The sequence below is a fragment of the Pinus tabuliformis genome, chromosome 8, assembly GCF_031772625.1.
Source record: "Pinus tabuliformis cultivar Carrire ecotype Pingquan chromosome 8, CPIR1, whole genome shotgun sequence".
NCBI classification, from domain to species: Eukaryota; Viridiplantae; Streptophyta; class Pinopsida; order Pinales; family Pinaceae; genus Pinus; species Pinus tabuliformis.
The window spans coordinates 1,024,425,758-1,024,497,846 of NC_142294.1; the positions used below are offsets into that span (position 1 = coordinate 1,024,425,758).

The window sequence follows — 72,089 nt, forward strand, 5'->3', positions numbered from 1 at the left end:
TACCGTTTGTAATACGTGCGTGTCTGGCGTCGTTCCCAACGAGGGGGGATTGATCCCCTCACTGGTTCGGACACAAGCTCGTGCTTCTCCTTTAAGAGGAGCTTTCCCAGAGTACAAATGAGACAATTGGATTTATTCTATCACAAGATAAGCTACTTGTTTGGTTTTGTTGTCTTGGAGAGTTAATTACTCACCTACTCCAAGACACTAGCCTGATCTAAATTGGTGTTTCAAAGCCCTAGTAAATAAAAGTTACTACGTTGATTTTACTTTAAGCGTTAATTTTATGGTTTTTCTTAAAGACAAAAGGTAGCGGAAGTGAAACCAATGGTGTGTAGACTCGACTCAAACCACTACAAAGATGCACCTAAGATGATTTACGCTACTTTCCTTTTTCAATGAAGTTCCTAACTAAGAGAGTTGAGAGATGCAAATTTTATAGAAAACAACTTTCTTAGTAAAGACAATCAAAGAAACAATTCTCTTTATCTTTCCAAGCATACAAACATGACCACTCCTTACGTGCACGAAAAACTCTTTTTCTTTCAAAACTCTTCAAAGCTACTTGAAACAAAACTTTTCAAAGGAGATGTTTTTGTATTTTCTCTTATTTAATAAAGCATATAAATCTATTTTAACGAAAATCAATCTCAAAAGCTATAAAATCTATGAAAACTTGACTTACAAGCAAATCAAAAAGAAATTTACTCTAAGCAAACCTAACGAGGCAAAAGCCTACAAAGATGATTCTAGGTTTTTTTACTTGACCAAAATCAAGTCAACGACCAGCTTATGCAGAATCAAAAGACTAGTCAAAACAAAACTCAAATCTTTTTGTTCTTTTTGTAAAATGGAATTCAATACTTAATCAACAAGCACTTCGAAATTTGCCAAAGAGACAACTCAAAGGTAAGTTGCTCTCACAGGTAGACTTTATGACAGGTCTGACTTCTAAGAATGCTGACAAAACCAGAGAGATCTAAGGCTTGACAACTTCTACCGCCAAAGTCACTACAAGACCTACTCAAAAATCAAACCCTAGGGCTTAAACTTCTATGAAATCCACTAAAACACTCAATGCTATCGAAACAAGTTTAGGTGAAGATCTTTGACAAGAGACTAATGGATCTGGGTAGTAAAAACTAAGAAAAAGAAAAATCTAAGAGAAAAAATGCAAAAAATGGAATTTTCTTAAATTTTAGCAGGGGACGCAGGCAACCAGTTAAGACAGGTGTGGGCCCGCTCTGTGCACACAGCGACAGTGCGTGCAGGGACGCACTGTGCAATACTCAGAGGGGGCGTCCTACTGGAAAATTCAAGAAAAATTAAATTGAATCTAACCCTAAGCTAACCCACCCAAAAACAAAGTCACAAAGCCAAAAACCAGAAAATAAATGACTTTTCTCAGAGCAAAGTTGCATACAAAGGAAAAGACTTTCACATCAATGGAGTCCCCAGTATGGTCACCAATTTGTCAGGCGGAAAGAGTCGATAGTGCGGACACAACCAACCTCCCTAGGAGCCTAAGACTCTCTAGTGACAAACAAGACAAACAAGAGAAATCCTTCTCTAAACATGCATTTACTATACGGGAAATCAAGTGTTTAGATCCTACCTGTAGTCCAACGCTGTTGTAGCAGTCCAGCTCCGCTGATCCGGATGAGCTCCTCCTTCACTTTGAAACCTGCATCCACTAACAATCAAACGATTAAATAGCACTTGATAATCTCATAGAATAAAGCATATTTAACACATAGACCAAGGAGTACATGAAACAACTCATAAATAACAAGTTATTGAGAAGAATGGACTCATTTGCATTAATAGGTAACAAAAGGAACAATTACAACCTGAGCCTTGGTGTTGTGCAAGTCCCTCCCAGGGTCCATCAAGAGTTCTCCTTTACTTTGACAAAGCTCACCCACTTCCAAATAGAACAAGCAAAGATGGCAATCTCTCCTCACAAGCTTCTAAATGGGAGTCCTAATTCCTGCAGCATCTACCCTTAGAAATGTTTAGCTTCCAACCTCTCCTCCTTCTTGCCCAATGCCTGTATTTATAGTGCTCAAGAGGAAGTTAATCAGGTCCACCATCAATGGGATAATCCCCTCTTTGGATGGGATAGCTCCCTCATTGATGGGATAAGTTCCTCTTTGGTAGGGGTACATGAACCATCTGGAGGCGCTCAATATACGTCGAACAACCTTCTAGAATGCTCTAGAAATGACCACAAGTAACTTTTTAAAGATGAAACTTGCGCATTTTGACCTTTACAGGGGGACGCACCTGCCCCTTTACATACAGAGCGTCCAAGGACGCAGCTTTTGTGAACATTGGGTGCGTACCCGCAGGTAAGGTTGAGAGAACCTGCGTACCCAGAGATAAATACATTTATAAAGACTTTCTCTCTTTTTGGAGTTTGACATGGAGAGCAGAGGCATAAGACTTGCCTAAGAGGATAGCATGACTGTTGATAGAGCCATACTAACTGTAAATAGCCATGGTGACATTTTTTAGTGTAACAATAAACATTCTGCCCACTAGATCATTTGGCCATCGGGCTCCTGACAACCAAAAAATGAAACTCCACTTCACAACCCTCACCCAATCTTGTTTACAAACATCAACTGATGGGGAATTATTCACTAGCCAACAAACATTTAGGATCTATATGTATCAATGTTTTACATTTGAAAGTTTTGTAGTATGTTACAAATACTTGATAACTCGATACCCTAACAACTCCACGTCCCATCCTTTGGAGCTTTGATCCTTTTTGGCTAAGATATTGCTCAAATACCCACCCATTATACCATATGGCCATAGGCTAGGGCCAAATCCTCCAAACCCCAAACCCCAAATTTCCAAAGCTTCCTTTGACAACCTCGAAATTCTAAAACTTCCATTGCACTTCCTAAGCTAGTTTTAGATATTGAAATCGACTCCAATAGGGTATAAAATGTTCCTAATGACTTATAAAGGCTCATAAATATTCTCCATATTTTGAAGGCATCCCAAACATTTTATTCAACATGACATATCCACAACAAAAAACATAAAAATTTCCAATGACGAGATCTTCTCAACTGAGATGAAATATTCTCACTGCATTGGACTTCAAACTACAAAATCGCACTCCCAACTCTAAATCTTACCAATAAAGGGGGCAACCTTATGGCTTACGTATAGAGGAAACAAGGTCTCTTGTCACTGAAGAACTATCAAGTCTTCTCATTTAAAATAGGGATATAATCACAAGTGTTTCCTCCCACAACTAGCCTAGTAAAGGCCATTCACATTATAGGATACATAAATATATCCAAATCTAAATTCAACTTATACATTCACCTTACTAAATCAAACATCCCATATTCATCATAGGTAACTTGTTTCAACGAAAAACCTCTATATATAACATTCTTTCATGAGAGAAATAATAGTTGGAACCTAATAAAAATTAAACAATACATTTAGTTTATCACATACAGATATTCAATAAAGCAACATAACAACTTCCAGTTTATCATTACAAACATACAGAGTAACCAACGTAGCAATAATCATGAAACATTGAACAACAATTTCATTTCATTAACAAATAAATAGATACACTTATTTGATTCACTTAAGCTTGCTAGAAACTGAAGAAGGGAGGGCCACTCTCCGCCCAACTGTAGGCATAGCTACATTTTGTATTTCTTGCAACTGACCACCCCCAAGCTATATCTTATGACTTAACAGGAAGCTTCTCTAAGGGTTCTAAAGATTTTAATCAAGGTAGAGGTCATGAATGCCACTCTCCTTCATATATAAAAACCAAAATTATTCCTTTCAATGACTAAGCCAAGGTCTATTAACATAGAAAAGTAGGGCCATCATGGGCTTGCAAAACACATAAAATAGGTTTTCTCATTAATATTGCAATGCCTCAATGCTTCTACATTTATTTGTGCCTTATGTGCTTGAATAAGAAAAACCACTCAGAATTCCTTCCCAACACTTTGACTCAGGTTGAAGGCTTCCTCATTGATTTCCTTAACCAATGCAGTTAAAAACAAAACTCCACTCAATATTGTTATGACTCGTAAGTCTTTTTGTCCTCTTCTATTTAGATTCATGGTCTCAACATCCATGTGTGGTTCTCTTTTGTTCCCATGGGTTTTTCTCTAGTTTTCTTGCACACATACTTCTCTTGCATTCCTACATTTCTCTCTCCTCACTCTTCCTCTATGTTTTTCTTCTTGCTTATCTCTCTATTTGTTTCTCTTTGTTTACTCTTCCTCTCTTTGTTGTTCATCTAACTATTTGTTCTTTGATTTCACTCTCATATCCCCATGTGTGTTGCCAAGTCATGAAAAGTCGAGTCCCTCCCTCCTTGGGTTGCATGGCCAATAGAAGTCTCTAGAATGGGTACATAGCCCATACTCTTGGAGAAATTCAGTACCACTTACCCCATTTTCCTCATAATTGTTGGTAGTTGGGTAATTTAATTACCAAATCAGAAATTTGGATAATTAATTCTAGGTAAGATATGAAACTTCCCCAAATCCCTCTTACAACTTTTGTCTCTAGCATCAAGATTCATGTTCATTTCTCTCTTATTTAGCTTTAGCAATATATTAGATAAACATAAATATTTACACCAATTGAAATTTGACATAGTATCTATGTTGGTCATCCCAACATTATCAATCCTAATTACATATTACAAAAATTTTGGATTAAAATGGGGTGCTACACTTCATCACAACATTCCATAATCTCACGATAGTCAATTGATTGCTACTAAATGCAAACATTTTCTTAGAAACCATAGTGTATATGAAATTTCAAGTTCCCATTCCATAATGAATTTGAGTAATTTATGAACTACTCAATACTAGGACCATCATATGTCCCTATAAAAACCATTGTACTTTCTCTAACCCAAAAATAGAGCTAGGGTTTCAAAGAGATAACTTACTTTTCAATGGAGCTCATTATGTAGTTAAGGATTGAGGTTGAAGATGTAAAATGACTATAACTTGTGTTGCACTCCTTAGATTTCATATTATGAGCCCAATTATTAAATGTTACAAATTTTTGGATCTTTTGGCACTTGTTTGACTAAAAATATGTGCTCTCTATCAAAAGATATTCAATATGTGAAATTTGTAGCCATCACTAAGAAAAGAAAAAAAAGATATATATCGATAACTTCCATTTTGGATGATTTGTTTTTGAAATTAGGTAATTTTTCAAGGGGAATTCAATAATCAAATCAGATTCTTCAAACTTTACATAGCAATTTTCAAAAGACAATTTGAATGTTGTAATCATATTTTTTTCTCATAAAAAAATAAAAAAGGAAATGATTTTCTTTCCCTATTTTGTGCTCAAAATTCTCCCACTTCATGCTTGAGAAAGATATCTAATACCACTTATACTAAAACTTCAAAAATATAACAAGATTTCACTATAAAAGTTACAAGATAAACTCAAAAACACAAAGATATATCTAAATGATCACCATGAACAACACCAAAAATATAGAGAAAAGACCCCTTAAGATAGGGTAACGCCATCAAATAGTCATGAACTGAATGACTCCATAAGACATACTTTCTCTAATACAATATAATCTGGCACACATCTCATACAATGATGCTCATGTGTATTTATACTTTATAATGCGTATTCCTAGGGGCCTTATGCCAAGATCCTTTTAATTACAGTGGGTCTATTCCATTATTATGATCATATGACATTCATTATCCCTTTGGGTACCTCCCTATGTGCCCCATATTATCCTCCCTAGGTACATTACACAAAATTCCATTGAATTCTAGAGTGTCACCACATGGGATAAAGTAATTGTTTACCAATTTTCTTTGCTAGACATTTAATAGTGAGATGCATTTCGTTCAAATTAGAAATTGCTTGAAAGGGATGGTTGTTTTGATGTTTTGATGTTTTGAATAGTATGGCCATACATCAAATTCAAATTTTACTTGCTTTCAACTTAATTATCTTTTTGTGTAAAGTTCCCTTTTCTTGTTTTCTCCCATGTATTAACTAGTAAATAAAAAAATGAATTTCAAATACAAATCACAATGAAATTTTAAAGAAATGTGACAATGGCCTTAACTTTGCCATCCATAAAATCTAGTTCTTAATTTTTAATTTCTAAATATTGGTCATCTAGTGAATTTTTATGTGGTTTTTTCAACTAAATATTACATTTCATATTTTGTATTACACTAAATTGTAGAGATTTTCATAAAGTTGTTGAAAAGGGATGGTGATAGGTGGAATCAAATATAAATCATTCAAAGCACTAAATGAAATTCACAAGGTAAACAATGTCAATTAGAGAACATAAACTCACTAGTCCAAATTCTTTAGGAAGGAAGAAGCTAGTAAAAGGCAAGCAACTAATCATGAAATCCTAGGCTCTTAGAGATATTAAAATTTCACATTCTTGTAGATAATGCATACATTGTTGGATTTATTTGTAGAAATTTTGAATAATATGACACATATTCACAGAGATTATCCTAATTATACACTTATAAGCGGAACATGCACAATACATAACCTCCTCTACGTTGATCATCAATTTACAGAAGCAGAAACATTCACAGGCACACATAGAAGCATCAATCAAACTCATTAACACAGTATGTATCCCGGGGAAAGCATCTCGCTAAAAACCCCACACTATCTGTATATTATATTGATTGAATCATGTAACATTACAAAGTACAATGCTTATCACAAGAAATCCAGTACCAGCTCCACCTGTTACACACAATACAACTCAGATCTGATCTCCAAATCTATTCCACTGCTTGCCTGCCTCTCCAGCTCAATACCTGCTCAAGAATTGATGAGAATGGTTTATTGGTTTACCAAACGCATATTTGACCTGAAAATAATCACTCACACTGTGTTGGACGTGAGAACAGGCTACAATTCTTGGTATTGGCCAATTCATTGGCATACTCAATCCCTTTGATTGTGCAAATCATCATGCACAACTATAGTCACAACTGATAGCAATCTGATCCTCTAACACCTATCCCTGCTGAACGAACATGCACTGACATGCAACTAAGTTAACTGATGTATTCTATAGTTGCATTATGAGTTAATAACTTGTGAATTAATTAATAACTAATTCACCCAACTCATCTCTAGTCTATTGATCAGTTAGACTAAATACAACTAGTTTAACAAAGTTAAACTGAACACAACTCCATCAACTGCACCTCCAGTCCACTAAACTCAACTCACTTGAGTTCTAACTGAAGTCCTGCATGCAAATATTAGTCATCCCATAGGTAACCACGTATTTCCTTCTGGAATCTGCATGCACCACATTTGTAGCTCATCCTGAAGTGCTCCAAGAGAATAAGATCAAGTTTATAGTCCAAATATTATTATGAGACAATAATATTTGACTTTTATATTTTTGACAGCCAGTCTAAAAATAGACTTTGATCATTCACACTGTGATCACTCACACTGTGGTCACCCACACTGTGATCACTCATACTGTGATCACCCACACTGTGATCATCCACACTGTGATCACCCACACTGTGGTCAAAAACAGAACTTGCGCCATAATTTTCCTGCATGCCCACTTAGTGAAGGCGACTCTTTTCACTAAGCTTCATCATCTTGTTGCATTCTCAACAAGCATTTCTTGTTGCACACTTTTCAACACTCCCTCTCAACAAGAAAGGCTTCCTCTCAAACCCGATCCTGTAACTCTGGAATGTTCTCCATGCAACACATCTGGCCGGTCCACTTGCTCTGTCATCAAAGTCTCTGACTGCTATTGCCTCTGTCGACTGAAATCTTTGTGCTCTTCAATATCTGACTGCTCTAGCCTCTGTCACTTTGATCTCTGACTGCATCTGTGCTGCTGCTAGTTCTATCTCCCAACATTGCATCCACACTGCACCTCCCAACTGACCTCCCTGTTGGGCTAGAAACATCCTCTGATGTTGAAGCTCTACCTGCTGCTGAAAAGTGCTCCCTCTCTGACATCTGTGCTACTGCAACATCTCCATGCATCTCGCACCATTGAAAACCTCTCTGTGCCACCTAGAACTGTGCAAAACACTTGTGCCTCTCGCATTGTTGCAGCCTGCTAGCTATGCGGTGTCCTGGGATTCTCTGCACTGTCACTCTCTCTGCCGCTCCATCCACATCTGTCTCTACCCAATCAGTAAATTCCCTACTACTACACATCGGGGCTCCCGTAGCAAGGTCTCATCCAAGAGGTTGGGTACCTCAAGGATCTTGCCCCTCCTCCTTGGGACAATCAATCTACATCACCCCACCTCCTACTTGGAGGTATGGCTACATGCGATCCCTCAGCCCACTTGGCTCGAAGTTTCCCCCTACTGGAGGTCTCTGCATGAGTAGATGTCTCTACTCGATCTCCTCTCAGCTTCCCCTGTTGTGGCTCCTCCACAACCTCCTAAAGTTGCTGCAACAATCGTGGCTCCTCCACAATCGTCTGAGACTTCTTCTGGCTCTGCATGTTGAAAGGTAACATACCTTCCCTCTCAACCACCAAGTCTCCATCAATTGCCTCACTGCTTAAGGCTTTGCATGCATCTTGAACCTTAAGAGCATATAGGTTCTTGACCCGTGAACCCTCCTCATGACAACGAAAGCATCGCACTTTCGATTTGTCAACCTTCTTCCCATCATTGGAAGAACAAGATTTGGAAAGAGAAACCTTCTCCTTCCCCTTCTTCGCCTTACTCACTAAGGCACAGTTCTCCTCATCCTACATGGATGAAGAACCGTCTTTGGTGCTCTGTCTAATATCCTCCTGCACAAGATCCGACCAAAGTCTCTCCCATCCTGGCATTTTCTCCCTTCCATTCACCGAGTCCTGGTAGCTATGCCAACTCTTAGGAAGGTCAAGGAGTGCTAGACTCACCATCCTCATCCGACAGTCACCCCCACACTTCCCAGCTCATCCCGGCATTGGGTGAACTTCGTGAGATACTGGGGCATACTGTCTCCATTCTCACACTGAATGTTTCTGAGTTTTATCTCTTGCTTTGGAATTAAATTCGAATTCCACCAGCTCAAAACTCAACCGCTTCCGATCTAGAATTCGTGAGAACAAAGTATTTCTTGTACAGAGATCGACTGTATGGGCATTCACCGAATATCTCACCTTCCAAAAGAAGGATGAATCCAGAGGCTACCTGGCCCGGTCACAGACTCTGCCTGAAGAAATAAAATGTAAACACTTTCTGAATAATAGATCCGATGATCAATCCTCTCTTGATATCCTGTAAAAATCTCTTCTACAAATCAAGCAGCTCCGATACCATGTAGAAACTTTTTCTACAAATCATCTAGCTCTGATACCATGTAGAAATTTTGAATAATATGACACATATTCACAGAGATTATCCTATTTATACACTTATCAGAGAAACATGCATAATACATAACCTCCTCTATGTTGATCATCAATTTACAGAAGCAGAAACATTCACAGGCACACATAGAAGCATCAATCAAACTCATTAAAACAATATGTATCTCGGGGAAAGCATCTCGCTAAAAACCCCACACTATCTATATATTATATTGATTGAATCATGTAACATTACAAAGTACAATGCTTATCACAAGCAATCCAGTACCAGCTCCACCTGTTACACACAATACAGCTCAGATCTGATCTCCAAATCTATTCCACTACTTGCCTGCCTCTCCAGCTCAATACCTGCTCAAGAATTGATGAGAATGGTTTACCAAACGCGTATTTGACCTGCAAATAATCACTCACACTATGTTGGACGTGAGAACAGGCTACAATTCTTGGTATTGTCCAATTCATTGGCATACTCATTCCCTCTGATTGTGCAAATCATCATGCACAACTATAGTCACAACTGATAGCAATCTAATCCTCTAACACCTGTCCCTGCTGAACTGAACATGCACTGACATGCAACTAAGTTAACTGATGTATTCTATAGTTGCATTATGAGTTAATAACTTGTGAATTAATTAATAACTAATTCAGCCAACCCATCTCTAGTCTATTGATCAGTTAGACTAAATACAACTAGTTTAACAAAGTTAAACTGAACACAACTCCATCAACTGCACCTCCAGTCCACTAAACTCAACTCACTTGAGTTCTAACTGAAGTCCTGCATGCAAATATTAGTCATCCCATAGGTAACCACGTATTTCCTTCTAGGATCTGCATGTACCACATCCGTAGCTCATCCTGAAGTGCTCCAAGAGAATAAGATCAAGTTTATAGTCCAAATATTATTATGGGACAATAATATTTGACTTTTCTATTTTTGACAGCCAGTCTAAAAATGGACTTTGATCACTCACACTGTGATCACTCACACTGTGGTCACCCACACTGTGATCACTCATACTGTGATCACCCACACTGTGATCATCCACACTGTGATCACCCACACTGTGGTCAAAAATAGAACTTGCGCCATAATTTGCCTGCGGGCCCACTTAGTGAAGGCGACCCTTTTCACTAAGCTTCATCATCTTGTTGCATTCTCAACAAGCATTTCTTGTTGCACACTTTTCAACATTATTAGAGCTCACTAACAAAATGAATTATTTTGATTAATTGAAAATGGATAAGGGCTCAAGAAGGATGAACACCCAAATGAAGTAGAGGAAGAAGAGATGTCCATAGAAAAAAATCTAAAGAAATCCCTTATCCACTTTGCAACAACTACATCTCTAGCAATGCCTTGTGCATAAATGATTGGACATGTAATTCAACGTACAAAAATAAACACTAGAAGACTCCTTAATGATAAAAAAATATGTATTGGTTTCTTCATGCTAACTATCTAAAGTGGAAATTCATGTCACCGATGATTGGTTGAAATCTTCCATTAAAGAATGTAATTGTTATAATATCCCTATTGGCTAGTATGAAGAAGAGATATCTTTTGAAGCTTTAAGCAATAAACTATTCCCAACCACACACTTCTAGTTAAGATACAACTAGGTAGTTAAATTGATCAATATAATATTTGGATAAAGGGTTTTAACTAAGGTGAAATAAGTTTTGGTTCTAGTTTTGCATCAAAACACTACATAAGTTAAAATTTTCAACTAGACTTGTATTCTTTCACATTCACTTGCAAAATCCCCTAGTGAATCTCAAATTTGTTTTTCGTCAAGATTCATGGAATTTCACATGTCCTCCTTTTTGTTCAACATAATTTGTGCTTCTAATAGGTTCATGTGGTTAGATTGGTATTGAATTACAAATCAATCTCTTGTTCAAAGTCTATACCAAAGAATTATGAAAGGACAAATACCATTATCAATATACACTTATTTGTGACTAATTTATAGTTCCATTGCATGAACCTATTTTCAACAAACCATGCCAATAGATATCCCATAAGCATTAGAGCTGATGAAAAACAAATATTAGTATCTATGGTGCTACACAAGCACCTCACACGTTACCAATCTATGCATCAAATAAGCTTTTCATTTAGGAGATCAGATACCAAACAACTTTATTTGGATTCAACACTTTCTTGATAAAACTCCATCATAGATTACTCACAACCTATCCTATGTATATATGTATGCATGGAATAATAGATTCCACCTAGGCCTAGATGGAAGGAGAAAATATCATGGCATGTCGTTTTGATTTAACAAGATCCAAAATACATGATCCCTTGGGAATTGTTGCAATGTACGTGTCAGAGGTGAAGGGCTATTTTCCTTATTAACAACAAAAAATAAGGTTCGGCTACCTCACAAAAGAGTAATGAACCATGTAGAGGTATTGGAAAAAGTGGAAGTGATTGCCAAGGAAAAGGAAAGATAAATAAAGGAAGAAGTTGCAAGAGTTGTTGTTGAAAGAGAAACTCTACAAGGAGAGAGGTAGGTGCAAGAAAAAATGGTTGGAATTATTAGAAAAGATTAAAGCAAGAGTTGAAGCCAAAAATAAGGTATAAGTATAAAAGAAAGTTTCCAAGAAAGAAGAAATAGCAAAGGGAAAGGAAGTAGATGCTAAAGCCCAAGCCTAATTGGCAGCAAAGAGGGAAGAAGAGAAAAGATAAAGCCAAGGTAGAAAAAAAAGAATTAGTAAGAAAAAAGTCGAGGCAAGCATTGAAGAACACAGAAAATTAAATAAAGAGAATTGATTTAGGTAACATTTTACCAGAATAAATCCCACAAAAACGGGGTAGGTTAATACAATAGATAGGTAAAGACATTATAAGGTTTCCCAACCTAACATAGATATAAAAAGTCTTCACTACTAAAAATTTTACCAACACTTTTGGTTTATACATGATTATGAGAGGTGTTATGGCCATTCCAACCCTTGTGGATGGAGTTGCTAACTTGGAGTTGGTTTCATCTAATAAATTGTGGAAGCAAGTAATTATACAAAAATATAAAAGGATGAAAATTATCTTTGATTCTAAGATGATAGTCACTACGAATATTATGGTGATGGTTACTAGAAAATTAGGTTTGGCCTCATCTATCTATCTTGTATTAGATATCACTCAAGCCAATTAAATAAAGTTGTAGATGTAGAAAATAAAATGGACCATGAAAGCAAGATGAAAGGAAATCAACTTAATTATTATAAGTCAAACAAGCATCAAACAAAAAAATTTATGGATAATGTGTATGGAGTTCAAAATGGGTTCAATAATGTTCGAAGAGAAAATTATAACAAAGCCTAACATATGCTAGCTTACAATCATGATACGCTTGCGTCAAAACTCACATAAAGGCTTGTGAACGTGCATATCATTAAGCTCAATTTAAATTTGGCAAAGTTAAAAATTGGCAATCCCCTTCTAATGAATTCCCTACAAAAATTAATGTTTTCACACCTAGAACATTTTAAGGAATGGAATTTGGGCTAAATTATTAGAAAAAGGAAACTAATAATATACCCAAATGAGTTGCTTGTAACATCCTCCTCCCACATCTACCCAAGTAACCACGAAAACTAGGGTAAACATGAGACGAGCGGTTACTATGATCATATTTGACCTCCTAGGTGACCTTAAGGAAGTGGAATCAACGAAACATCACACACAGTCATCCAACATCATCAACAAAACCCTCAGAAGACAAGTCAGCCACTCAGACAACCTATCCCTGGGTCCCACTGTTGTTATGCACCTCTTAGGCAATAGTCGCTGATACCAGGGTAACACTCGCACATACCCACAGCATGCATTTAACACAATAATGCATCCACAACTGTCCCAGGTGTCTGACTCTATAATGGAGTCAAACCTTCAAACCATAAATGGTCAAGTGGCTCTCTTATAAGTTCCTTTGCATCAGAACTTCAATCACCCCGCCGAACCTTTCTATTGCAATCAAAACCCTTCACAACCACAATCCATATATATATATATATATATATATATATATATATATATATATATATATATATATAACCACACTCCTTCATATGTTTTGGTTGCATATATATATTAACACAAAACACTATCAACGCTAATCTCCCGATGTAATCCTTATACAATGTAATTCCACGCAATATGCCTTTTCCTCCTTTATATGGTTCTGCATAGAACTCAAGGTTAAAACCTCATCGCAATCGCTATCGGCTATCTCCGATAGTCATACACATATGAACTATCCCCCTTCTCTGACTCTAATCTCCGACTATCGGAGCGATAACACATGCTTTTGCATTAAAAGGCCCGCATCATATAACTATAGTAAATATTAAACATTTGGGAATAAAAAGGAAATTCCCCTCTGAACCGCTTATGCTAGATTTCAAATCGTATCCAACCGTATTCATATATCGTCGGGTCCGCTCATCTTTGGGCTCTCTGCCGCACCATTCCCCTAAACTCCAACAAGAGATTACCCTGATCTCCGATCACCAATCGGCTTTATCATTATCGGCTTATCAACCATCGCTAATGCCATTGTCCAAGTATTTTGACTCTCCGATATGCGATCATCGATTGTATCTCCTCCGTTGATTCCCTTCCGATCCAACGGTCCTCGTTTCATCGGCTGGTCGCTATCACTATAATTCAATGACCCATTCTGATGACTTAAAAAGTGTTCCACCAACACAACTTAATCGTGGCCATTGATCTAGCTAATCCAATTACTGCTGAGCATCAATACTTCACTTCTCTATAATTCCTTTTACTTAGAAATTCTCCACCTTTTCCAATGGTTCCCATGGTTTCTGGGTTTTCACAAGGTTCCGGCTTTCCGTTCTTCTGCTGCTCAATTCATTCTCGGTTGAGCTTAACTCTACAGACTCTTTCAATCACTTTCCTTTGGGACTTTAGTCGCTCCCTTGAATGGATTCAAAGGTCCATTACAACTCTCCGTTTCGCTGATTCTCCAGAGCTTCGCCTTGCTCCTTCATTTAGACTTGATGGTCCATTTCAATTCTTCTGAATTGTTCTCCTCTCTTTTTGTGCTTCTCCCTTGACTGTGTGTTGCTTACAATTATTGCAAACCTACAGTTTCACATCATAAACAATCATAGAAAACGCATTTCATAGGTTCTTACATAGTCAGGAAAACTCTGCATATATTAATATAAAAGCACAGATTACACCCGAGACACCTCGGTCTCACACAGGTCAGATTCTCAACATTAGTGGCCTCTTCCTATTGAACGCGCAAGTTCACTATTTATAAGAATGCATTGGATTGGATCATTGGAGGATCTAATCACCCCTCTAAAAAAATCCCTAAAGCTCTCTGCATGCATACATATGTGGCAGACTTTATCTACTCCATCTTTTCCTCTGTTTTAAAACAGAAAAGTATCCTTATCAACTCAATGGTCCATATCTGCTCTAATTAATTCCTAAAAGCTCTCTCTTCCTCCTAGAGAGTTGGAGTTGACTTCTACCACTCATGTTCTCATTTATTTATTTTGAGAGCATTTACATATTCTCCCATTATCTCATTAAATCACTTAAAAGCCTAAATATTAAATTGACTTGAGACTTAGGAAAACTATTTCCTAAAATGCATGACCCCCTATGTCTACTATTTACAATGATTTTCCTTGGACTGAATGCTCCTACATCAGACTCCAAAAGTAGAAAATATTCATGATCTCCTAATCATGTGTCTTTTGGTCTTGGTCTTCCTGGATTCCATACTTTGTTCTGTAACTGTCCAGATGCTTTGTTCCTTTGCTGCTGCTGCATTTTTATTGTCTTTTGCTCCATTTTCTTCCTATCAATCAGGTTCAAATTCTGATTGATCTTGCTTTCTGCTACTACCATTTTCCTCCATTTGGATTGATTCATCATCAACTCCCACATTTCTTCAATTTCTATGTCCAACATATCTTTGGGCTGGTCCATATTCTACTTCATATTTCTTTGTTCTAGGTTATTGTTGATGTCTTCTACGCTGGCTTTTATTGCTGCCATTGTAGACATTGTTGTAGACTTTGCCTCCACTTTTTCCTTGATTGCTATGCGGACTCCTACTTGCCTTGCTGCCATTTTTGCTACCTCCCTATCTTCCTTACCCTCTTTCATGATTGAATCATGACTATTCAGCACTTTCTCCAGCAAATTAACTTATTTATTCCATGGATTGATTTCTTCCATAGAATTCTCTTCTTCTCTAATCTTTATTTGGTTGTTCACCTATGCCAAATATCCTCCAGCACTTGCAACAAAACCTATACTCACAAAACACTTGTTAAAATTAAAAACATAAGGTTGTTGTGCCTTATTTCCCTTTGGCAAAAATTTAGTTTGCTGCTCTGTTTTCTCCTTCTCCTCTATCAGCACATCAGTATGCTGATTTGAATTCTAAGCAGAATTCATGAGACTGTCAGTTAGTCTCTCTTCCACATCATCTGTTCTAATGATGTCTTCCTGCTTGGATTCATAGTAGTGAACTTATCCTCCTTTAACTTGTTGCTAGTTATCTTCACTTTGAAATTGTTTGATTCCTACTGCCTCTTTACCATTTTCAAACAATCTCTACTCAATCTCTTTGATCACATACTCATACTCATTCATGCTTTTTAATGAACATGTAAACAAATTATTGCATCTTCCTGTCTCCATGGCTACTTGATACACATCTTCTTCTTTAGAAACTGTAACTGCAGATTCTGTTCTACCGTCAGGTTCTCTCATCAGTTTCTCCAGCAGTTTAATCTTCTCTTCACACTTAGCAATCACTTCATCACAATTCTCTCTTCTTCCAGCTTCATCCTTCACATGTTGTGTTACAGTATTAAAATATTGTCTTCCTTTGACCCTTGTACTCTCAAGGTCTTTCTGTTATAGCAAATCACTACTTCCTTCAATCAAGAAGTCTTCTCCATTATACTCTGTTCTCCTAGAGTACTCCTTCAAACTTTTGACATCTTCAAAAGACTATCCATCCTCTTCAAAACACTCCTTTGTTAGTGTTCCTTTTCCCAAGGTTAAATCCTTTGCATAAGGTTCCTCCTTCTTAACTTCTTTCAGTAGATGTCCTTCTTCCCTACTGTCTGTCTTAACATTTCCATGGCTACCTCCACTGTGCCTATCATCATAATGAATTGATGATCCTTTACTATGTTTTGAGCTAACATAGTCTCTTCCTCAAGTTTGCCTTCAGTCCCTTGTTGTTTATCTCCTCTGAAGATATCTTCAAATGGTTGCTTTTCTCCTGCAATATTTGCCATCATACACAAACTATCAGTTTTAAAAATATAATACCCTATGGTATCATTTGATGGTTCAGCCATCATATCTCCTTGTTGTTCTAAATCATTTATATGATTCAGAAATTCTTTGATAGTCTCTTCTTCAATCTCTTCAAGCCCTTCACTTGGTTGCTTGACATCTTTCTCCAAATGTATATGAGATCTATCTATCTCATCTTTTCCCATAACAAAATTTTGATTATGCTGGTCTTCTTCCTTCTTCATGACAATATCATCCAATTTTCCTTCTTTATATGTTTCACCTGCATACATACACAAATTTTCATATTTAAAATCATCAAACCTTTTGGTCTCACTTGAAGTTTTAATCTTCAAGTCTTCATCTTCACTTTCTCCCATAAATTCTCCTTGTTCTGGTTTACAAATGGATTCTTCCATTTCTAACTCAACTTCCTTGAGTTTTTCCTTCAGCCACTTTACTTGCTTTTGTTGTAGCCTTCTCTGCATCTCATGCCATTCCAATGGCTTCTTCCTCAAGACCCAACCTAGTCTCCGACTTTTCTCAAGCATTCTCCTTAATGCAATGAGTTGTTCTTTTAATTCAACAACCTCTTTGTTAATTTCTTCTTGAATTATCCTCTTGCCATTTGCTTTGGCATCCTCTTTCTTATATCCTCTGATGTGGCTTCTCTTGAACCTCTGTTATGACTATCAGTAGTCATCTTCTTCTCTTCTTTCTTCATGAGCTCCTTTGCAACAAGCCTCTACAATAGCTAGTCCTCCTGGCTGTAATCTTACCTCGCTAAGCTCTCCTCACTCAGTATTTTGGTAAGCACGGGTCCTCGGTCTGGAACCTCCCCTTGAGAAACACCTTTGCTCCTTCTAAGCTTATGCAATCTCTCACTCTCTCTTGAGAACACTTCAGTTGTCCTCTCTGTCCAATCTCTTGTTGGATTCTTCAAGTTCACTGCCACTTCTTCTTCAAAGTATTCTCCTTACACTGTCTTCAAGAATGCATCTAGTTCTCCTCTCACAACTTCTCTTATTATCACTTGTGCATTAGTATAAAACACACATTCTTAATTTATTAAAACGGAACATATTACCTTGCCTTCAAGATCTCAACATGATCTTGTTTCACCCATTATTTTTCACTTTGAATGGATTGTCCTCTATTTTGTCCTTCAAGTCCTCGTTCCTTCAGAACTTGCATTAAGCAATCTTGCTTTCTCTTTCCTTCAAGGAATATTTTGTTCCTATCTACTCCAATCCTCTGCTGGAATGCTACAATCTTCCAGAACTTCAATAGTTCCCCTTATAGATTACAAATCTGCTCTGGTACCACTTCTACTTTGATACCACACTTCTACTCTGATACCACTAATGGTGCAAGGTCCCTAGCATATAACCATACTTATTCAAACTGATACCATGGTAACACTCGCACATACCCACAGTATGCATTTAACACAATAATGCATCCACAACTGTCCCAGGTGTCTGACTCTACAATGGAATCAAACCTTCAGACCATAAATGGTCAAGTGGCCCTCTTATAAGTTCCTTTGCATCAGAACTTTAATCACCCCGCCAAACCTTTCTATCGCAATCAAAACCCTTCACAACCACAATCAATATATATATATATCTATATATATATATATATATATATATATATATATATTATATATATATATATATATATATATATATATATATATTATATATATATATATATATATATATATATATATTATATATATATATATATATATATATATATAGATATAGATATATATATATATATATATAACTATACTCCTTCATATGTTCTGGTTACATATATATATTAACACAAAACACTATCGGCGCTAATCTCCCAGTGTAATCCTTATACAAAGGAATTCCACGCAATATGCCTTTTCCTCCTTTATACGGTTCTGCACAAAACTCAAGGTTAAAACCTCATCGCAATCGCTATCGGCTATCTCCAACGGTCATACACACATGAACTATCCCCCTTCTCCGACTATTGAAGTGATAACACATGATTTTGTGTTAAAAGGCCCACATCATATAACTATCGGAAATATTAACCATTTGGGAATACAAAGGAAATTCCCCTCTGATCGTTGGACTCTCTGCCACGCCATTCCTCCGAACACCGACAAGTGATTACCCTGATCTCCGATCGCCGATTGGCTTTATCGCTATTAGCATATCAGCCATCGCTAATGCCACTGTCCAAGTCTTTTGACTCTTCGATATGCGATCGCCGATCGTATCTCCTCCGTTGATTCCCTTTCGATCCAACGGTCCTCGTTTCATTAGCTGGTCGCTATCGCTATAATTCAATGACCTGTTCTGATGACTTAAAAATTGTTTCGCCAACAAAACTTAATCGTGGTCGTTGATCTAACTGATCCAATTACTGTTGAGCATCAATACTTCACTTCTTCGCAATTCCTTTTACTTATAAATTCTCCGCCATTTCCATTGGTTCCTGTGGTTTCTAGGTTTTCACAAGGTTCCAGCTTTTTGTTCTTCTGCTGCTCAATTCATGCTCGGTTGAGCTTAACTCTACGGACTCCTTCAATCACTGTCCTTTAGGACTTTAATCGCTCCCTTGAATGGATTCAAAGGTCTATTATAACTCTCTGTTTCGCTGATTCTCCAAAGCTTCGCTCTTCTCCTTCATTTAGACTCGATGGTCCATTTCAATTCTTTTGAATCATTGTCCTCTCTGTTTGTGCTTCACTCTCAACTGTGTGTTGCTTACAATTATTTCAAACTTACAGTTTCACATCATAAACAATCATAGAACACACATTTCATACATTCTGACATAGTCATGAAAAATCTGCATATATTAATATAAAATCACAGATTACACCCGAGACACCTCCGTCTCACATAGGTCGAATTCTCAACATTAGTGGCTTCTTCCTATTGAACGCACAGGTTCACTATTTATAAGAATGCATTGGATTGGATCATTGGAGGATCTGATCACCCCTCTAAGAAAAACCCTAAAGCTCTTTGCATGCATACATATGTGGCAGACTTTATCTCTTCCATCTTTTTCTCTGTTTTAAAACAGAAAAGTCTCGTCTCCTTATCAGCTCAATGGTCCATATCTACTCTAATTAATTCCTAAAAGCTCTCTCTTGCTCCTAGAGAGTTGCATATGACTTCTACCACTCATGTTCTCGTTTATTTATTTTGAGAGCATTTACATATTCTCCCATTATCTCATTAAATCACTTAAAAGCCTAAATATTAAATTGACTTGAGACTTAGGAAAACTATTTCGTAAAATGCATGACCCCCTATGTCTACTATTTACAACAATTTTCCTTGGGCTGAATGCTCCTACATCAGTTGCCCTCATGCTATGGGCAAGGGAGCGACCAAAAACCTAAAGTCGCTCTCATAGGCCAGTCTACTAGCGAATTTGGACTAAAGTTATCAGTTTTGTGTTAGTGACCCTAGGATTTAAGCCACTTTTTCAGGCCCAGAGCTTAGGCCACTGGCCAGAATAGAATGAAAGCTTAGAATCAAGTAAAGTAAAAGGAAACAATGAAGCAAAAGAAATAAAATCAACATGACCTTCACAAGACCCCTACTAGCCATGACAAACATTTCTTCAAACATATCATCGACATGTAACCTACAGGTGTAAACAACATAATTAAGTGTAGGGATCTCATACTTATCTGAGAATCGCTATGAACCATTGTTCCATCATGTCATTTGCTGCATTATCGTCTATTAGGTCATAGACACATTATCCATCCATATACAAGTAAAAACATGTTGAGATCCATACATAATTGTTGTCATAAAATGTGCATATAACCAACATAATAGGAACATAAATACAATAAACATATCAACCATCGAAATCCACATATACATCAGTACATTTTGACATGAAAATTAAGGGAATGAATTTCTCATTAACAAATGCAATCAACCAACCAGAGATGGGACTACCACGTTCCACTTGACCATAGAATGGTTGAGCCAAATATCTCTTCAACCATTCACCCCCGTGCCATATTCCAAGCATGAATATGGGACTCAAACCAAAATAACTCAACCAAGGCATATTGACACTAAAGCACCTCACCCTCATCTATAGAAGCCAAGCTTTATTGTAATCCATCCCGAATCACTAGGCCAACACAATGAACACATCATAATCATCTTTACCGTGATCTCCACCCGACCTCTAGGCCAAACAAGCATGGATGCCACTGGTTTTCTCCACCTACACCGTGAGGAATTTTCCTGTCTCCTAGTCTCTCAGGGTTTATCGCAATCCAAACCCAGATCACTAGGCCCTAAACTGAGACCCACTCTCTAGGCTTTACTTCATATCCCAAAATCAGGATTACTAGGCCCAACGGAGAGCAAACCACCTCTAGGATTTACCATATATCCTGACATACACCAGCAAGGCTTCCTAGGCCATCCAAGGCAACACAAAATCTGGTTTTACGACAACCCACAGTCAGGTTCAAGGGTTACTAGGCCACGTGTTCTATCATTTGGGAGATCCACCTCACCCAACTTCAATTCCATCTGGCAATCCATCTCAACCAAACATGATAACCCCATCACACCATGGCTATCCAAAAATGGAAAGGCTAGGTTTAAAAACAATGTTACACTTGGCAAAACCCATGCCATGATAGAAAAGAACCACATGCAATACCATGCATGCTAAATATAGCAAGGAAAATACACATGCAAGTCGATACTTGCTATGAAGCCTGTTGTAACTGCTTGATCCTACCTTTCCTTGCTTGATCCTTGTTTCCTCTTGCCTTCTTTGCCTTTCTTGCTCCAATGCTAAAGTGCTCCAAGAAAACTCTAAGTGTCCAAGAGTATGAGAGAGAGAGAGAGAATAATGAAATAGATTCAAAACTAAACTGACAAAAGGTTACCAATTGATCCTCATAAGCCTTTTTATGAATGAGGCCTCTATTTTCTTCATTTTCCTTTATTTTCCTTCATTTTCCTCCTCACATGCAACCTGTGACCTTTCACCTCCCTTTTCTCCTAATTTCCATTATTTTCATAAATAATTGTGCCAAAAATGTCATTTTTCCTTTCCAAAGCCTTAGTCATTTCCTTTTCCAATTTCCTTAGCCATAAACAACAAAATGAACACCCCCTAGGATGTCTTGCCCAAAATTCAGCTTGGAATAAGTGTCCCATTCATCTGTGGTTATTGTTTTTAACTTTAATTGCATGGAATTTTCACTAGGGTTGTTACAGAACCCTCCCCCTTAGTGTTCAATCACACATTTGAAAGAATACATAATACTCATGGAGATTTATAACATAGCTCGATGCAGTATTTACAATGAAAGATCTTCTCAAGAGAAAAGAACATCATGACAACATGACAACATACCGCATAGTGGAGATTTATATCACAACACATTACGATATTTACAATGATCATCTTATTGAGTGCAAATCCACATGACATCATAACATCATGATAACATAACCACATTATAGCATAGTAACATGATAACGTAACCATAATGACATGACACCATACCACATAGTGGAGCTTTATAACACATCTCGTTATGGTATTTACATCCATACACGGGTGTACATATAGCAACATTCACCATAAATATAGATACCAAAACATATATCAAACATATGCTAACATCATATCTAAGCATATATCAAATCATCATATAGCATATATCAACCATCATAAAGCATATACCGAACCACCATAAAGCATATACTAAACCACCATAAGAAAACACCAAAGAACCATAAGAAAATACCAAAGCACCATAAGAAAATACAAAACCACTATAAGCAATCACCAAACCACCATATCAAAATTGCTTTGCCTCAACTGGTAAACAAGGAAGGATACATGGCCCACATCTGATTTGCCATCTCCCATGTAGCTTCATCGGGTCCAAAGTGTTTCCATTGCTCTTTAACTTGCTTGATTGCTCAATTTTGGAGCATGAGCACCTTTTTCTGCAATATACACTGAGGCTCCATCTGGAATTCTCCATCTGTTCCACCTGTAATACAGACTAGTCAATCACATGATCAACATCCTTAACATACTTCTTAAGCAAATATATATGGAAAATATCATTCAATTTCATTGTCGAACATAGTGCAAGTCGATAGGCTACTGGCCCAATCCTCTCAATGATACTAAAAGGTCCACAAAACTGTGGTGTCATCTTGGCACATGATCCAATCCGTAAGGAGCTATTCTTTGGTTTGATGTGTAAGTACACATGTTCCCCAACCTGGAACTCCTTTAACAACCTATTCCTATCTGCATAACTCTTCTTCATATCATATGTGTCCTTTAGATTCTTCTTGATCGCCTGCATCTCATGTTCCATGTCTTCCAACGTATCTGGTATGATCAATACTCTACTAATCTGATCACTCCAACTAATGGGAGTGTTACAACTCCTCCCATACAATGGCTCAAAAGGACTCATCCTCGGGGACTCTTGATAACCATTATTGTAGGCAAACTCTACCAAAGGGAGATACTCTTCCCACTTCCTCTGCTAATGCATCACATACATCCTCAACATGTATTCAAATATCTCATTGACCCTCTCTATCTGTACATATGTTTGCAAATGCTAAGTTGTGCTCAAGGCCAAATCTATGCCCAAACCTGCAAATAAATCCTTCAAAAACTTAGAAGTGAACTTCGCATCCTTGTCCGGCACAATCTTCTTCAGAACACCATGTAATCTAACCACATCTTAGATGAACACTTATGCCACATCACTAGTTGAGAACGTAGACTTCACCGGAATGAAGTGTTAAACCTTTGTTAGCCTATCCACAATTACAATGATGGAATCATGCTGCTTCACTGTCTTAGGCAACCCTGTGATGAAATCCATGGAAATGACCTCCCATTTCCACTATGGAATTGTGATCAATTGTAGTACTCCACATGTATGTTCACACTCTACTTTCACTCACTGAAAGTCGAAACATAGAGCCACAAACTCTGTTACATCCCTCTTCAAGTTTGACCAATAATAATTTCTCTTCACTACTGTCAGTGTCTTCTGATAACCTAGGTGAAATGAATATGGTTTCACATGAAACTCCCTCAATATCACCTTCTTGAGCTCACTGTTATCTGGTACATATATTGCCTTGAAACCTGACTAATCCATCTATCGTAAGACAATAGTCCATACCCTATGCACCTGCACTTGTACCTGTACCTGTAATATCACCCTACTGCAACCTGTGCACAATCTCCATATACCTAACATCCTATTGTCCTGCCTACAAGATCCTATACTGTAAGTATGTCCCATAGGAGCTCATAGCTGCCAAGTGATGTACCTGTATCCATCTACTGAGAACATATACCACCCTGTTATCTTTACCTTTGATGTACCTGATCTTGAAATCAAACTCATTAATCATGGCCAACCATCTAGCCTGCCTAACATTCATATTCAACTAGTCAAACAAATACCTCAACCCAATGTGATCACTCATAAGCACAAACTACCTGCCAAGAAGATAGTGCTTCCACATCTTCAGTGCATGTATAATCACTGCTAGTTCAAGATCATGTGTCAGGTAGTTTTTCTCGTTCTTGTTTAGTTTATAGGACTCATAACATACCACTTATCCGTCATGCATAAGGAATCCGCCAAGCCCTCTCTTGCAAGCATCTAGGCATACCACAAATTCCTTATCCGAATCTGCCATCTGTAGTATTGGTGCATGTGTCAACAACTACTTAAGTTTCTCAAAGCTAGCCTCACACTCCTTAGTCCATTCAAACTTCTTACCTTTGCTATGCAAGGATGTAATTGGATAAGTAATCTACGAGAAGTTCTTGATGCATCTCCTGTAATAGCATGCCATACCCATGAAAGATCTCACCTCATCCACATTCTTAGGAGCTATCCACTCCATGATGGCCCTTATCTTCTCTAGATCTATTACAATGCCCTCCTTGGAGACCACATGCCCCAAGCAGTGCACCTCAATTTGAAAGAAACTACACTTGCTGAGATTAGCATACAATTGATGCTATCTCAACAACCTCAATACTGTTGCTAAGTGTTCGACATGATCTTCCTCATTTTTATAATATACCAATATATCATCAATGAACACAATAACAAACTTATCCAAATATGGACACAACACACTATTAATCAAACACATGAATGTAGATGGAGCATTAGTTAAGCCAAATGGAACAACAACAAACTCATAATGCCCATACCTAGTCCTGAACACAATCTTGTAAATATCCTCCTCTTTGATGCATACCTGATGGTATCTGAATCTCAAGTCAATCTTTGAGAACACTACTGCTCCCTTCAGCTAATCGAACAAGTCATCAATCATCGACAAAGGATATCTATTCTTGATAGTCACTTTGTTCAACTGCCTGTAATCAATGCATAATTTGAGAGTACCATCTTTCTTTCTCACAAACAAGACCAGTGCGTCCCATGGTGATACACATGTCCTAATGTATCCTTTTTCCAACATTTCCTTTAGCTACAATTTTAACTCAACTAACTCAGGCGTGCTCATCCTGTAAGGTTCTTTAAATGCTAAAGCTGCCCTTGGCACTAACTCAATAGAAAAATATACCGCCCTGTGAGGTGGAAACTCTGTAATTTCCTCAGGAAATACATCCTGAAACTACTACAACACTAGATACTTGTTCAACACATTTGCATCCTCAACCTCCTTACGCTTATCACTAGAAATGTGTACTGCAAATAGCTTGCACCCTTTCATGTGGCTACGCTTTGCTTGCATAGCTATCACCATCCTAACTGATGTGAATTTCTTCTTACCTTGCAAGACTCTTGGTTCTCCATTGTCATCAACACACTCAATAGCTTTGTCATAGCAGTCAACCTTGATTCTATGTAGATACAACCAATCCATGCCCAACAACATACTATATGATCCCAACGATAACACATTCAAGTGTGATGTTGTAGGCATACCATTTAAATCAAATGTGCAAGCTCTTATCCAATGATGAACTCATTTCTTTGTACCTGTAGCCAACTACAATAACCAAGACTCTGCATGCAATTCCTTATTCAAACCAGACTTATCCACCAAGTTAGGACTAACATAGCTATAATTAGATCCATGGTCAATTAAAATAGAAATAACTTGATCACAAAGATTACAATCCATCTCAATGATAGGTGTCTGGTGTTCTGCCTGCCTGTTGTCCACTACTACATAGATACGTGGAATACTCTGACCAATGTCCCCAACAGTCTGCGCCTCTTGTGCACTGTATATATAAGGCCTACCACCCTGATTCTATGGATAATCTCTCTTAAGGTGTTCCTTGCCACATGTCCAACACTCCAACCGACCAGTACCAACACCTCTATGATGCTGTTGCGACTCATGTCCCTGTCTAGCTACATTGAAAATATTTTGCAGTGCCACATTCTCTTTCTCATCTCCATGTTGAGGCCTTGCCCTCTTAGGCTACCATTTACCTTCACCTTTGTACTTTCCTTTCCATCCATGCTGAAATTCATTCTTACGCTTTTATTTCTCATATAAATGCTTCAGTTTCCCAATAACTTCCTCAAGTGACCGAGGCTCATCATACTCAATCCGATCTCTAAATGCTAATGGAAACCCACTTACAAACCATTGAACTTCATCCTTCTCATCAGTAAGATACAACACATACATCAATAGCTCCAAAAACTTGGTCGTGTACTCTTCATCCATCATTGATCCCATCCTTAACTCATAGAATTCTTTTGCATTACTGTCATAGTACCTTTCTGACAAGTACTTCTTTCTGAAAATCCTCTTGAATTCCTACCAGCTCAAGTGATTTGTCCTAATGTCTCTAACCCACTTAACATCTTCCCACCAGATGTCTACTTTACCTTTCAAGCTGAAGATAGCCATTCTGGCCTCCATGTTATCCGTGTGATCATGTATCTCAAAGAATTTGTTCATTCCAAGTATCCAAGCCTTTGCATCTTCCAACTTCTTCATATCTTCGTTAAAAGTAGGTGGTTTTTCTTTCTTGAACTCATCCGACAAGTATCCCCTATCATTCCTCCTGTAAGGATGATAACGACAACGATCATGATGTCTATCATAACCAGAACTAGGATAATACCTTCACTCATCGCCCCTCCTTTCTAGAGTGTCCAACAACCTGCCATCTCTCACTGTATCAGATCTATCTAATCTATGTCTACCAGGAGATCTATTGCCATATGCCCCATTAGTTCGATCCTCGTGTCCATGGATGATTCGAAGTGGCCCTTGTCGATGCAAGTATGACAAACTCTAAATAAGTATAGCATTCAGCTCTACCTGCTCCTCTTGTGCCTATATGATACGGTCATTATCCGCCTTACAACTCCTTATATCTTCCTTCAAACTTATTAATGTATCGGCCAAATCAGAAGTATTCCCCACACCATGTTGCTCATCTTATGCATAGGGAGATTCTATGTAGTCTACCACCTTGCTAGCCATTTGATCTTTCTCTTCCTGTAATGCATAATATGTCAAATAAACCAAATTACAATAAACCAACGTACCTCAGTATAACTCGAGGAGGATACGTTGTCTGCAATATCACCAAATCAATGTGATACATGTATAACATAATCATAACAACATATCGACATATACAAGTAAATGTATCAACTCATAAACATCACTCTAACTAGGATCCAGTCATCAATGCAAGGCCATATCAACAATGCATGCTATGACCTCATGCATGACAACAACCATTACTCCACTATACACATTGCTACATGCAACTAACAATATGCATAAGCAATGCCTAGCCAACTACAAATATGCATAAACACATGTAGTCAAACATAATTGATCAGTTCTTGCAATCAACCTACAAGACTGATACATGTAATCAAAATATTCAAAATGTAACCTAACATACAAGGATGTAAGTAGGTGACATAAAATCAACATGTAAGCGACAAATAACCATATACAATCAATCACATACTCATGTCAAATACTCTTCACGAAATCAACATCAAATTCTCCATGATAACCGAATTACAACCTTAATCCAACATTAAGAAATTACAACAAATATATAAGTGTAAGAGACACACATGCAGCTGCTCTCACATCTACTCAAGTAACCATTCCAACTGGGTAAACATGAGACGAAAGGCTACTATGATCGGATTCGACCTCCTAGGTGACCTTAAGGGAGTGGAATCAACGAAACATCACACACAGTCATCCAACATCATCAATAGAACCCTCAAAAGACAAGTCAACCACTCCGACAGCCTATCCCTGAGTCCCACTATTGTTCTGGACCTCTTAAGCCATAGTCTCTCTCATTGTATAGGCAAGCGAGTGGCCAAAAACCTAAAGTCGCTCTCATAGGCCTGTCTGCCAGCAACTGTAGACTAAAGTATCTAGTTCTGTGCCAGTGACCCCGGGATTTAAGCCATTTTTTCAGGCCTAGAGCCCAGGCCACTACTTAGAATAGAATGAAAGTTCATAATCAAGCAAAGTAAAGGGTTCCAATGAAGCAAAAGCAATAAACTCAACAAGACCTTAACCAAACCTCTACTAGCCATAACAGGAATTTTGTCAAACATATCATCGACATGTAACCCACAGGTGTAAACAACATAATTAAGTGTATGGATCTCATACTTATTTGAGAATCACTATGAACCATTGTTCCCTCATGCCATTTGTTGCATTATCCTCTATTAGGTCATAGACACATTATCCATTCATATACAAGTAAAAACATGCTGAGAGCCATACATAGCTGCTGCCATAAAATGTGCATATAAACAACATAATAGGAACATAAATACAATAAACATATCAACCATCAAAATCCATATATACATCAGTACATTCTCACATGAAAATCAAGGGAATGAATTTATCATTAACCAATGAAATCAATCAACTGGAGATGGGACTACCATGTTCCACCTGACCATAGAATGGTTGAGCCAAATCTCTCTTCAACCATTCACCCCCATGCCATATTCCAAGCATGAATGTGGGACTCAAACAAAAAGAACCCAACTAGGGCATATTGACACTAAACCACCTCACCCTCATTAATAGAAGCCAGGCTTTATTGTAATCCATCCCGAATCACTAGGCCAACACAATGAACACATCATAATTGGCTTTACCGTGATCTCCACACGATCACTAGGCCAAACAAGCATGGATGCCATTAGATTTCTCCACCTACACCATGAGGAATTTTCCTGTCTCCTAGTCTCTCAGGCTTTACCGCAATCCAAACCCAGATCGCTAGGCCCTAAACCAAGACCCACTCTCCAGGCTTTACCGCATATCCCAAAATCGGGATTACTAGGCCCAACGGAGAGAAAACCACCTTTAGGATTTACTGTATATCCTAACATACACCGACAAGGATTCCTATGCCATTCGAGGCAACACAAAATCTAGCTTTATGACAACCCACAATCCGGTTCAGGGGTTACTAGGCCATGTGTTCTATCATTTTGGAGATCCACCTCACCCAACTTCAAATCCATCCGGCAATCTATCTCATCCAAACATGATAACCCCATCACACCATGGCTATCCAAAAACGGCAAGGCTAGGTTGAAAAACACTGTTACACCTGGCAAAATCCATGCCATGATAGAAAAGAACCACATGCAATACCATGCATGCCAAATATAGCAAGGAAAATACATATGCAAGTCGATACCTGCTATGAAGCCCGTTGTAATTTCTTGATCCTTGTTTCCTCTTGCCTTCTTTGCCTTTCTTGCTCCAAAGCCAAAGTGCTCAAAGAAAACTCTAAGTGTCCAAGAGTATGAGATAGAGAGAGAATAATGAAAGAGCTCCAAAGCTAAATTGACAAAAGGTTACCAACTGATCCTCATAAGCCTTTTTATGAATGAGGCCTCTATTTTCTTCATTTTCCATTATTTTCCTTCATTTTCCTCCTCACATGGAACCTATGACCTTTCACCCCCTTTTCTCCTAATTTCCATTATTTTCATAAATAATTGTGCCAAAAATGCCATTTTGCCTTTCCAAAGCCTTAGCCATTGCCTTTGCCAATTTCCTTTGCCATAAACAACCAAATGAACACCCCCTAGGATGTCTTTCCCAACATTCATATTGGAATAAGTGTCTCATTCATCCGTGGTTATTATTTTTAACGCTTATTACATGGAAATTTCACCAGGGATATTACATTGCTCATGAAGTAATAGATGTTGATCTACTATGGTAAGCCATAGAGAATATGACAAACAATTGTTGCTTAGCATATTTCAGACCAAAATATAATTTCTTCCCATTGGAGTAGGTGTCAAAGGACTTAGGAGAGAACATAAATTCAAGCAAAAATGACATCATCTCCCTACTTCCACTCAATAAAAAAACCATTCAAATTTTTGTAGAAACCCTAATCAGGGAAGTGACATTGATTAGAGATTTACTACATAGGATGGAAAAGTTTAAACAAAGAATGAGGTAGATCATAGCTTCTTACAAATATTGCTTCAAACAACATTATTTTCCTCAAGGAGATGTATTGAATTAAAATTTTAGCCTCATAGAGCACACATATAAAGAAGTCGAGGATAGAAAAGGATGAAGCCTTTTTAAGTCACATGGGCCAACGTTCTTGAGGAGAGGATTTGATTACTCAAGGAGAAATGAATCCCATGTTTTTGAAAATGATAACTAATTAAAGAAATCTAATAAATAAGAAGAGGAAATGAACAATTAACCAAATTTATCAAAACAATTGAGTTCCCCCTCTCCTTAATTCTTCTATAAATGGGATGAAATACAATCGTAGAAGGCTATTGCTTGTGTATATTGTATAGTTCAATATGAACTATTACTTAACAACAAACATTGTTGCAATTTGGGATCGTCTAGTTTGGGTGGTCAGAATCAATGGTTGTAATTCTCCTCACCCTAGCAAGGTACCATGGTTGTTATTCCCCCACCCTAGCAAGGTAACAACACCCTCGTTCTGATTTTCTAGCTAGAGATTGAGATGAGTTGTATTCTTTGGGTAGATCCCAATGCCAAAAAAAATTCTACCAAAAATAAACCATTGTTAGCCAAACTTTTCATAGACTCACTTTAAATTATGAGATTTATAGATTTTTTTTAAACTTAATTTTGAAATAATATAAATATATTCTTTTATAGTGTAAACTTTTTCACTTATAAATAATTCATTTATTTCATAGATATTTGTAACCTTTAAACATGCTTACCATAATTTTCTATAATACTTTTAGATATTTAAGTTATTGTTTTTATTTAATTAAGAATTTATTCAATTTTTATTAAAAATTCAGTGATTTTTCTATCAATTTTTAAATAATATTACACTCTAAAAGAATGGAAAATACATTCTCGATTAGGAAAATACATAGACAAAATTTGATTTCACTTTAAAAAAAGTATTGCTATTAAAAAACCATTAAAAAAAAAATAATTCATAATATCTAAAACCAACATTGCTATTAAGAACCATAAAAATGAACTATGTAGTCTAATAGATAGATGTAATGATAATTTTGAGATTATTTTTCTTAATAAATTTTATTTAAAATTAGGTATAAATTTTGTCTATGGGTCTTGGATAGAGGGTCATTGATGTTTTGTTAAGAAACTCTTTGATGTGAAGTCATTGGTTCAATTCCCCACTGGATCAGAGTGATATATTGGACATGACGAAAATGTAGTCTTACCAAACTTTAAAATAAACATTAAATATAAATTTCCTAAAAAAATCATTTCATCTATCCAAAATAAAAATAATTCACAGCCCATTTCATAAAAAAATTCTATTCTTGTTTTATTCACAACCCATTTCATAAAAAAATTCTATTCTTATTTTATTCTAAAAGTAAATAAGACGCACGACACATTTCTAGCGTTAAAAAAGTTTCCCTCCCAGAAGCCACATCACTATTAAAAGAAACCATAAAGAAACCACTCAAAAATATTAGGATCCACAACACATTTATTTGGTTATTGTTTATTTTTATGTTTATCATACATATATATAGATTTTACAGTTTACAGTTTGAATTGGTTAAAATTAATTTAATTTAAATTTATTAAATTTAATTTTTTATATTTATAATTTTAAATAAAATAAATAAAAATAATTAATTTGATTTTTTATTTTAATTATTATAATTAGGATATTTATAATATCCACATTTATCTAGTAATTATTTAGTTTATTTTTATGTTTATCAAAATTTTAAGGATTAAATTTTTATGTGGGTTTTTTTATATAAAATTTACAATTTAATATTTTTTTTGGATTTAGGTATTAACACGATAGTTAAGGTGAGACATGTCAATGTTATATGAGGTTTTAATAGGAATGGTTAAGTGACGCCCATTTTCTGAACTCACCAAAGGCCAAGGTTCAAGCGAGGACAAGGCATTTACTGAGAATGAGCCATGAATTTCGTCATTACTGTGCAACTCGACATTCATTCCCTCAACTTCTTTGCTCCACAAATGGATGGTCGTTAGGGGATCTGGAGGGGCAACGAGACTCAGGTGGTTTCAGGTCAGAGGCAAAGCTTTCTCAAGTCTATTCACCATGGTGAGGAAAAGGAGTCGAGCCAGAAGAGGTGGCAAAGGTCGTGGGCATTAACCTCTCCCTCCTTGACATGGTTAGGGCAAAGAACAATTTGATGAAGACATGTTGACGCACATCCACTACCTCGTAGCAACCATTGATGCTTAGGAGAAAAGGAACACAAGTAATGGCCACTGGACCATCCAGAACTTGCCAGACAAACAACTCTGGGAACAACAAGAAGGCAGGGAGATAGCCAAGGGCCGAATAGTTGAAATCAACACCTACCTGGTTCACATGCACATGGCCTTGAGGTATTTGTCCAAAGCGATGGAAATTCCCTTTTCCCCTTCCCTTCCCCACCACCACCCCCCCCCTTAGTGTCCTCTAATCCACATGACGTGACTAAAGCAATAAACTCTTCTCATGGGGGCAAAGACCTTCTAGTTTGACTCACCCAGAATTCTAGGCTAAGAAACAAAAGGCGGCCAGTTTCCATAGCTCTCTAGAACAAGCAAGACAAGTGTCGAATTTGGCTAGCCAAATTGGCGAAGAGGGTCAAACCAAGGGAGAACCCTCATGAAGGATCATTGGCTCCTACACAAGGAAAGTGTTTATCAAGTAGGAGTGCCCCCCTTGGCTTCCTAAAGGACATGACGACCCCTTCCTCTACTTGGAGCAGTAGGAACATGCTAAGAGGAAAAAGGTTCAATAAGGCAAGGCTCCAAGGGAGCATGCACAACTCAAACATAGCAAGAACAACCAATATAAGAACCAACTCAACTAGACATGCTAAATTCTCAAGATAGACATAATCAGTGTCTTAATTTTCCATGCTACTTTGTTGCTCTTGTCTCCTTAGTTTTAGTCATGTTTCCTTTGTTTTGGTGCAATACTGTTACAATTCTGATTCAAAAGTCTTTAGAAGACCATCCAGTTTCCCTCTCATGGCAAGATGGCCTCTCTAATTCTCTCTTTAGGACATACATGTTTTGTTTTACCAGCCTAAGTTTTTGTTTGCAAGTAACTCACGATCCTAAATACATATTACTCCAGGTCTCCATCACTATATTTTATGTAATATTTTTGAATATAAAAATTTCAACTTGCTTGCTATATATATAAATATTTTTTTCCTTAATTATATTAGTAAACCTGAGAGATTTAAATAGGTAATTTTAAAAAATATAAATTTGATACCTATAAAATCGACGCATACTTCAAACGTTACGGATATTATATACATCACCTAATTGTGAAAAAGGTTTGGACGACTTAAAATTGTACATCTACGGTCTACCTCACTGAACTGTACTCCCGACAGCTTAAAACGCTTCCCACTACCCAGCAACAACAGTAGAAAAATGGCCCTGCCACACGACTGCCGCGGCAGTGAACTCAATCACAAAAGTAGGCTACATCGCGGCCTAGGTTTTACTGCTCATCGTCATTGCAATTCACGTTTAAAAACGGAAAAAAAAAAGGGAAAACAGACATTCCCAGATTGATGGCCTCTCGCTTGATGAGAAGGTTAGAAAAGTGAGGGGATCATGGAAAACACGGGATTCGTGTAACATTTTATATATATATATATATATATATAAACGCTTCGCTTCTCCCTGTTTAAGATTCTCTGTAGTGTAGTGCCCTATCGTAGCTTTGGCGTGGCGTAGCAGAGTCCGATAAAAGTTCAAACGACATAATGTACCCACACACCCGATGCCCACTGTAGAAAGGAGTCCCGACTCCCATCGCGGGTAAATGGATGGCAGTTCCAGAGAATGCAGTTTTATGTATTATAGACTCACAATTCCTCGCCCAACATACCAGATCAAGTCACTATGAGGAGCACAGTATGAAATGTCATCGAATATACTTGTAATTCTAGAGAGTAAGAGGGATAGGTTTGGGGATTCCGAGTAATGTAAATTATATATGTTGGATGAATGAATCGGCCTTATGATTCGGAGTACCGAGCAGCAAGGAAGGGGGGAATGCGGAGCAGGAGATAGACATTTGGAGCAAAAGTGAACGATTGACTAAATAAAGAAGAATCATGTGGGTGCTCCCGCCGCTGCTGCTGCTCCTGTTCCTCTTCTGTCCATTCATTTTGGGCGCTCGCGTTAATGGAGGTAGGTACTCTCTATTCTTGTCTTTCATCCCACCAAATGTTTTATCTGTAAAACAAACAAACAGTGGTTGTCACTGCCAGCATTCACAATCTTAAATGAAATGTTTACATATTCCCCACTGGAATTGAATAGAAGGTTATTTCTTTTCAAATATAGATACTATGCTACGTTCCTTCAGCGAAATCGAATCCTGTTTGGTTTAGGTTATTGCTGAAATGCAGCAAGGAGACAATCGCCCCCTTTCGTCGTCTATTAGGTTTCAGCGTCTGATTGGATTCAGTAGGCTGCAGTCCCTAACTTGACTGACACTACTGATCTGAAGAATCTCAATGCTTAGTTCCTGAGTGGATTTGCTGTTGGACATAGTTCCTAAGTGGGTTTGCTGTTGGGTTTATGATCTTGGCATGTAGATCCTTGTTCCTTTTGATGTTTATGGGAATGTCTGTTTAGGAGTATGCCGAATCGCGATGATTAACGGATTTTCGTTTGCTTATTGATTAGAACTCGCATTTAGGAGGGCGTATGAGGAAACCTTGTTTATTGGTTGTTGCAGGGGCTTTCGTCGGTGTGAACATAGCCACAGATTTGTCAAACATGCCATCTCCAAGCCAAGTTGTGTCCCTATTGCAGACCCAGCAAATAAAACATGTCCGGCTTTACGATGTGGAGAGGGATATGCTCTTAGCCCTGGCAAACACCAGTATTCAAGTGGTTATTAGTATACCCAACAACCAGGTATTAGCCATCGGCGAATCCAATTCCAGTGCTGCTAATTGGGTGAAAAAAAATGTTGCAGATTACCTTCCCAACACAAATATTACAGGGATTGTTGTGGGCAATGAGGTTCTTACTACTCTTCCCAATGCTGCGCTTGTTCTTGTGTCCGCCATGAAGTTCCTGCAGTCTGCATTGGTAGCTGCTAATCTTGATCAGCAAGTGAAGATTTCAAGCTCTCATTCTTCAGACATCATTCTGGACGCATTCCCTCCTTCCCAGGCAATTTTTAATCAGAGCTTTAATGATATTATTGGGCCAATGCTTGAGTTCCTCCAAGACACTGGCTCGTATTTCATGATGAATCTGTACCCTTACTATACCTTCATGGAAGGCAAAGGGAAAGTGCCACTGGATTATGCATTGTTTGAACCGCTCACCCCTGACAAGGAAGCAGTTGATCCTAATACTTTGTTGCATTACACCAATGTTTTCGATGCGCTAGTGGATGCTGCATACTATTCCATGGGTAATCTCAACTACACAAACATTCCTGTGGTGGTAGCTGAGACAGGATGGCCCTCAGATGGTGATGCCACTGAACCTTATGCTACCATAAACAATGCTGACACTTACAACAGCAATCTAGTGATTCACGTACTCAATATTACAGGAACTCCCAAGCGTCCTACTATACCAGTGAACACATACATATACGAATTATACAATGAGGACCTTAGACCAGGTCCTCTTTCAGAGCAGAACTGGGGGCTATTTTTTGCTAATAGCAGCCCTGTTTATGTGCTACACTTAACTAACGCAGGAGAATTTCTTGCAAATGATACTACAAACCAGACTTTCTGTATAGCAAAGCCCGGGGCTGATCTGAAGCTTCTACAGGCTGCACTGGACTGGGCTTGTGGACCAGGGGAAGCAAACTGTACTGCAATTCAAGGGGGTGAAGACTGTTTTAATCCTGATACTGTTGAAGCTCATTCCTCATATGCATTTGATAGTTATTATCACAACACCGGAATGGCAGCTGGGTCCTGTGACTTCAAGGGTGTTGCTATCATAACGACAACTGATCCTAGTAAGTTCCTTTTATATGCATTATCCTCTCTTTGGTTATAACTTATTCTGGAAGAATACAATTTTCTCTTCCTCTTAACTCTGGCTGATTAGCAATATCTAGTCTATCTAATCTTGATTACATGCATTATAATATATGATCAAGTAAAGTAAACATTTATCATTTGTTGTTTAGAGAGTCTCTGAAGGACATGGAAGATTTGGCATTGTAATTCTAGTAAATTTGGAAGATTCAGTTGAGGATATATAGCTTACCCTTTTATTAAAATTTACCAAAAACACAGTGATCAGTAAAGATAGTCAGTCCTCACAGTTTTCCTAGCTTTGATAGAATCTATATCCAGGGTGTCAATACCTGGTAGGCGAAGCTAATTCCATGTCTGGGTTTTTTTTGCAGGTCATGGATCATGTGTTTATCCAGGAAGGTACAAAGGACTTTGGATTTTTATATAGTGTTTCAAATTTCAATGATACCATATAGGTAATAGAGATTATGAATGTTATATTGTTCTCACAGATCTTTTGGGCATTGCCTGTTCTGATATTTATGCAGTGGTGGTGCCAATCAAACTTCTGGCAGTAAGAACAGCACCTCTGTTAGCGGATCTATGGATATGGGCCACACAGACAACAGTGTGCTGATGATGCTCCACATTCTCCTCCTTTTCCTTTGGCTTTGAACTTTCAAGTACTTCCGTTTTTATAGCAAAAGAAATCCTACGATGTAACGTTAGGAAATCTTTCAAACGGTATGTAACAGATGGATAAAATTAGTGTTTGTGATCCATTAATGGTGTTGTGCCCATTATTACTGGAGAAACTTCCAGGGATGTCAGACAGTTTCTTGCTGTGCTCATCATGAAAAAGAGGAGAGATTTTTTTCGGGGGTGATTGCAAATTTATTCTAATTAACTGGAAACCATTTTTTTCCAAGGTCCTGCCATTGTGCTGAACAGCAGGTACCAAAGACCTGTCATAGTGCTGACCGGCAGGCAGGCTGGTGTAAGGAAGTACATTCATTATTTTATCTGTATATATTGTTTTATTGATCTCAAAATGCTATATAATGCAATTATTGACCCTTCATGTGGAGGTGCAAGTGTGAATGCTACGAAGCTTCACGACTCAAATTTCGTCGTTTGGAGGGAAGTCAGAAGTCATTTTGAAAAGGAACAAAATTATGGGTTGCATGTGGGATTTGGGTCCTACATTGCATCAGCTCAATGAAATATGCGCTATGCTGTCACATTTACTTTCTCCTTTTTCTAATGCCTGCTACAAGGATAATTTAGAGAGGAATGGAGATTTGTATTATTATTGGGATACACAGTTTATTTCTTCAGTTTTTCCCAATCGAGATATATTATTATATTTCAATAATCACTCTCATTATTTAGATGGCACTACATACATCTATCCAAAAAATAACAGGATTGTATATATAATTTTTCCCTCTCTGGCTGTCCTTATTTAGTCCACCATTTTAACATGATTAATATAAATTAATCTACTAAAGGGGAGGAGTTTGGGCACGTGAGCATGGATCTTTTTCATCTGCATTAAGAAACTAATTAGCCACAAAGAATTTATAATTTCCAGTGAAACCCATCTTCTAAACCGTGTAGTTAAGTTTTACAACTTCTAAACCGTGTAGTTAAGTTTTACCATCTTTAAAGAGGAAAACATTTAAAAAAAACATTTCCGGAGATGATTATATTTTTGTTTTTTTGGTTTTAATTAATATCTTATTTTAATATTATAATGGTTGCTTATATATATGTTTATTTTAATAACAACAAATTATATATTACAATTTTAATAATAATATATAGATATAAAATAATATTATATTTTGGGATATTTTATAATTGGATATAAGTGAATATCATATATAAAAATTACTAATTTTATTTGATTATTTAAATTTTGGGAGGTACTCACCAATAGTTGTTATAGGTATTTTATGTATCATGAAGATGATATGGTTTACACTCAAGTTGTGATGGATATTAAGTTGGGTGAAAAATGCAAAGGTAATATCTCCCCAATCCTAAATGCCTCCTATGTAGTAATCAATAGGTCACCTATGTTCGTGTAAGGGGTATAGAGTAAAGGAATTGTGGAGGTCAATCTTTTAGAATGATAAGAGAAGGAAGAAAAATGTTGTCATCTTATTGATAGAAACAAGATGTATTTTACAAGTGAGTATGAAAGAGATGTGTCACTTCCTGTGCTTAACATTGGCATGTCATGCAGCGTAAATTAGCCCAATGCGTGAATATTTTCATTTCAACTTCATTTTCTCACTTTTTATGCTTAATAAGATCAAAATCAAACACTAGTGTTGAACTAAACACTATTTTTCCGAACTAAACACTAATTAAAATTTCAAATTTCGATATAATCTTAACAAATAAATAAATGTACAATATAAAAGCCCCATATAGATATTTTTATCTATAAAAAATCTATATTCAAAATCTTCTACCACACATTCCCAATCATCATTATCAAAATAAATCTCACCTCAATGGTACAATGACATTATAATTTCTACTTTGAAGATAAAATTGCATTCAGTTACTAACACAATTTTTCATGAATGTGACAATATGGTGAATGACTTAACAAAGCAAATTATACAAAGAAATCCCTAGTATTGTGGTCTCTTCGTTAAATATTAACTATAATTTTTTATAAATGATATATAAAAACAAAAATAACTATTATGTGATTATTAATTAAAAAATTTCATGAATCTTTTTATTTGGTTAAGAGAAAAAAGAATAAACAAAAGTAGTTGCTTAAATGGATTAATGTATATGAGGGGACACAATCCTATACTTTATGGTTTGGTATTTTGCAAAGTTTGCCATTGTGGCTAAGCCTATTCTATATTTAATTGGTATCACTTTGACCCCTTCGAAAATGAGATTGAGTGTAATTATGTATGAGATGAAAAGATTATAAGGTTATGTATGAGATGAATAGATTATAAGATTTTGTGAGCTTGCAATGTTGCATGATTTTGGCCACTTCAAATGTCAAATCTCATCTAGATGGGTGCTAAAAATATGAATTAGTTGGTTGGGTAGAAATATATCAACATTTTAGTTTTGTTTTGTGTTGTACAAATGCACAAGCAAGTGAAGCTTGAAAAGATCATGTAGATCTAAGTTTTGAATCCCATTTAATTCGTCATACTCAAAAGAATTTTTTGTTAAAGCTCTGTACCCAGTTTCATTTTATTAATATATGTAGCAATATTGAGGTTCTTCAACTAATAGAGTTCTTTATTGTATAGATTGAGGCTTGGAGACCCCCCCATTACTTGACTTGTGCACCATTCCTTTTCCCTGTGCATATTGTGGATTATTGTAGTGTCTTTTTCCGATAAATATCTTGTGATTTCTCTTTCATTTTCTGATTTACATGTGCAAATTGATCACTGTTTATATTCATTTTTTATTTCCTTGTTTATATGCTAGCAGTTGCAATCTCCTTTTGTTAGCATATTCACTATTTATTTGCATCTTTAGTGTTCTTTCATGGTATCTTAATTGTTGTAGTGTTCACGAACAACCCTAGTTTCTTTTAAATAGAAGGGTTATTTATTGCAAAATTCAAGTTTAATGTTGCTTGATTAGGTAAAAGTTTGAGTTTAATGAAGTATTGTTGCGAGTCTGTGAGCCATCTGAGAGAGTAGGATAAAGACACAAACACAGGTTTCCACCAGTCGAGGATCCTAATGCATGCTTGATCAATTAGTTAAACTTGAATTAGTCATGTTTCTGTTGCTTTAGATTAGTTTTTCATTCAAAGCATGTGTGCTTAGAATTTCTTCCTTAGTCAATAACCTACATAATTGAAAAGATCATTTTTGTGTAGGCCTTTTTCAAGGCTTAGATTCCCAAGCTTTGTTTTTTGCCAATGTAAGATTTTTTAGTCTAGACCAAAGACGATTAGTTCCTTTATGTCTTAAAGTTACTTTGCTAGCTTAAACCTTTGCTTTACATTGCAATAGTTTAAGGATAGATGGCATTTTACAAGATAAAAAAACGTTAGCCTACACATACAATGCATGACATCTCGTAAGTTCACTGGTTCCTACATTGATAATTTAATATCGAAATTTATGCAAATAAACTAGACCAATATTTTGACATTGTTGTTAGGTTGATGTCAAGGGCACAATAATACTTCTTGCATTAGGTGTTAAATGATTGCATTTAACATAAACATTTAAGACAAGGAGGAGTGAAGGTGGTAATTTGTGAGGTAAGTACATGCACATTCACATTAGTGAGTATTCACAAGCCTTTGGTGTGTTTCTACTGTCAACATAGATTACTTGGATATTAGTAGTAAGTTTTTAAAATGACATAAATAACATTTCCAACTACAAATTTTTCGATTAGAGATACTGTAAGAACCCCTCGATCACTAATCCATTTGTAAGCAAGGACTTCTAATAAAAGAGTAAAATCTAAAGACGTTGAAGAATTTATTCAGTAAAGGAGGGTGTGCCACCACAAGGATCTTCTCAAATCCTTATCCACATTTTAGAATTGTCACTAGGGATGGATCTTCGTTTCAAAAGATAGAAAAGGAGAAAGGGATCTATGAAAAGAATCCACAACAGAGGGATTTTTAAGTTTTTTCTAGTTATCCTTGTCAACATATGAAGGAGGCCAAGGAGTCATCGATCATATATGATGAAGAGTAGATACTAGAGCCAATGAATGAAGAATTTCCTACATGTTTATCACAAGATCCCTTGTGCATTGAGGAGTGTGATGAAAAACTTTCAGAATAAAATTTATGGTATGATAATCAAAGAGAGCCAAGCAGATAACGATTACATCAAAACTTGATTCCAAACAGTAATCAAGCCACAATAACACTCCATTTTTCGAAATTTCTTGGCATCATATCTATATGAGCAATCAATTTTTCATGTCCAATAATTCATTAAGATATATTTTTAAAACTTGGATATGAGTATATTTATGATCCTATTACGCAAATGGATGCAATGGAAGTTCTTGTAACCACCTCCCTCTGGCTCCCTTGGTTTTTATTGGGTGGTGGAAGGTGTTACTTATTTGTTTTACCCAACCTTCAAGGTCCATTATAAAATTAGGGTCACATGACCTCATTGTCTCAAGGTTTGTGTAACTTAAAACTAATACCACCATTAGTTTCAGCTCATCAAGAGCTTTCTAATGATATAAATTTTATCTCAATCTGACTCTCGTATCTCAAGTTATGCTTGTTAGAAGTTTTCCAAATAAAAAGGGTTTGCATCAGTTTATGGATCTCCACGTGGCACCCATGTGACCCTTGTTTGGCCCATATGGAACTACTACAACCACTTACCTGTCCACTAGGTTAACTACCTTATTGCACATCACGCTGGCATATGAAACTGCTTCGACCAAAATAATTGGTAGCACGAACCCCTCCAACAAGGGTTTCAAATTTGGGGAAGGCCCCCCCTTAATTAATCTCAGTCGTCAATCGAAGATGGGCAGGTTGGTGCTAATCCCAACCATTCCCCCTCCCCACTCACTCATTAAATTTCAACCACGAGGGGAACCCCTCAATCGATCTCGACCATTGATCTGAAGGTGCATAGTCCCTTGATCTGATGACGGTAATATATTTCACTTGGTTAACTTACATGCAGTTTAATAAAAACTTCACAATTGAAAAGGTGATACCACTCTCCATGTGCATGAATTAATTAGAGTTATTTTTCCCCATTTGAAAGGAGTTCTAACCTACTTTAAGTGTGGGGTGAAACCAATAGGATGATACCACTTGTAATCATCGATATCGATCTCAATCATCGATCTTTATGCCCACTCTCCACTTAGTTCCTTTGAAAATCCTTGTGGCCAAGAGACTCGTAATCTTGGTAGGGTCCACACCCAAGCCATGTCACTCCGAGCCACATCATCTTGGCATCGAGCTCTTGACCTTCCCTCTACTCCAACCTTAATTGGAAAATGCCAAGGTTTGAGGTACGAGACCAATGGTGTCAATCCAATGCACTCAGTTCCCTAGGTGGAGTGCACTAGTCCACGCCATCTTGATGCCTTTGCCTTGGGGAATTCCTTGCCTCCTCAGACACGTGAGTTTTGTGGCTGATGACTAATATTTTCCCATTTGCATCGAGCCTCTCCACACCAATGGGGGTCCAACAAACCTATGACATATTTCTAGTAACAAGAGTTCCACTTTTATCCCACTCTCCATAAATAATTTTGAAAAATACTGGTGGGTTAACCCTATCACCGTCATGTTGGTTTGAATCCCCACTCACTTGTCCATTTCATAGTTGATGGTTGATGGTTGATATTGGCCCATTGGCCTCAAACTCTCTACACAAAGATTCACACAATTGTCTTAGGATTTGATGGTTGGTGAAAAGGTTCCATGGAACCATAGTTCCAGCTTCTAGTTTGCGTACCTCGTTGCACTTTTTTCTATAGGCCCATCGCCATTGGACCTTCCATGCAAGGATTTTTCACTTGATCCCTTTGGTGGTTTGGTGGCTCGATGGCCAGGGAATACAATAAGACGAGGTGATAGCCCAAGAGGAGCGATGGAAAATGTTGAAGTTTGGTGTTATATAGTATAACGATGGAAATACCAAACTTTTGAATATGAGCATAACAAGTGGGAAAGGCCCATAATAGCCAAATGACAGTGATCCTGAAATAGAGGGAGGAAGACCACAAACACCAATTTTACATAGTTTTTAATGTTGTGAATGGAGTAATGCACTAATCAATCCATTTTTGCTGGTCACTTGTGCAGGTTGCTTAAATCCATTCAAGCAGATGTGAAATACTAGATAATCAAACATAAACATAAAATATCCTGTAAATCATGATTATGGTAGTAATCCACACAATGTAACAATTAATTTCAACAATTGACAATTAAGGCAACTTGTCAAGTATCAATACAACAATGACTTCACAACTCATTCAATAACATTTAGAGATATACAAGAGTTCATTCCACACATATGCAATTCATGAAACATCACAGGTTATAATTCAAACATATAATTGTAATAGACTTATTTGAATATGTTCAAATGGTTGACAATTGAAGGAGGGACTTCAAATCTCCACCCAACTATAGGCTAGCTACACTACAAAATTTTTGCAATTGACCACCCTCGAGCTAGATCTAAAGTTTGCAGGTATCCTTACTAAGGAAAAATTCACACCAAGGTTTGGTAGACACTCAAGAGATGGATTCCATTATCCAGGTGGTTTCTCAAATGCCCTTTGGTAGTAAGGACCATAGTGACTCACTGACTCCTTTGAGTTCAATCACAAGGCTTCACCCAAGGTTTAGATGGGCATTGCTTAGTCCAAGAGTTTGAATCCATTGTCCAGATGATCCCTCAACCTTCTTTTCATATTAAGCACCACGAGGGTCTATAATCGACTTTCTAAGTGGTTAATAACTATCTAGCATGCACCACAATGACTTATATTTTTATGTCTAGGTGGTTAATAACTACATGTCTAGCACCACAATGATTCAATCATCCACTATTCTTCCCACTTGTTAGTCAGGCTTAGACACACATAATCCAGTGGCCTCAAACATATCAATACAGTGGATAACACCCCAATTTTAGAGCATAGGGATTAGTCACAACTCCAACATTTCTCCATGTGCTTTGTGCCCAACATCCAAGGAATTCTCTCTCTCTCGTCACATTCTCATTTCATGAACATTTGTTTCATATGCCCTTCAGGTTTTTATCTTATTTTCTTCTATTCTCTCTTTTCTATTCTTCTTTTCCTTTTTTCTTTTTGTTGCCTTCCTTGCATCCCTTCATGTACCTGAGAGAGTGCCAACCTCCTTCAATCTTGTTAAGGAAAAAGAAAACTATTGGCATTCCCCCCTTCCAAATCATGTTTCTTGGTATCTATCAGGCAATGGTTTCATTAGTTGTGCCACCTCCTCCATCTTCAAGGTTGAGGGCATTGTCCTCCACTTCTCCACTCTCCACTCCACTCTCCCTTAGACTTGGATCTGTGTGTTCCTATCTTTAAGGCAGTATTCCAATTTTTAAAACTATTTTTAAGAAAATAATTTATAACTTTTGATTTTTTATAATATTTGTCCTAGCCAACCATGGATTCCAGGTTTCCTTTCATAGTTATGATCACACATACAAAAACAGGGGTAAAAAGGAAGGACTACTACAAACCCCACCCCTTAAAGGAATATTGTCCTCGGTGTTGTGTAACTAGAAAGCGAAAGAAAAAAAACTGAGCTTTATAATCATAACTCTTAGATACGCTTAATCATTAAACTAAAAACGAGTATAATACCCTCATTTTTTAGCATTTTCCCAACTTGTTTCATTGGGTCCAAAGTGACTACACGTTGACATGTTTTATTACTCGATTTTGGAGTGCAATTTGTCTTTGGTCCAGGATACATAGTGGTTTTGGTTGGAATTCTCCCTCAAATGCCACTTGTATCACAGACTAGTCAATTACATGATTAGTGTAACATACATGCAAAGAAACTTGAAATAAATCACGTGCTTTTACTGTGGGTGGTAAGGCTAGTTTGTAGGCTATTGGTCCCACTCTTCCCAAGATCTAAACTATCTACAAAATATGGATGCTAATTTAGCACAAGACCCCACTTTCAATGAGATCTTACTTGGTCTGATATAGAGATACACATCCTCTCCCGCTTGGAATTATCTATGCATTATCTGCTGATCTGCATAACTCTATTTCCTATCCCGAGTTCCTTTCCATTTCTTCTTGATATTGATACTTCCTTCTCCATTTCTTTTATAATTTCAAGTCCAAGAACCAATTTGTTCATTGGGTTATCCTAACTGACATGGATATTGCATTTCTTATCATACAATGCCTCGAACCTGCTCATCTTCAGTGAATTTTGGTACCCATTGTTGTATGAAAATTCAACTAATAGTAGGAATTATTCCCACCTTTTTGGCTGATGCATGACATACATCCTTAGCATACTCGAGAAAACTATTTACCCTTTAGGTTTGACCATATGTTTGAGAATGATATGTTGTACTAAAATCTAGTTGGGTTCCAAAACTAGCAAACAATGACTTCCAAAAATTTGAAGTGAACTTGATATCCCTATTTAAGATGATTTTCCTAGTTATGCCATGAAATTTGAATATTTCCTTCATGAAAATATAAGCTATGTCAATGGCCTTGTGGGTGGACTTAACTATATAAAATAAGTGTCCTTACACAATTTGTTTATTACCACCATGATGGCATCATGTTGCTTGGTTTTCTTTGATAATCTCATAATGAATTCCATAGATATGATTTCCCATTTCCACTCAGGAATTCAAATCGATTGTACCAGTAGTGCTAATTGCTTGCATTCTACTTTGACTTTTTGGAATTCCAAGCACTTGACAATCTACTCAACAACTTCCTCCTTCATCCCTAGCCAACAATATGATTTCTTTGTGGATGTTATCAATGTTTTGATGATCAGGATGACTTGAGTAAGGTTTTTCATGAAATTCATCCGTTATGAGCTTCTTCAAGTCATTCACATTAGGCACATACCACTTGTCTTTGAACAACAACATACCATCATCGGTGAGATTGTAGCTCTTGGTCATTGATCCCCCTAATTTTTTTGTAAGCATCTCTTCACATGCTTAAAAATATCATCACATGCCAATGCCTCTTTGATCCTTTCCTTTGGTGTCAAACTCAGAAGTGCTTATAACTGCCAAGTGTGCTACTTGTAGAATTTTGTTGAGTGCATATTCTACCCTATTTTCCTTTCTCTTAATATTTTTTATTTCAAAATCAAATCCATTAATTAAAGCCAACCATCTGGATTTTCTAAAATTTAACATGGGATGATCAAACAAATGTCTTAGCCCTCCATAATCTGAGATCAATATAAATATTCTTCCAAGCAAATAGTGTCTCCACATCTTCAGGGCATGAAAACATGTTGCTAACTCTAGATCATGAGTGACATAGTTCATCTCATGCCCATTTAATTTCCTTGACTCATAATAGATCACATGCCTCTCTTGCATTAGAACTTCACCTAGTCATTCCTTATAGGAATATGTGCAGACAAGGAAGTCCTTTTCTTGATATGTTATCCTCAAAATAGGTGCACATGTGAGCAATTTATTGAGTTTTTCAAAACATTCCACACACTCTGATGTCAATTGAAATTTGAATCCTTACTATTGTAGCATTGTGATTGGATGCCAAATCTTGGAAAAACCTTGAATGAACCACCGGTAATATCTAGCCAATCCAATAAAATACCTAACCTTTGCAACATTTCGAGGAGTGGGCCACTTTGTTATGGCCTTAAATTTTTTGAGATCCACAACCACTCCTTCTCTTGAAATGACACGTCCCAAATATTGGACTTGTGATTGGAAGAATTCACATTTGTTAAGTTTGACATATAGCTTGTGTTCCCTTAGCAACTACAACATTTACTTTAGATGGTCATTATGTTCTTCCCCAGGTTTTGAGTAAACCAGGATGTCATCCATAAAAACCAATACAAACTTGTCCAAATATGGGTTAAGGACGTTGTTAATCGGGCACATAAATGTGGTTGGTGTATTTGTGAGCCCAAATGACACTGCCACAAAATCGGAGTGTCCATATCTCATCTCGAACATTGTCTTGTGGATGTGTTCATCTTTAATTTGAACCTAGTGATAATCAAGTCTCCAATCTATTTTAGAGAACACTACAACCCCTCTCATATTATCAAATATGTCATCATTTTTGGGTAGTGGGTACTTATTTTTCATTGTATCTTTATTCAATTGTCGGTAATCAATGCATAACTATAGTGTTCCATCCTTCTTATTTAACAATAATTTTGAGGCTCCCTAGGGAAACACACTAAGTTTGATATACCTCTTATCCAACATCTCTTCCAGTTACAAATTTAATTCTAGTAATTTTGGCATGCTCATACAATATGGGGCTTCTGAAAGTGGCACTGCACCGAGAATCAACTTAATGGAGAAGTCAATTTCCCTCCTAGTTGGTAATCTCGACATTTCTTTGTTGAATACATCACTATATTTCTTTAAGGGAAGGTGCTCTTCAATTCTAATTCTGTTGTTTTCTATCACACTAGTTACTTGGATCACAAACAGGGAACACCCCTTCATACTGCATTTCTTTACATGCAACACTTAAATTTTTCTGATTGAGGCAAGTTTTTTGTTTCCTTACAACGTCTTTTCCTCACATTCAGTCTTTTCCTCACTTTCATGACTGAGGCACTCTGGCAATTTATTATAGTAGTCCACCTTGGTTCTGTGGGCTTCCAACCCATCCATTCCAATTAATGTGTCATATGATCCCAATGACAGTAGCTTGAGGGTATTTTTTGTGGGCATACCACCTAACTTGATGAGGCATGATTTCACTAACTATGCTACCCTCCTTTTGGCTCCCATGGCCAGTTGACTAGCTACAACTTTGCATGGGGATTTCTTAGCAAGTTGCACATCTCTACAACCTTTGGGTTATTATAACTAAAATTAGAACCTAAATCAATTAAAATTTAAATAGGTTGGTTAATAACCATACCTTACATCTTGATCACCAAGGCTTGATGATATACTTGTTTGTTGTCTAATGCTACATAAATTTGAAGTACCATCTAAGCCACATTGTTCACCATTGTTACCTCTTGGACATTATACAAATTATTTCTATTTTGTTGTTGGAGAGGATAGTATCTCTGCTTGTGGTTCTCTCCACATTCCCAACATTGCAATGACCTTCTCTTTGGTTCCCCAGTGTCTTCTCTTGTTGATTTAGTAGGATGGTTTCTATTGGAAACAATCAAATTCCACTAGAATTTTCCCTTGTCAGAAGTAGTAAACTTAACAATTCTCCCTCCTTGCTTGTGTCCTAAGGATTTTGGCCCTTTTCCTTTGAAATTTCTTATGTCCTTATTCTTCTAGTCTAATCAAAATTTAGCCCTATGTTTAAACTGATCATTGCAATACTTAGCCTTTCATATGGAGTCCTCAAATCTCCTTGGCTCATCAAACTCGTTCCTATGTAGATAGGATTGGGTAACCCATCCAGGTAGCTCTAGATATTCACCTTCTCATCCTCGATATATGGCACATACCTCAACATCTCCAAAAGTATGTTGGTATAAGCATCCAAGGTAAGCTACCCTATCTTATGTTCATGAAACTCCTTAGTTTTCTATCATAGTATCTCTCAGATAGGTACTTCTCACGACATATTCTACAAATTTTCTCCATGAGAGTTCCATTTCTCTAACTCCCTTGACATTTCTCAAATATTCCCACCATATATCGACCTTTCCCTTCAAGCTAAAATGGCCACTCTAGCCTTCATGCTTTCAGAGTAGTCATGGACTTTGAAGTATTTCTTCATTCCCAACAACCATGATTTTGCCTCTTCAACCTTCTTTATTTCTCCATCAAAGGTAGGGGACTTTTTTTCTTTGGGCATTTAACTCTTCTCATTACATGTTTGTTGGTAGTGTCTTATGGTTGTAGCACTAGAGAATTGGTCATGGCTGCTTGAGTCTCTTTTTAGAGCACTTAGTGGGATTTTTCCTCTCATTATGTCTTCACTTGCTTGTCTATGTATTTTCCTTGACTAGCTACCTTCTACCTTATTGGTTTCTAATCCATGCTTCTATATTTCTAATGAACTTTGCTTGGATTTATGTTTTCCTAGATAATTGGCATCAAGCTCATGTTGCTTTTGCAATTGCAAGTTTGATAAGATCTTGAAAATCACAGCGTTCACCTCAACTTTCCTTTCTTGTTCTTAAATGATATTTTCATTTTATACCCTACAACTTCTCATTTTAGCTCTCAATCTCCTGAGAGTATCCATCCAATCAAAGGGATTTTACTTTGACCTCTTCCCAATTGAGTTATCTTCCTAATTATGATGGGATATGTCCATGTTGTACTCTACCATTTTGCTGCTCATTCCTCTATTTCTTGTCAATGAAATTAGTGTCTTCTTATGTGCTTTCATACACACAATTGCTAGTTAAATATGGCATGAATATAGTAATTTATCACTTTGGTTTAACAACACTAACCATGTTGATCTAAAGATGTTCAAAAAATCAAAACATGTGTTAGAGAAATAGGACATATTACTATTCTATCAAGGTAACCAATCACATCAATTAGAAACCAAAAATTTAGCATATAAAACATTTAAACTATTGTATTAAATTCTATCATTTGTGTGTGAGCGTCTTCACGTCCAATATTAAACCTATACTTTGATACCATTTTGTACCTACCTCCCTCCCACCCCCTTTGTTTTTCTTTGGTTGTGGGAGGTGTTACTTGTTTGTTTTTAACCAACCTCCAAGTTTTGTAATGAAGGTGGGTGTGACATCCCCTAATTAATATTTCTCTCTTGTAAATCATTTTAATTATTTTAATAGCTGAGAGAGGGACACAAATTCCATTGATTGAGGAAGGAGATTACTTTAGGGAATTGTTGTTTTTAAATATTAGTCCTAGTTGGGTAGAATGATTTAAATTATCTGACCATGCCTTAAATTTAAGTGAAGAAATAACAACAAGTACATGTGTCCTTTTAGCTCCAACCATAAGCGAGAAAATGACAAAAATTAAAGATAGGAATGGGATGTACTATCAAACAATTGGCTATTATGCAATCGTGGAGAGAGATGGGGAGTTAATTTGTTCGGGAAAGGGGAGGAGAGCTGTAAGTCATTCTAGGATTCACTCATTCATCGTCCATTTTTTCCATACATGTGCTCTCTCATACACACAGGGAGGATAAGAAGAGAACAAATGAGCTACCTGGAGTGCACAAAAGTCGTGGAAGAGCAGAAAGAAGGTAACATCTCAAATTGTTGTTGCTAAGCATTGGAGAGATTTAAAAACCAGCTGAGAAATCCTATGAGAGAGGCTTGTTGGGTGAAATATTATAGAGATCTGAGGCTTGCTTTAGGGATGAAGAAACCACCATAAGATTTGGATTGAAGAACCCATTATATTGGGGAAAAATCACTTAGGTGCATGTGAGACTGATGGACCACTAGGAGTTGCCTTGGGGGCTAAAGATCTTGTGTTTATCTCATTGATGAATCACCTGGAGAGGTTATTTCTTCCATCTATCAATAGTTTATCCACTAATGAACCTTCCATATTATGGACTCACTTCTCTTGAAATTGAGCTAAATTCTCCACATTATGAAATATTGGCATGGATGTAAATATGCTTAAAAAAGGTGATTGATAAAGTGTGTAGCTGATGGATGAAGGTAGTGTGATCTTGTAGCATCCTATTTCAGTTGTTTTGCTGGTTAAAAATCCTCATGAGAAATCCACCAAAAGATTTGGAATCTAGCTCAGTGGTGACAACTACAAGTGATAATGGTTGTAGCTTGTCTATGGTGGGTGGAGAGTCGAAGTCACGCTATCATTTGCCCAGCTTTAGTTTTAATTCAAGATAAGTTTTCTCATGTGTAATATGTGCCATGAAATTTAGGTTTATACTATTAAGTTTATTTGTGGCATTTGCATGAAAAGTGCAAGGTTTCTTGTGGTTAAAAGGATGAAGTATTGTTAAATGGTTTCCTTGTTTCTATGGATCTGCGTTAACATTTTCATGCAAGATATACATAAATAAACATATATTTTAATGTTGTGTGCAATGCATGGTTACAACTATGTTGTTGGTGTGGGAAACACTAGGTGAAAGTATAATAGTTCATATCAATTTGAGCATCTATGTGAGCTTCTCAAGCTTAAATGCTATGCACATGTTGTTGCATTGGTAACTGCTACATTATTGATAAAGCATGTAATTATTTTTGTGTTGATAGATACTATATTTCTTGCATGCATGCTTGATGGAAAGGTAGAATTCCTATATATACTATGTGAATATGATTACTCGATATTCTTAGTTCAGATGGACAAATAAATCCCTATATGTATTTGTGAGATTGGGTGAAAATTGTGGCTGGCATGTAATGTGGATAACTCTATGTATATGTTGTGTGTTTGAATGATAATAGCATCATTATGCAATCATGATGCAATTGATGGAATTGGTTAAGTTCCCTGTGATCTTGGTGATGGGGGAACTAAGGCGTTGGTCTTGCATTTTTGTATTTTTTGTTTAGCAGGCTAGTTACAGTGTACAACACTTGTGTATCCAAGAAGAAATTTGTTATTTTTTCTAAGTGCCAAAAGCTATCAAAATGAGCTTGAAGTCACTGTGGGTCCATCAAGTCCAGGGTTAGGAGGCTGGGATGAGAGGCCGAGTCTCGACATGATCTATGCCTGACCAATAGAGTGCCGCGAGGTAGTTGGTGGGACTCACCTGTCGGGCTAGTCAGGCCAAATACCTAGGTCAAGGGTCAGTCCAGGTAGGGCATAAGTGGTAGTTTCCTGGTAGGAAGTTGAGCCAACCTCCACATTGGGGTAAGAAGATTGAGGCTAGTCATTGTATATCCATTACAACATGAGCCAGGCACAAGATGAATGAAGGAGAATTGACACACTGGATCAATGGTTGGCGCGACTTCTCCCTTGTGACATTGGCAAGGGGAGGGGTAACCCCCTTGGAAGGATCACAACCATTGGTTAATCGATGGTCGAGATTTCAGTGAGGCCTCCCCTCTGTAACATCAATGAAGGAAGGTGAAGATCCCACACACCATTGGATCAACCAGACTAGCGTGGATCATTAGATGGCAATGGTTTGCATGAATACACACACACACACATTACGCCATGTGTAATGGTGGAAGTAGAATAAGGTGAGGTGTAGTGGTATGACATGTGGTAGAGTAGTGGCATGTTACATAGGCACCACATGAGGCCCACATGGGTGCCATGTGGTGGAAAAGAGAGATGACTCTTTTAAATCGTGAAACTTATGAGGGTCATATCTCAGAACCTTAGAGTCCAAATTAAACAAAATTTATATCATTAGAATCATCTCAATGAGACGAACACAACAATATTATCCATTATAAGTTTTGAAGAAGTTGAAAAAGATAAAAAACAATTATACCCCATTTCCATAAGGCTACCTTAGATCTTGGGTCATTATAGTGACTTTCGCCTCCTTCTAACATGTGTTGGGGGCTAGGAATAAAAGGGGGTGCGTTACAAAGTTGTATAAGAGCTTCCAAGTTCAACTCTTGGACCTATGGAAGTGAGTGGAGCTCAACTATGAGTGTAATAATTGAATATGAGTATGATGGTATCCTACTCATAACATTTGATGGTGAAATGGTATTGATGGTGAATGGTATGCTAATGACAAGGATGTTGATTTCTTGATAAATGCAATAGTATTGGATATGGTTGATATCAGGCACCTTGAAGGCCGGATAGCCTATTGTTTTGACTATGGATGTCTGGTGATCCTTTATTATAGGAAGAATTTCCTGCATGGTTTTGTGTATAATTGTTGAATAGTACTTGCTCCACTAGTTAAGTGGTCTATTCTTACACACCATGAATAAATTTACAAATCAATGATCCTATGATATGAGAGATGCGAGAAAATCCATGTATTGTTTGTAGCTTGAATAACATGTATTTTTTCTAATCAAAGGTAAATATGTGTATGTGTATATATTGATTGGGATGTGAGAGTCCCACAGTTTGATCATTATATGACAAGGAACCTTGGTGGAGGTTGTCTACTTCTATATGATAATTTCAACTATTATCATTAGGGGAGTTTTGGGGTCTAAAATGGGCCTCCTAAGGAAATTATAAAATAATAGTGGAAATAATAAATAAGATTAAATTATATCATCAAATTTTAGAGGGGAAAAATAAAAACTATTTTTTTCGACTCGTATTTTCAACTTATCTCCCTATGGGTTTACTCAAATTTCATGCGGAAACACTCATTGGATGCATAATTTGATTCCTCATCCAAGGAGTACCCATATTTCATACTTTCGATGGATCCTGCTACACGAAAAATGAGAAATACATGAAAAACGTGATTGCAATCACATTTTTTCATGTATTTCTCATTTTTTGTGTAGTAGAGTCCATCGAAAGTATGCAACATGGGTACTCTTTAGATTAGGAATTAAATATTCCATCCAAAAAGTACTCTCACTTGGAATGTGAGTAAAACCTTAGGGAGATAAGTTGAAAATACGAGTTGAAAAAGTGGTTTTATTATTTTATTATTTTTTAATCTTTTTACTTTTTAACTCCAAAAATGGTGAATCATCCCCATGGTTGACATCATCATCTTGAATCCTATTCGTTCTTATAAAGTTTATTTTGGTTGTACATTTTTCTTAGGAGGCCCATTTTAGACCTCAAAATTCCCCTAATGGTTGTCCTTATGAATGCTTGTATTTTGTGGTTAATGCCTTCCTTGTTTAAGGAATGGGGTGCAATGTATGGAAATGGATGGTTGAAGCGTGTAAAGATTGTTACCTTAATACGAGACATCATCCATGTTCATTACTTGAACTAGATGAGTGCAAAGCATAATGGACAAAACAATTGAAGAATGTGGCTAAGATAATGAGGACATGGTGGATGATATTGTTGCATAGGTCAATCAATTTTATGAGATACTTGATGTTGTTGGCCTTGAATAAAGAGGCTAAATATGCATACTAGTATGGTTTCTTGTGGGAAAAGTTGACTTCTCGATTAGTGATGATGGTCCCGGTAAAGAGATTGAATGAAGCTAATGAAATTCGACCTTATTTTTAATTTTGAAGGTTGAATTTAACAAGTGACAATAGGGGTCTCGGTAAAGAGGCTGATAGTAATTAATGCTGATAATTTCGGGTAAAGTTGTAAAATTTAACCCTGTAAAGGCATGATTATGCATGAACTAATGCTAATACATTAAATTGTTTCTAATTAATTTTCCATAAGATTTCAAATGGCTTGATTACTAACCTTGGTATAAAGGATGAATTTAAACTGTTTCTTTTGGTCTTGGTACAAAGACTGAATGAAATTAATGATGTTGATTTCACCATAATAGTTGGTTTCCAATTATAGCTGATCTTGACAAAGAAACTCGAATCTTCTGATATGTGCATGTGCATGTGCATGTAGAACTTCTGGTTTTAGAATAAAAAAATTATATTGAAATATACGATATGCTTATTTATTTATGTCATGGATTTTGAGACATGTGACTAATATGTAAATTGAGACATGTGCGCAGTTGCAGGGAAGCGTGATTGGTACAACAGGGCAAGGCAAATAGTACGTTGGTTTATATATACCAATGCACTAACAATTGAGTATATGTCGTACCACATAGCAAGACTCAATGAATTATGCAACAGGATATGGACCAAGTCCATCGAGAACGAGAAAGAGGAACATCCCTCCCAAGGAAAAGAGCCTTTAGGAATTTGGAGGTTGAGCTCAGGGACTTGGAAGATGAGCTAAAGATCTATAGGGAAAAACATAGAAAGCTCACAAGGAAACATGAAGAACTTGTTGGGCGAAATGTTGAACTGCAAAAATAGTTGCAAGAATTGACATATCAAACTAAATCTTTCAAAAAGGAAAGATAACATTGGCAGGAAGAGGCCCCATGGGGTTGAAGAGGAGAAGAGGACAATTTATTGTTAGTCATATGGAGAAAAGAATATGAGAAGGGACTATCCCTACAGGTGGAAGGAGAAAGCAAAAAGCCACTACGAGCCACAGGGACATGAATCAATGATGAAGGATTCCAAGAAGGAGGAGGGGGAATTCCCTCAAGCTCCTTGATATGCATATGCATGTGTTGAAGAGATCCCCTGTGAAACTTTGGGGAATGTAAGACTTCAAGATTGTTGTGAACCTTATAAAGAGGTTTGAATTAATTTTGGTATGTGAATATTCATATGTGGATATGTACATATGCACACTTGTATGATGGTTGGAAGTGCCATGAACATTGGACTCATGGGGACAAAAATTGATTTTGGGGTCTATTTTATTTTAATGCGTATGGGTTATGGCTTTAATTTATCACTTTCAGGGATTAACTTCATTTTGATTTTAGATTTGCACATGGCCATGTTATTCTGTTGAAATTTTTATTTCCTTTTGTTGTTGATTGCATTTTTTGTATTGATTGATCTTGCATTCCTTTTTAATGGCCCTTTGAATGTCATGCTTGGGGTCGAGAAAGCTTGTTGGGTGTGGCAATAAAGCCACAAACCTATGGTAAGAGAACAAGGGGGATCAATCGATAATAAAAGGGAAGAAAACTCCCCGCGCATAAATGAAAACCATGGATGAGAATAAGAGAGGATGGAACATTGCTTGTGCAAAAACAAAATTGAAAACAAAAAATTGGTGAAGAAGGAAACAAGAGGAATTCCGACAATGAATTCCTATGGTTGATGCATGTATTTCTTAACAAATGGAGTTATCTCAACTTTGACCTTTTTAGACAAATGTCAATATGTATGTTGTGTTCATGATTAAGCTAACAATACTATGAAGGCCAAGTGGCTGGTTAGTCCATGGGAAATAAATGAAAACCATGGATGAGAATAAGAAAGGATGGAACATTTATTGTGCAAAAACATAGTTGCAAAAAAAAACATGGTGAAGAAGGAAACAAGAGGAATTCCAACAAAGGAATTCCTTTGGTTGATGCAAGTATTTCTTAAACAAATGGAGTTATCTCAACTTTGACCTTCTTACAAATTTGACCTTCTTAGACAAATATCAATATGTATGTTGTGTCCATGATTAAGTGGACAATTCTATGAAGGCCAAGTGGTTGGTTAGTCCATGGGAAATAATGGACAGTGACATGGTAGCCATGAGAATGGCACAAGGGAAGTTCTCTGACCTTAACTCAATGCACATATATAAATATGTGATATATTCATGATCATGCCAATATTTATATACATATATAAATGCCATTATGACTGACAAGTTTTGTTAAGAGTCATTCTTGTAGAAGAATGATAGTTTATATTCATTTTATGTAAATGTGGATGGAATGCAAGATTTCCGGTTGTATGAGGAATCACGTGGGAAAAAATGGCCCTAGCTGATCTATGATTTTAACATCATAAGAAGATGATTCTTATATTATGACCATGTTTATATTATGAACATGGAATGCTAAAGGATATATCAGCAAGATGGAAGCAATGTGATCTATGGCCTACTGGCACAAGCTTGGATAGTTAAAGAAACCATAGACACTAGATATGGATTGTGGATGCATGCGGTGAAGCATGGGAAGGACATTGGAAGTATTGTTTCCTATTGTTTGTGGAAAGAGATAGAATGGTCTCCTAGATTTCAACACTATTTTGTACATGTCTTGTGCCATGCGTATTGTGTACGTGTTGTGTTGTATCATGTGTAATTGTTGTGTTGTACTATGTGTATATGTGTGTGTGTGTGTGTGTGTGTGTGTGTGTGTGTGTAGTGTTTTTGGATAGGTAGGTATAGGACTGCCTAATCCCTTCTATTGTGTAATGTGTTAGGACAAATAGGTATGGGACTGTCTGGGCCTGTGTTGGTTTATGATAGGTAGACTACCCAAAATGGGAATTTCCTAAGCCTATGAAGTTGTAGAGTACACCTATATTTATGTTGATAGAAGACTACCTGGTTGATAGTAACTAACACGCTTGATAGTTCCCATATTCACAGGGTAGTGATTGGACTTATTTATATTTATTTGTTACTAAGTGCTCACCTGAGGGCTGACGAACGACTTAGAAAATTTGAAATCAAAGAGAAGAGAAGAGAAGAAAAGGAACTTGGTGCTCAGTGGGTTTGAAATCGATCCAGTACGTGTACGTAGTCAAAGAGAAGAGAAGGCACTGGGTGCTTATCGGGCTTGGAAATCGATCCAGTGTGTGTACATGTTCAAAGAGAAGAGAAGGAATTGGGTGCTTGATGGGATAGACAATTGATCAACGTGTGTACGTGGTGAAAGAGAAGAGAAGGAACTAGGTGCTTTCGGGGTTTGGAAATCGATCCAGTGTGTGTACAAGAAAAGAAATGGCCATTGGCCATTTGTCGATGTGGAAATTGATCTAGTGTGTGTAAAGACATAAGCAAAGAACAATTCAAAGATAAGTACCAATATTTCGTTTAGTTTATGAATTTCTGCATTTTGAATCTAATTCCATGTTTTGATTTATAATAGTTTGGGTTTTGAGCTAACTGGATGTGATATTCTTATACATAATGTTTTGATCGATGAAATATTTTGAATTTTTTTGATAGGAACCAAATAGAATTACAAATGTCACCTCATTGATAAGCTATTAATGAGGAATGATTTAAATGACTACAATTTCTTAGGATTATTCTCATGGAGAATTGTGTGTGCTGATGAAAGAAAGCATGGAAATTTTCCCAGTTTGGGTGGTTGAAGTTGTCTACAAGATTGATAGCAGTAACAACAAAAGAACTTAAAGAAGACAACAATACGTTCATGAAATATTATAGGGATAACGTTGTTGTAGGACACTAGTACCAAACAATGTCCATTGATTACCATGAGGCATGCTATGACTAGTATGATATTTTTGAGGCAGGGATATGTCTTGGGTTTGAAACACTTCTGATGAGAGAAAACCTTGCCAAGGAATGGACCATTCGAGGGACTTTGAAGTAGAGAAGGGGATTCCCGAACTTGGAAGGTGAGTGATTGCATGAAAGGGGGTGAAAAAATTGCTCGAGGGACTAGAAAGCAGAGAAGGGAAGGCTAGAAAATAATTTATTTTTGCGGTGTGCCCGAAAACAATGAGCCAGAAATTGTTTATTGAAGGAATAAGGAGCACAATATAGCAGCGTTGGACAGTGGAGGTAGAAAACACTCAAAAGAAGAGGAACACATCCAAGTTGGATTGAACACATCTAATGCATCAAACGACTACAGAAAGGACCATTGGAATATGGATAAAATTATAAATTAATGTTTACCGAGTGGATGAGCAAACCATTGTGCATATAGAATATATTGTAAAAGATTAAACAAGCTAAATATATATAAAGCTCCATATCAGTTGCGTTTGTTTTCTATATGGTGATTGAACGTTGAGGATGGTTTTCCCATCAAGGGGGAGGGGATTATAGCATCCCTTGGTTAATATTCCTCTCTTGTAAATAATTGTAATTATTTTAATGGCTGAGAGAGGGACACATATTCCATTGCTTGAGGAAGGAGATTGCTTGAGGGAATTGTTGTTTTTAAATATCAATGCTGGTTGGCTGAAGATTTAAATGAGCTAACTATGCATTAAATTTAACTAAAGAAATAAGGATAGGTCTAGGTGTTCTTTAGCTCCAACCATAAGTAAGAAAAGGACAAAAGTTAAAGACATGCATGGGTTTTGCTATCAAGTAGTTGACTGCTATGCAATCATGGAGAGTGATGGGAAGTTAATTTTTTTGGAAAAGTGAATGAAAGCAAGAAGTCATTCAGGGATTCATTCATTCATCATCCATTGTTTTCCATACACGCATTCTCTCTCATGCATGCAGGGAGGATAATCAGAGAATGAGCGAGCTACCTGGAGTGCACATAAGTTGTGGAAGAGCACAAAGAAGGTAACATTTCAAATTTTTATTGCTAAGCGTTGGAGACATTTAAAAACCTACTAAGGAATCCTTTGAGAGAGGCTTGGTGGCTGAAATATTACAAAGAGTGGAGGCTTGTCTGAGGGTTGAAGAAACCACCAGAAGCATAAGATTGAAGAACCTACTGTATTGGGGAAAAATCACTCAGGTGAATATGAGACTGAGGAACAACCAAGAGTTTCCATGGGGGGTGAAGATTTGGTGTTTATCTCACTGATGAATCACCTAGAGAGGTGATTTCTTATACTTGTCAGTAATTTATCCATTGATGAACCTTCCATATTGTGGAAAGTTAGCTAAGTTATTTCCATTTTTAAATATTGGTATGGATGTAATATCACTGAACAATGTGATTGATAAAGTGTGTAGCCAGTGGATGAAGGTAGTGTGACCTTGTAACATCATATTTTAGTTGTATTTTTGGTTAAAAATACTCATGAGAACTCCACCTCAAGCTTTGGAATTTGGCTTAGGGGTGACAACTACAAGTGATAGTGGTTGTAGCTTGTCTATGGTTGTGTGGAGAGTTGAAGTCCCACTCCCTTTTCCCAACTTTAATTTTAATTCAAGATAAGTTTCCTCACATGTATTATGCGCCATGAAATTATGTTTATACTATTAAGTTAACTTGTGACGTTTGCATGAAAAGTGAAAGGTTTCTCGTGATTAAAAGGATGAAGTCCTATTAAATAATTTCCTTGTAGCTATGGATTTGCATTAACATTTCCATGCAGGATATACATAAATAAACATCTATTTTAATGTTGTGTGCATAACATGGTTACAACTGTGCTATTGGTGTGGGAAACACTAGGTGAAGGTATAATAGTTCATATCAATTATGTGAGATTCTCAGGCTTAAATAATATGCACATGCTATTTCATTGGTTAGCTGTTATATTATTAATAAATCATGGTATTTCTTGTGTGTTGATAAATACTAGCTTTCTTACATGCATGCTTGATGGAAAGGTAGAATTATTGTATATACTGTGTGAACATGATTACTATAAATTCTTAGTTTAGAGGGACAAATAAATCCATGAATGTATTTGTGAGTTTGGGTGAAATTTTTGACTTGCATGTAATGTGGATAGCTTTGTGTATACATTGCATGTTTCACTAATAATAACATCATTGTTTAATTATGATGCAATTGAGGGAACTAGTTAAGTTCCTTGTGATCTTGGTGACGAGGGCACTAAGGTGTTTTTATTGTGTTTTTGTCTCTCTTTTTTTAGCAAGCTAGTCGCAAGGCACAAATCTTGTGTATCCAGGAAGAAATTCATTAAATTTTCTAAGTGTCAAAATCTAGAAAAATGGGATTGAAGTCACCATGGGGCCTCCAATTCGGGGGTTGGGAGGCTGAGAGGAGAGCCCAAGTCTCAAAATAAGTCTCAAAATGATATGCCCCTGACTAGCAGAGTGTTGTGAGGTAGTGCACGAGGCCCACCGATTAGTTTAGTCAATACAAATACCCAGGTCGAGGGTCAGGCTAATTGGGAAGAAGAAGTAGTTTCCTGGTAGGAAGTCGGGCACCTCTAAGTCAGGGTTGGAAGGTTGGGGCATTCCTCTTGTATACACCGCAATGGGAGCCAGGCACAAGATGGATGAAAAAGAATTGACACACTAGATTAATGGTTGGCAAGGCTTCTCCTTTATGACATCGACAAGGGGAGGGGTAACCCCCCCCCCAGGATCACAACTATTGGTTAACCAATGGTCAAGATTTCATTAAGGCCTCCCCCTTGTGAAATTAGCGAGGGAAGGCAAAGGTCCCTCATATCATTGGATCAACCAGACTAGTGCAAGTCTTCAAATGGTGGTTTTTGCATGAATATATATATATACACACACACATGATACGCCATGTGTAATGGTGTAAGTAGAATAAGGTGAAGTATAGTGGTATGCCATGTGGTAGAGTAGTGGCATGCTACATAGGCACCACATGAGTGCCATGTGGTGGAAAAGAAAGGTGGCTCTTTTAAATTAGTGAAACTTTAGAGGGTCATATCTCAGAACCCTGGAGTCTAAATTGTACAAAGATTATATTGCCATAAACATCTCAACAATACAAACACAACGATCTTATCCATTAGAAGTTTTGGAGAAGTTGAAAAAGATGCAAAATTTTAGACCCCATTTCCATATCGCTATCTTGTACCTTGGGTTATTATTGTGACCACCTCCTTCTAACCTATGTCGGGGGTTGAGATTAAAGGGGGTGTGTTACAGTGGGGTCACACGACCTCATTTTCTCTAGTTCTATACAATTTAAAATCAATACCACCAATTTGTTCAGATCATCGAGAGGTTTCTGATGATATAAATTTTATATTGAGCTGCCTCTTATATTGTAGTTTATGCTCATTAGAAGTTTTCCAAATAAAAAGGGTCCACAACAGTCCATGGATCTCTAGATGGCACCCACACGGCCCCTTTTTGGCCCATATGGCACTGTTGTGACTATCAACAATATCTGGTGAAGGTATGACCCAAGGATCAAATTTGACTAAGATCATGTTGACAAAGGCAACATGAGGAGGTGGGAGCGGAAAAATTCCCATCAAGGCAGAATATTTAAAAAGACCTGCCTCCACACTCTCATTGGGAGAACCAGTGTGCTTGACATACGGAACATTTCCATCCAAGGAGGAAGAGGAAAAGAATGACAGCAGGTCGAAAGTGACAATATTCCCTTGATGGGGAAAATGAATCACGTGGAATAGGGAGGAGGCTACAGCATGCATGGCATGGGTCGAACTCTGGCTGAGTAGAAGATTATAATTGAGATTAGCGTCAACAATCTCTACCTCTACTTGTACTATCTTGCCCTCCAAAGTAATGGCAAGGTTAGGTAAGACACTGAAGCATTGCGAATTGCGCCCATCGAAAGCTTCCAAAGTGTTCGGAGATTGGTTCAAAGTAGGAGAACCAATGGCCTTCCAGCATGCGATTGACATGATGCAGGTGGAAGCACCTTCATCGATGACAGTCCCGTGGATGGTCTTCTCATTGATGATTACCTGAATGAGAAAGGCAATATGATGAGGCAGGCATGGAACATGGTTCTCTAGATCAAAACATATCATATTGGAATCGGTAGGATCAATACCCCCAAAAGCTGACAGCAAAGATTTCTTCTAAGATGGACAACTTTGAAGCACCTCGAGAGCCGACATAGTAGATGAGCCTGATCTAAATCTTCAACAATATTGTAGTGCTGAGTGACTCGAGCATTGGGATTGTATAAGGATTTCCTGAGCACACCTCGAGAAGTTGGCCCTATAGTGGAATCAGTGTTAGGGAGCTCGATATGAAGAGGGCTAGAACTTGGGGCAGAAGAAGAAGGGGTGTCCTCTTTCTCTTTCCGGACTGTCGAGCAAGAGTTTGGTAATATTTTGATCTAGTAGCCACATTAATTTGCATACTCATCATGAACACTTGAGATCTTGAGGAATTAAATGATTGAGGTTGGTATACCATTTGAGTCTGTTGAGATGGAAGTGGCTCTTTTAGGACAACTGGGGTCCCTTTGAGAAAATGACTAACTTCGAATCGTCAGGGACAATCCTTGGTATAGTGACCCTCCTTGCAAATGAGGCACGGATACTTAAGCTTCCATTGTGAAGAAGCACTAGCAGACGACTTAGAAGGACCTTGTTTCGGGGCATCAGCTTTACCCTTACCTTTCCCATTCTTCTTACCTTTCAAGGATTTGTCTGCTGTGGTAGACTGGACAATGTGGACCTCAAAGGTTTTACTAGGGCCAAGTGGATTCTTGGAAAAACTATTGGAAGCAATGTTTGAGACCGACTTTTGTTTGGAAGAAGATTTAGCGTGGGTCTGGGACACTGAACCAATTACTCCATCAACAGGAGGTGTAGATTGTGACTTCGATGCCATGGAATCAGATGATGGCTGCAAATCATCGGGTAATAACTCATACAAAGTTCCAGACTGAGAGTAAACTAGATCTAAGTATTGGGCGTGAGCAATGGCTTGTTCTTTAGTAACGCATCCACCCATAGCTATATCACGAGCAATTGGAGCTATGAATAACTTAGTGAACCATTAAGTGAGAAACTGATCAGTAATATCGAATTTGATTAGGCGATGTCTACGTCTCCATTCATGGATGTGATCGAAGATGTGTGTCTGAGTGTCTTTCTTAAGCAATGTGAGTAAATAGGTGCCAATTTCATAGCGAATCGGCAACTAGAAATGCGTGAGGAAAGACATGGATAATGAGTTAAAGTCATGGTAAGTACTTCGAGGAAGCTCGATGTACCACTTGGCTGCAACACCTGTGAAGGTTCGTTGGAAAATATAGAGACAAATAGAATCATCAATGTAAGAATTCGAAGAGCACCAAAGGTGATATGTTATCACATGGGCTTGAGGATCTTCTTTCGCTTTCCCATTGAACTTAGGACAATCACTAGGGATCTTGGATAGAACCAGAGGCCAGTATGGTGAATGAATAATTGGATCATTCATAAGGTGAGACACATCTGGCAACTCTAGTGTGGCCAAGAATGGAAATTGAGTATTAAAAGGCATTGGAGGTTGATAAATGGGTCCAACCGAAGGAACCCATCCCTGCTGATAAGGATTTCGGCCCCATAGTGGGGGATTTTGGCCATATGGCATTTGATTCTGCCTCCATTATGGGTTACCTTGGCCATAGGGAGGATTTTGACCTTGAACACCTTGGAGCTATCTGGTCATAGGTTGCTGATAAGAAACATACGGTTTAAGAGGCTGTTGAGCCTGTTGACCTTGGACATATGGATATTGTACATGTTGTTCCTGAACATACGGGTTTTGAACCTATTGCCTCTGAACAAAAGGATTTTGGGTCTACTGCCCTTGGGCATAAGGATTGTATAGTTGTTGCCCTTGGACATATGGATTTTTTGCCTGTTGCCCTTGGACATTAGGATTTTGGGCCTGCTACTGCAAGACTTGTCCCTGGGTTTGTCCTTGCAAGGGTTGACCTTGTTGATATGTATATAAGGGTTGTTGCTGCTCGGGTTGGTTCTGTTGCTGCAAGGGTTGACCTTGTGGCTGCAAAAGCTATCCCTGGTGCTGCAGAGCTTGGCCTTGTGAAGACATAGGATGGGAGGTTTGCGGAGCATACTGCATTTGTTGTTGCATGGTTGGTTGCAACTATTGTGAGGGTTGCCCCTGTGGTTGTTGCAGTTGACCTTGTTGCGGTATCATCTACCCTTGATGTTGCATGGATGGCCCTTGTTGCAACAAAGGTTGCCCTTATTGCTATAGAGGTTGTCCTTGATGTTGCAAGGGTACTTGAACAGTGCCCGAAAAATTTCCAAACTATATATAGCCATAGCCACCCTGAAAAGTGGATGAGCCAGGCTGAACATACTACCCAGACTAAAGGACATAAGACAGATTGACCATTCCTTGAGAACCATATGGAACGTAAGGAGTTTGGTACTAAACCTGATCCTCATAAGGTTGCTGATACTAGAAATTGCTTGACCCAGACGGACCAACAGGATTTTGAACCTGTTGGAACTAGACATTGCTTGATCTAGCAGGACCAACAAGGTTTTGAATAACGCCAAAATAAGTCTAGTTCATAACAACTATGTGAGCCTGTGATCTACTCACATTGGTGGTGACTAACACCATAGAAGCAATTAGATTCTACCCCCCAGGCAGTGGCACAACTTGGCCACTTACTAGAGGGATCGAAGAACTGGTAGTAACATTCTTCGAGACTTCCAATTGAACCAGATAGGTGACTCAGATGGACGATACAAGAGGGTTCAGAATGGTGGGTTGAACCGGGACTGAGGTATCAACCTGTTGGGAAGTCGAGTTTGCAATGAACATACCTATAGTAGGCATGGCACTAGACGCCCAAACAAGGTTATGGTAAAGTGATGAGGCACTAGGTGTACCTAAAACCAATTGTGCCAAGGATACATAATTAGGTGGAAATTCCCGATACACACTGATGGGAATGCTCCCTGTATAGGGGAAACCTTCAGGAGGAAAAGGATGTTCTTCCTCCTCAAGATTGTGTGGAGTAGAAACTTCTGACTCATCCGGAGAGGTAATTGGAGCTTCGCCTTCAGGTTCCATAGTTGGAAATGAGCAACGAAGAATCACCGAAGAGGTACAAGGGGATAATTTCAAAGGAACACTCGGGTGATCGTATAGACTGTATGGATGTTGTGGTGATATCACAATAGGGTTGAACAAAGGATTCAGAGGATAGATAACCAATCCAAGCTAACCGTTAGTGGTCGAGGAACTCTCAGGAGTTTGAACGGGATTGTTCGGAGATTCCGAGCCAAAATCAGCAGGTGACCTAGTATCTGAAGTAGGCGAAGGATGAGATGAAAAAGGTTGAATGCTCAGAATGATTCTGAGTTCAACACCTTTTTCCTCGATTGACTCTGGTAATTTAGGAAAAGGCTCCTCAAACAATCTTTCAGACAGAGGAGAGGAAGAGGAACTAGGTGAACCAGATGGTTCAGCCACAATGACCTTGTCTTAGTTAACAAGAAAGAGAGAGATAAAATTCAAGGATTTAAAATGTTATTTAGGGAAAACACATGATTTGGTCTAGAAAAGACTAATATGGTGTTATAATATCGTGGGCAATAAATTTTTTAAGACGCATAAATAGACTAGTGCTCTTTCATGTTTTAAGAGTCGAGAAAGAAACAAAGATGACTCTATCGCTTTCAATTGGAAAAAAAGCTCGAAAGGATAAGTGCTCGAATGATATTTTAAGTTTAATGAGTCAAAAATATCAAATGATTGCTCTGGATGATCTAGGTAAAAAGGATTACCAGGGAACTGTGAATTGCAGAATACCTACCAGTGAACCAAGAGGTACGAGTAGGCAATGTCCCCAAATGATGTGTTTGGTGTATCACGTATGCAAGGCGACCGAATCAGCTTCCTATGGATAAAGTATTGCAGCCTAGAGGGGTCTCCCATTATATACTCGACAATACGAGGAACACAAATCCGTACTAGTGTTGTCTAGTGCTGAAGCTAATGACAACTACTAGGTTTAAAGACGTTGGAACATGTCTCTAGCCTAAACCTTCTAGATGTGATTGTTAGATTTCAAATGTGCCTTAGGTTAATTGAGTTCATTTTAAAGTTTATCTTGAGTTATGTCTCAGTTTTCAGGCCTTAGCAATGTGACTCGAAAAACCCTAAATGCAACTAAATGAGACAAGACCTTTTCAATTCAATGAATTTTCTACACTAGAGAGGGTAGAAAACACACAATCAAATGCAAACAACCAAGCAACCGAAAGAAAAATGGTTTTTCACTACTTCACTTTTTGGGAAAATAAAATAATGAAAAATACATTCCAATTCCTAATTTCCTGACAAGTACATTCCTAACAGTCCTTTCAAAAGCAAAGAGACTTATTTTTCTTTTCAAATGCCAATACAATCCTAGTCTTCAATGATGCTAACTACCATAGCATAATGATGCAGCAAACTAGAATTTTATACTTTTCACGAAATAACGAAATGAATTTTGTCATAAAACACTTCAATGGAAAAGTCTTCGAGACAATTATCACTTCAAGCAAATGAAAAACATGAAAAGAGAATCTCTTTCAAACTAATGAAACAATGAATTTACCAAAAACAAGACAAGCAATGTCATCCATGTAGGAAAAGAAACGTTTAGACAAGCAAACAAAAACTTTTCAAACTTGTGTAATGGAGGTCACAGTCGTAGAAGGACCGTAAACGAAATGCAAGGAGTAAATGCACCAACAAATTGACTCACTAAGTTCACAATCAGCTGAATGGATGACAATATAGATGCCCTAGTGCCACTAACCATCCAATGACCCAAGAAATCAAGTGGAAAGATGACAAATCAACAAGAAAACAAACCAAATGAAAAGCTTTCTAGTAATGGATAAGACAGTCTAAAAGGCTCCTAGGGTCGAAATCATGAGAGCAAAACAAACTGGCCAAGATTTGGGGCAAACCTTAATATTCACTTATAGGCATCAGTGCAACTGTCTAACTGACAATAAGTGCCAGAAGGGGGACGACGCGACTGTTTCTCAGCATATCGCACTGATCAATGCGACTATCAGCGAATTAAGTGCGTTGAGCGAGGGAGCTAAGGAAAAAATAAAAAATTTAAAACGTTGGTACCATACTTGCTACTATGAATTTCAAGCTCAGACCAGTAAGCAAAGGAAAACAAACAGAACCAAAGGGAAATGGCGAAACTAAAAAAGTTCACACAAAACCATGAAATTCCAAGCAAATAAAGAGAAGGATTGGGTCCCTAGTGTAGTTGCCAATTTGTGGTGAAGTAAAATTATGAGTGCGGACACAAACAATTCCTCTAGCCCAATAATGGGTCTAGCCACAACCGATACATTCTATGGAATATTGCCTTAGGTTAGAACCAATTAAGAGGGCCTACCTGTTAGTATTCTTATCCCATTTGATGATGATCTTGCTTGCTCACTCCAGCTATCTCTCGTTTCCTTCTTCAGACACCTGAAACAAGTAAACAACAACAAACAACAATCGTGATAATAGAAAAATTGTAATTCAACCTACTTAACTAGTCAAGAAGAATTAAGCCATAAACATGTAAGATGACACATTATGTACGGGGAGTACAAGGACAGTGAAAAAATGTTGTGTAACAAAAACATGGGCCTAAAGAAAGGGAAATAAAGTGCATCAAAGCAGAAGGAGCAACAAAATGCTTCTAAGGAAAGGAAGAAGAAGTTGAAATGGGAGAAAGATAAAAATATGACAACCACACCACACTAGTGCAAATATCCCAACAACCACTACAACCATTGCAACATTGATGACCATATAGAGGAGAAGTGTTGGAAATTGCATCTGGAGCATAACTTGAGGAAAAAAAAGAAAGATAATAAGAAGAAGAATCTCATGGCCACTGATACAAGCAACCAAGTTGAAAGTAGTACGAATGTGGATAAGAAGATCATATGTACATAAATGCAAAAGGATGTAAATTTGAGTAGCATTCAACAACAAGAAGAGAATGAAAAGGAAAGGCTCTTCTATATAAAGATACATGTTGAAAAGACCAAGATTGATGTTATGTTTGACTCAAGATCACAATAAAATCTCATTTTAGCAAAGCTAGTCAATAAATTGGGATTGGAAGTTCGTGAGCATCCAAGTCCATATAAATTGGGATGGGTAAATAAATATCTAGAGATAAAGGTAACAAAATAGTGCAAAAATATATTTTCTATCAGTGTTGGATTTATTGATGAAGTAGAACTATATGTAGTTCCCCCTAATGTATGTGGTGTGGTTCTTGGAAGTACCTACATGTACATGCTAGATGAAATATTTAGGCGGATATCCAACCAATATAAACTCATCAAGGATGGGAAATCATTCATAATCAATCCACACAAAGGCTATTCAAGAATTTCATTGGTAGGTGCCAACCAAGCCAAGAAACTGATGAGTTATAGAAAGAAGCATGTTTTGTTATTTTGAAGAGAAAATAAGTTTGTAGAAGAGTTAATGAGAGCAAAGGAAACCCTAGAGGGGTGTACTAAGAAACATAGACAAAAAATAGAATAGTTTCTATAGGCATATAGGGATGTGTTCTAGAAACCTAAAGTGATACCACCTAAGAGGGAAGTGGAGCACGAGATCCAGCTATTGTTGGACTCCCCATCACCAAGCATTAGGTTGTACATGTATTCTATTGTAGAATCAAGTGATGTGAAGAAACAATTGCAACAATTATTGGAATAGGGTGTCATTCGACTGAGTAAAAAATCATATGGGTCACCCATCATCACTGTTCAAAAGAAGGATGGGACTTGGTGAATGTGAATAGATTACAGGGTGCTGAAAAAAATCACACTCAAGAATAGGTATCAGGCCTTGCCTAGGATAGATGATCTATTAAATCTATTACAGGAAGAAAACTTCTTCACCAAGTTGGACTTAAACTTTGGATATCACAAGGTTCAATTCAGAGAAGAAGATACTTGCAAGACAACCTTCAAAACTAGGTAACGTTTGTATGAGTGGTTAGTCATGCCATTCAGCCTATGTAATGCACCAACTATGTTTATGAGGTTAATTAATGATATATTTCACCTGTTTATAGATTCATTTGTTATTGTCTATGTGGATGATATATTGGTATATAATTATACCTAGGAGGAGCACATATCACATTTGATGGATTTTTTGGAGATGCTACAAAATCACCAGCTATTAACCAATCTTTTTTTTTGTGTAAGTCAGCTTTTGGTATTAACAAAATGAAAATATAGTACAAAACTTCCGCTTCAGCAGACTACGGGCCGCTAAACAGCAGGCCTTACCACAGGAGACCAGAAGAGAACAGAGTAACTGAAAACTAGAGAAGACAGAGTAACAGAAAACTGAAAGCCAGCACACCATGCAGGGCGGCAGAGGACTAGAACTAACAAAAAGACATAAACAGAGGAAACCTGGACAATGAACATATCAACCTGCTGAGAAGAGGGAAGCGAGGATAGCAAGCCACGAGACAAAAGAGAATTCCGTTGAGGACGAGGAGTCTGAGAGACTTCAGAGTCAGATATGTTTAAATATCTCCAGGACCGGTGCAGACCTTGATATGTTGACCTGTCTTAGCTTGGGAGGATTGCCCTACTGGTCTCCAGTCAGATCTCCCTTCTACTTGTCTGAAGGCTTGCTGTCTTGACCGATGACTTGTCACAAAAGTTTAATCAGGACCGTGAGTTTCTTGTCAATGGTGTCGACCTGTTGGTGCAACGCACTCAGCTTGAATTCACTTCTCTCCACGACCGCCATATGATCATGCGTCATGGCTTCTGTGAACTGTTGAAGCTTTCGCAGCTGCTCCGCGTCTTCACCCTGAATATCCATTGCTTTCGCAAGAAGGGTCTTCATACGCCAGCTCTCAGCTTGAGTTATGACAAATTGAGTGGCGCGAGTGCTGAGTGTTCTAGGGTCCTGGATCCAATCTACTTCTTTCCCAATTTGCTGGTCTGAAAGCTTGATTTCCTCTTCCTGGAATATGGCTTCTAAGTCGATAATCTTACGCTTGTTCCTTTGCGAGGTTCGCGTCTCATACATCTCTCTCACTTTTCAAAGGTCGTTGTTGGCAGAATTATTGCGGCTGCCCTCCCCTGCCATTGTATTTCTAACTCTTCTAGCGTTATCCTTAGATTTGTCTGCAGAGTGAGGAGGTTCTGTCTTGCTACACGCTGAAACAATGTTTTTCCTTTGGCCTTTGATAGTGGTTAAATAACGAATTCCGGGGAGATTACCGGTGTGCGATCGCTTATCTCTGTGCAACTTGCACGTCAGATCACCATAATTGCTGCGTGATGGAATTTTGGTTGGGTTATGGAATAATTGTATCCCCTTATGGTCACCGCTCCCTGCTTGCTCCATATTTTGCCAAGTGTCCCTCTTCCTTATTATGTTTCGACGGCTCATATCACCACAGATCATGAATCTGTAAAAATCTTTGTCACCTGCTTCTGTCATAGTTGCCCTCATCCCGCTTGTCCTTTGAGGTCTACTGGACATTAATGGAGCGTGTTTAGTCAGCCTGTCTAAGCAATTATGGCGCTGAGTTATTCGACCCTCTGGTCGGACTCCTCTGTCGTCACCATATCTAACCCGGAGAGTTGCATGCACTTTTCTCTTAACTGTGGGTTGTCAATATGCTGCCAACAGCTGTCCCACATTGTGTTGGGGTGTTCAATCCCATGATTTGCCAGGTGGTCAGCAACCGAATTGGCATTTCGCCTTACCGCCTGAAAGATGAGGCCTTTCATTTCTCCTAACAGTTTGGCAATATTGTCTGTGACCTTGGACAGTCGCCAATGTTTTGTGACCCTGCTGGCTGGCGTTCCCCCGTAGATTTTCCTGGCCGCTGTTATGGCTACCTCTGAATCTCCTTCAATCACTGCGTTGCTTGTTTGGTTCATTCTGAGAATCCTTAGTCCTTTTTCCATGGCTGCAAATTCCATTTCATTATTGGTGCCTTCCCCTAGAGCTTTACTGTAAATGTGAAGAATTTCCCCTTCATGATTCCGGATGATTCCTCCAATGCCTGTCGGGCCAGGATTGCAACAAAATTTGGTCGATTGGTGAGATTTATACCACCAACTGTTTATGGTTGGGGATCAAGAACATAAGATAGATATCACAGACATCTATTTCATTACATGTTTGTTTAGAAGGCGGCAACAAATTCAGCTGTCTAGTTCTCATATTATAGGGGAGAGTACAGATATGCCGATTGTGAGACACTGCCCAGGATCTCTGTAAACATTGGGGTAATTTTGAGGCCTAAAATGGACCTCTTAAGGAAATTATAAAATAATAGTGGAAATAATAAAATAAGATTAGATTACAACATAAAACTTTAGAGGGAAAAAAAAACAAAAAACAAAAAAAATCAACTCGTATTTTCAACTTTTCTCCCTATGGGTTTACTCAAATTTCAAGTGGAAACACTCATTGGATGAAAATTTGGATTCCTCGTCTAAGGAGTACCCATGTTGCATATTTTCAATGGACCCTACTACACAAAAAATGAGGAATACATGAAAAACGTGATTGCAATCACATTATTTCATGTATTTCTCATTTTTCATGTAGCAAGGTCTATCAAAAGTATGCAACATGGGGACTCCTTGGATGAGAAATTAATTTTTTCATCCAACGAGTACTCCTGCTCGAAATTTGAGTAAAACCTTAGGGAGTTATGTTTTAAATACAAGTTGAAAAAGTACTTTTATTATTTTATTATTTTTTAATCTGTTTAGCTTTTTTACTCCAAAAATGGTGAATCATCCCCAATGGTTGAAATCATCTTCTTGAATCCTATTGGTTCTTGTAATGTTTATTTTGGTTGTACATGTTTCTTAGGAGACCCATTTTAGATCTCAAAAGTCCCCTAATGCTAACAACAGGAAGATAGATATAAAAACTATCACCAAATTCCCGCTAAGAACAATTCTCCATACCATGGCTCGAATAGTTGGAGCTCAGGCCTTGCATGAAGCGACTAAATCTCATTTCCAGTATGCCATAGATTTTCTAAGTCCCACA

The 72,089-nt window shown here is 37.5% G+C and overlaps 1 protein-coding gene across 1 annotated transcript; it reads left to right on the plus strand.

The window, feature by feature from the left end:
* Positions 1–33,864: 33,864 nt before the first annotated feature.
* LOC149238867 (glucan endo-1,3-beta-glucosidase 3-like) lies at positions 33,865–37,310 on the plus strand. The gene is made up of 4 exons (XM_089373209.1): positions 33,865–34,483; positions 35,037–36,290; positions 36,687–36,714; positions 36,843–37,310. The coding sequence occupies exons 1-4, from the start codon at positions 34,408–34,410 to the stop codon at positions 36,967–36,969; spliced, it is 1,485 nt and encodes a 494-aa protein (XP_089229335.1). The 5' UTR covers positions 33,865–34,407; the 3' UTR covers positions 36,970–37,310.
* Positions 37,311–72,089: the final 34,779 nt, after the last annotated feature.

What these genes read in the sequence shown, in the direction of transcription:
- LOC149238867 (XM_089373209.1), top strand. Translation starts at nt 34,408, where the DNA reads ATGTGGGTGCTCCCGCCGCTGCTGCTGCTCCTGTTCCTCTTCTGTCCA. An exon ending in GGGCGCTCGCGTTAATGGAG is followed by an intron (nt 34,484 to 35,036) that starts GTAGGTACTCTC and finishes TGGTTGTTGCAG; the next exon opens with GGGCTTTCGTCGGTGTGAAC. An exon ending in TCATGTGTTTATCCAGGAAG is followed by an intron (nt 36,715 to 36,842) that starts GTACAAAGGACT and finishes ATATTTATGCAG; the next exon opens with TGGTGGTGCCAATCAAACTT.